The 70,806-nt window shown below is 31.2% G+C and overlaps 5 protein-coding genes across 6 annotated transcripts in view; 3 read left to right on the plus strand and 2 right to left on the minus strand.

Annotated features, from left to right (window-relative positions):
• Nucleotides 1-2,098: 2,098 nt before the first annotated feature.
• LOC118055979 (protein ABA DEFICIENT 4, chloroplastic) lies at nt 2,099-5,688 on the minus strand. Of its 2 annotated transcripts, XM_035068032.2 has the most exons (7): nt 5,439-5,688; nt 4,264-4,492; nt 3,641-3,724; nt 3,352-3,452; nt 2,760-2,888; nt 2,567-2,655; nt 2,099-2,497 (listed from the first exon to the last, which is right to left on the minus strand). In XM_035068032.2, the coding sequence occupies exons 1-7, from the start codon at nt 5,481-5,483 to the stop codon at nt 2,350-2,352; spliced, it is 825 nt and encodes a 274-aa protein (XP_034923923.1). In that variant the 5' UTR covers nt 5,484-5,688; the 3' UTR covers nt 2,099-2,349. The 2 variants fall into 2 exon arrangements, with proteins under 2 accessions (XP_034923923.1, XP_034923924.1); XM_035068033.2 differs by lacking the exon at nt 3,641-3,724 and having other exon boundaries at nt 5,439-5,686.
• A 2,707-nt stretch (nt 5,689-8,395) lies between these two features.
• LOC118056040 (B3 domain-containing protein At2g33720) lies at nt 8,396-8,959 on the plus strand. The gene has a single exon (XM_035068135.1). It carries the CDS (start codon nt 8,396-8,398, stop codon nt 8,957-8,959), a length of 564 nt encoding a protein of 187 aa, XP_034924026.1.
• An 11,810-nt stretch (nt 8,960-20,769) lies between these two features.
• Nucleotides 20,770-22,841, plus strand: LOC118055980 (uncharacterized). Its single transcript, XM_035068035.2, has 4 exons — nt 20,770-20,902; nt 21,444-21,645; nt 21,745-21,808; nt 22,103-22,841. Exons 2-4 carry the CDS (start codon nt 21,482-21,484, stop codon nt 22,409-22,411), a joined length of 537 nt encoding a protein of 178 aa, XP_034923926.1. The 5' UTR covers nt 20,770-20,902; nt 21,444-21,481; the 3' UTR covers nt 22,412-22,841.
• A 31,476-nt stretch (nt 22,842-54,317) lies between these two features.
• LOC118055981 (ribulose bisphosphate carboxylase small subunit, chloroplastic) lies at nt 54,318-55,709 on the minus strand. The gene is made up of 3 exons (XM_035068036.2): nt 55,456-55,709; nt 55,152-55,286; nt 54,318-54,763 (listed from the first exon to the last, which is right to left on the minus strand). Exons 1-3 carry the CDS (start codon nt 55,636-55,638, stop codon nt 54,533-54,535), a joined length of 549 nt encoding a protein of 182 aa, XP_034923927.1. The 5' UTR covers nt 55,639-55,709; the 3' UTR covers nt 54,318-54,532.
• Nucleotides 55,710-70,052: 14,343 nt separating this feature from the next.
• LOC118055982 (LOB domain-containing protein 41) overlaps nt 70,053-70,806 on the plus strand; it is a 1,651-nt gene continuing 897 nt past the window's right edge. The window contains exon 1 of the mRNA XM_035068037.2: nt 70,053-70,484. Coding sequence (XP_034923928.1) covers nt 70,295-70,484 — 190 coding nt within the window. The 5' untranslated portion in view covers nt 70,053-70,294. The remainder of the gene's footprint in view (nt 70,485-70,806) is intronic.

Here is a 70,806-nt window from a genome sequence, read left to right on the forward strand (position 1 = left end):
TTAGTGGAATATGTAAAAGATTTTGATAGGTTATAGATATCTTGTATTAGAAGCTTATTCCTAAAAAAAAACAGAGAGTAGAAGAAAAGGGTAAGCATATCGCTTAAAATTTTATTATCATTCACCAAACAATTGAAACGTAAATACAATGCAAAAACAAACACTAGCACATTGGCATGGGCATTGGTAGAAATAAACACCATCAGTCTCCTTGTTTCTGTGACATGCTGTAGGGATTTATGAAGCAACTGCTTTGGAGCGTGGTAAAAAGGGTTCTTTTCAGCAATCTGGTCCATTGAATGGGGTGTTGGAAGATCAAATTCAGATTTCGCCATTTCCTACTTGAAGGATGCTGCATTTCTTTTGCGAGTTTTTCTGTGCACACAACAGCTAGAGCAGGTGTTTACGGCCATGAAATTGTTACCATTCTTGTATATATCGATCTCCTTTTTTCTGAGGCAAGTGAAGCATTTCACGGGACATGGGGAAGAATGAGTGGAATCATAGCGTCTCCGATTCTCACATACTTTCTTTGATTTCTAACCAGTGGCCGATTAATTTTTGTATTGAATTGAAGTGTATATAAATGTTCTCGCTCCCTGATTGTCTTCATGGTTGGTTTGACAAAGTAATAGCATGTTAGAGATGGACAAACAGAGTATCAAATTCTTCTATTTGTATTCATAAATGGAATCAAGATTGACAACCTTTCCGATATCAAATGTTGGATTCAAAAATTTCCTGCAAAAATTGGTAAAGCTCTTCTGCAATTATAGTGGGATAATCTTCCTGTGTCAAAAGAGCACCAGGAACCTCAACAAATTTACTGACTCCTTCGTCTCCTCTGGGTGCTCGCATTCCTGTTTTTGACCTCTCTGGAGAACTTTTGGATGACACAGCAAGAACTGGTGCTTTTCCATCCAAATCTACAAAAAGCTTAAGGAATTCCTCCTGGGACAAGGAGACCTGTCAAGAGAGATGCAGGTGCTTATCGACCTCCCTTTCGTTTTGTCAGAGTAATCATCTCTCACTTCAAAATTAATCATGATTCTTTGATATGTGAAAAAAAAAAAAATTGATGTTAATAACTACTTTCATATGTAATAATAATAAAAATAATTAACTATAAAAAAAATGATGAGATTTTTTAATCAATAGTTATAGATTCATTGATTAAGATCAACCACCTTTCTGACATAGATTGCTCAAATTGTTATTATTATTTTTGTATTGTCGATTCTTGTCTTCTTCTAAATTATTGAATTTCATTAACTAAATTAATTAAAAACACAAGTGATATTAAATAACTTTAATTTTGAATTTAAATAATTTTAATTTAACCACTCTCCTTCAAATCAATCTCGCATTGCATTAATAATTCAAAATAACCAAAGATTTATGAAGAAAACTATAAATTGATAGTTTTTAACATGCAGAAAATCTTCTTTGGCATTGATTTTATCACCCCAGGCGTTTATAATTTCATCCAAAGATGAAAAATTAGAAAAATATAGTACAAGCAAGAGCAATTCAGGCTTCACTGTTTTTTGTATTAAAAAGACGAGTGGATTTTAATTTCACTGAGGGGTTTTACAGGAAAAAATATAAGTTGTTTCATGTAAAACTTAATCTTTAATACTAACTTAATCTTAATTTCGTGCTTTAAAATGGGTGACCAAGTAACATAATCTCATATTTCTCCAAAATGATCAAGGCAATGTGATAGGAGTAATGGAGATGTGTTGACAACGATGCCGATCAAACAAATAAGATCAATTACCCCGTCCCCAGCTGCTTCCCTCTCCAAGAAACCCCATTACTCTCCAAGAAACCCCATTACTCTCCAAGTATGAAGTATGGTTCCATTTCCAGGAGAAAGAGAACTCAACCACTAGGAGAGCGTAGTGCTGGCTCCGTGTTTAGAAATCCATCTGAATTGGGAGTTGCAGCAGCTGAGTTGATTGAGAAAGCTGGATTGAAAGGTTTCAGAGAAGATGGAGCTATGATTTCTAACATCCACACGTCAACTTCTTCATAAATGCTGGTGGTTCAACTTCACAGGACATGCTTGACCTCATTGCTTTGGCTAAGGAGAAGGTAGATCAAAAGTTTGGAGTTCAACTAAGGGAAGAAATAATACATGTTCAACCATATTCTGATGGCTTGATTCCCAACAGAAACAAATACCAACCATGTAATCTTTGACGATAAAAGACAACGAAAGTTTTGCAAAACGAGAATTTATAAAAGGCTGACATGTTTTATAGTATTTTTTTCATGTTGGAAAATCCAATTTTTGTCAACCTCTTATAAATTGATTCGATTGTTTCAGCACAAGTCAATAATGAGTTACATGTCATGCCTGGTAGTTCCAGAACCTTTGGTTAGTGCTTTAGTGATGAAATGAGTGGCGATTCCAATCGGACAAAAGAGCAGGCAAAGAGAAACCGAATGTCGAGTCTCAACTTCATTTTCTAGCCCATCATTAAATACCTGCCTGGATAATCGGAAGAAGTGTTAGAACTGCAAGATATAAAAAGTGGATAGAGAGGGGAAATGAGCAGACCTTGCAGCAAAGAGGTCTACAGCTAACAAATGAATCCATGCTGAAGCTAATGTCATCTCACTGGAGAACATCTTCGCTATACCAGGCAGCTGTATACGGAAACCAGATAGAAGTTTTTGTTAACTTTTCCCAATAAACAGACATCTGCTTCAAAAATTTAAGGGAAAAAAGAAAAGGGATATTACATCCTTACCTCTGGTAACCAGTATTGACTCGCAAACATTAGACGCATTGTGTCAGGTGTCCAAGAGAGGTATAATAGAAATGCATACAGAAGTCCAAGCACAATAAATGGAATGCTGCTTTCCATAGACTTTCTAGTCTGCATTTTGCTCAAATTTAAGCAGTTACGTTAATTGTTAGAAAATAAGGCGTGATCAATGAGTTTCCAAGGAAAATCACATGCAAACAGAACTATAGAAGTTAAAGGCCAACATGGGATTTTGTAACACTGGAGAAAGAAATAAAAATCTAGACTTGATTATTATCTTAAAGTGCTAGTTGTAAACACACACACACAGAGCGAAAGAGGGAGATATAGTGGACACTATTCATAAGTGTACATAATTAAAAAATGAGGACACCTGACAACTTAAAACCGAAGTCCCAAAGAGTATAAATGTAGCTACAAGCCTACAACTAAGTAAATCATTAAGATTTCTGTTCAAAATCAGCAAAATTCAGGAAGTTGAATATTCATACACGAAGAATGGACACTATGTCACTTGAAAGATGAAAAAAGGAGAGAATACATATGAAGTCCTTAAAAGGTACAGAAAGCATACCACTTCAGCTTTAGGAGCTACAACCATGAGCGTGTAAAATGGGAGAACAGCTGCAGTTCCCAAAGTAAAAACACTGCTTGCAATCTGAGAACTTGTCAACCCTGTCATATAAAGCAATAAAACAATAAGGAATAGCATCCTCAAGATACAGACTTAAAGTTAGTAGATGTTTCTAGCAGCACTGAATTTGAAAGGAAGAAGTCCTGGACTCTTATCAGTAACAAATAATAGCATAGAACGAAACCAGCTTGTTCCATACTAGTCTTTACTTGTTTATAATACAGAAAACCTGTTCTGTCCATGTGTCGCGCAGAAAAGATCCAAGAGGGGACAACAAAAGTGTTCCTGCCTGACCATAAGTCCCTGTTGGTATCTGTGAAAGAGCATGAACCAATAAAGTCCCTGGTTTCTGAGGCTCTGATAGAAAGTAATTCTAGAGGAGATAAAGTACAGGCATAATAAGTCAGTCATCCAGAATTGGGATGCTCTATAAGTTGACTCTGATGAACCAGATCACCCATTGACAGCAGCTAATAAATGGATACTAAATAATTCAAACCAAGTAATCGACCTCAAGCAGCACCTGCTTCAAGCATCTGACCCCCATAGCCAGAGAAATATTTTCATAGAAAACAGCAGGGAGTCTAGCTAAAATTGGGTTACATTCTACAAATGAGCACGACCTGCCTATCAGTACATGAAGAAGAAAAGAAAACCAGAAAGTTTGCAAAGTTCAAATGTACATAAATAGACAAAATTTTTAAACATTTAAATATTGGGGACCTTCAGCAATGTATCAAGCAGAATCCAAATAAAAATAAAAAAATGAAAGAAAAGAAATGCACGAAACTTCTCATGAAATATAAACATCATAAATGATGAATAAAGTGGGCAATTGGAAAAAAGAATTACATGATGCGTTTACTCCTGAGCTTTTTCGATAGACAAGGAAATTTGTTAGTTTTGGATGAACGATAATTCTTGAACCTCCAAGAAAATTCCAGTCTCTGTGTAAGTCAGCTCCCACTCTTGCAACCCGTTGGCCAAGAAGTTCGATGCTATTACTTCTGAGTGAAGAAAACAACTTTTGATCTTTCCCAACAATGTGATGAGATCTTATAGTCAGCCCTGAGCAATCATTCTGATAAGAGATCAAAATAAACCTTGAGAAAAGCCCTCAAGCTCATGAATATAAACTGAGTGGTTCACTTCTGTGGTGCACTCTAGAGACAATTCAAACTCAAATTCAGCGCACAAAACACTTCAACTGGAAAGACAACAATTTCATAGAACTGGAACCCATTTAATCTAGTCAAGACATATAGAATACATAATAGATCATACTGTGATATAACATCATAACAGAACAATAAGCTCAGTGCATGTGAACAATGGAGAGAGGTAACACAATACATTGCTGTGAACTTAGCAACAGCAATTCAAGTGAAAGAAATGCTAAGAAAATCAACTGTGTAACGAGGGAGGAAATTAGAAAAGAAAATAACCACATATAGGTGAAGTGTGAACATAGAAACTGCAGCAATGCAACAGCTTATCTCTGAGACAAATCCTCACTGCATTACTGAATCATCATAAGCATCAACTAGTGGAATGACCCCGATTGCCCAAACATAACTCAATTTATGTTCAAGCATATTTCGAGTAGACAATAACAGTTAGACAAATATAGGGTGTCATTGATTTACTTAATATGTTTACAACACAAAGGTAAACTCTCATAAAGGCAACCCCAAAATATAATCCCTCTAATATCAAATGGGTGGAAAAGGCATCTTTGATTTGCAGAAATTCAACAGATATATAAAAAGTCTATATTAACTTAATTGAAGGTAACCCAACTTCCCATTTCCAATCAAAGAGAAATTAATCCAAAACCACTTAAATCGGCCAGTTTTTCTTGAAAAGCAGTAACATCAAGAATTCCCAAAACTGCATAAGCACATCTAAAAGATCCCCAAGCAAACACTTGCAATTCAGTTCAATTATCGTTATACTACACAAAACCAAGACAATCAGAAGAGAAAAACAAATAGTCCATAACATTGAAAAAAGCAAAAAGATCATACCTTGAGTGAGAAATGAGGATAGCAAAAGCAGGAAGAGAAGGCCATGACTGAAGCAAAACAAAAACATGCACCAACAATAATGGTCTCTTCATTCGATTATCACTATCTACTATAATAATGCAAGTTACCAAAAGAAAGGGGTCGGTGAACTCCCACTAGAGAGAAAATGGGGGTAACAGACAAGTGGGCAGCTCAAGAAAGCAAAGAAAGTTAAGGTGCCCTGTGCGCGCACTCAAAAGAACACTCAGCATGTTGGACTGCTAATGTTTCGAGATTGTGATAGTGATAAAAGTTTTTTTTTTTTTTTTTTAATGTATTAAAATTAAAAAGAAATTATTTTTAAAAAAATTATTTTTGATTATATCAAAATAATTTGAAAATATATAAAAAAAATTCATTTAAAAATAAAATTTAAATTTAAAAAAATATAATTTATATCGCATTTCAAAATACATCCTGATAGCTACATAAATTTATTTTTGATTTACCATAATGTATATAAACTCTTCTCATTAATATCTTTTTAGTGGTATTGAGAATTTTGTTATCAGTACTCTAGTTTATTTTCAACATTTATTTTATTTTTTATTTTTTTTTTTTTATGTTATCTTCTTTTTTTCTAGCCATTAGATTTTTTTTCTCATGCAATTCGATCTTCATAAAAATACATATTAATTTTTGCAAAGGAAAGGAATGGAACAATGAAAAATTATTTTTCTAAATATACTAGTTTGGAAAATAAATCACTCCACCACTATGATAACTAACGTGGAAAAACAATATTGTTAGATGTATGTAACAGTAAAAGGGACAGGAATTTATCTTCGGACAAGGTTGAGACGGTCCCACTTTGAGTCACATTGTTTGTTGCTTTGTGGGCTGTTTCTGAACTGGATGGATAGAGTTTTGTTTTGGGTTCTTCTCTCTATGTTCTTGAGTTAGATAGATGTATGTGATCGCGGATGCATGCTATGGGGTAGAATTAGGGTGTTTGTCGTAACTTTTGTTTTTATATGTTTTTTAAAAAGTATTTTAAATGTTTGAAAAATATTAAATTATTTTTTATTTTTTAATGGTTTTATTGTGCTAACATTAAAAATAAAAATAATTCATAAAAAAATAATTTTAATACATTTTCTAGTTAAAAGTTATTTTAAAAAATATTTTGCACCGTAATCTCAAACACTCAAAATATTAATATGTGTTTGACATTATGGTAGTTTTTATAATTGCAGTTTTAAAAAAGTTAGTTTAAAAAACACATTTATAGTTGCGGTTCTTAAAAAAATAAAGTTTTGAAAAATATGTGTTTAATTAAAACTGTTATTTATATTTAAAATAAATGAAAAGCAAGTCTACATGAATAAAAACAAATTACTTTTACTTTTAAAAAATTAATGTTTGAAACTCAATTATTTATAGAGCTTAATGAAAAAGCAAAAGCTATTTGATTTATTGTTTGGTATTGTATTTTGAAAAAAACATCAAGTTAATGTTATTTTTAATGTTTTTAGATATTTTTGACGTATTGATGTTAAAAATTAAAAAAAAATCTAAAAAAATTATTTTAATATATTTTTAAATAAAATATATTTTTAAAAAACATCACTGAACACGCATGCACTTAGTAGACAGTTTTTTTTATGGTTAGATAAGAAACCAAAGTACCAAATGTTTTCTTAATAGTACTATGTCTTGGATTGGTTTTCGAAATTTACATGAAAATTCTTCGATGGTATGAATTGAGTATGGAAAAAAACTATATATTTTATATAGTTTATAAAACAGAGCATAACCTATTTATTTAATAATCTTGTCCAGCAAGTGATGTAGTATCATTCTAATAATAAAAACATCATCATTATTATTATTATTATTATTATCTGGTTAATCGGTAAATCTAAAAACATTATTAGTTTAACCACTTTCAATTAATAGACTGCGCTAAGCTTAAAATAGAGGTGATAATGTAGCTTATAGCACAAACCAGAATCTAGCTCACAGGTAGAATGATTCAGGCCAGGCCTACACACACAGTCGAACCACTGTCAATTTATAGTCCGAAATAAAAGAATAAAGCTGAGCCAGGAAGATAGAATCCGTACATATATTGAAATTTATTGGTCATAAATTTAGAGACTAGAGGTTGGTTCACTTATTAAAATGTAATATTTTCTTTCTTGATTTTTAAAATCAAGTTTATGTTTTAAAACTATAGCAAAAATAATTATTAAAATATTTTAAATATATTAGATTAACTATAATGATTTCTCGTGAAAATTATGTAGTAAAGTAGAGAATTGTAAAATGGTTCTTAATTTATACTTCCACTACATGGATTGGGAATGATTTTATCAAAGTTATTAAACCTAATTTAATTTAATATTTAATTATAAACTAAGCAAATTATATATTTTTTTTTAAAATAAAAATATTTAAATTAACTTTTGATAGAGTAGGGAGTTGATCCATCGTATCAAATTAACCTCATTTATTTTAAAATATGGATCAGGTAATGATATTGAGTAAATGGGTCACAGGGTAGCGTGTAGGGTCTAATATCTAGGGTTTTTATAAAATCAAGAATAGAAAAGCCGATGGATTATTTATGAGCCAAGCCCAAGATGAGAAGAGCACCTCTGTGCAATGCATGGGAACCGATGGATAATTGTATTGGACGAGGTGGTTGCAAAGGATAAAGCACGAAAATGTTCGTTACTGTTGAATTACCTGATAACAGAATTCAATTCTTTTCGTGTTTGACTTCCGAATTGTATACTGACTGACTTCCACATTCCGAACTCCATACTGATTAACTTCATCCTCTCTTTTTATATATAAAACAATATGAGAGGAGAAAATATTGTTAAAACAATCGAGAAGGATCGAAATATTACTTCTTGTTCCTATTTGTGTCACTATCTTCTTGTTTTTTTTATCTGTTATTGCAAACAACAATGGAGAAACACGGGGGATTTGATCGAGGAGAAGTCCCGTGGGATCAGCCAAGAAACAAAGAATCTAAGGAAGAGCTGGAGAGAGCAAGGGTGGCTTTTAATCTTAGGAGGATGAGAACGTCCTATACCCCGGGGGATCTGTTAGAGGAGAGTTCTCGTGGGGTATCAACTCATTTGAGTTTATATCATCACTATGATCCATTCACGATCAAGAAGAAGATGAAACCAAGTGATTTGGGTAATTTATGCAGGCTGCTCGTGCCTTCAGATCTGGTGGAGAAACACATCTTGCCTTTCTTAAATACGGATCAAATCAAACAGGTGAATCAAGAAACCAGTTTGGGTTTGAAGGTCAGGGTTTGGGATATGAACACACAGAGCATGCATCAGTTGGTCTTCAAGAGATGGAGCACGTCGAGGAGTAATATTTTCAATGATGGTTGGACAAAAGACTTCGTTAGAAGGAGGAATCTTGTTGAAGGTGATGAAATTGGACTCTACTGGAACAATTATCACTCTAGGTTTAATCTCAGTGTTCTAAGTAGGGCTGCTGCAAGCTGTTAGTTCTAAGTAGGGCTGGATAAATTAGCGATGGTTTTAGCTTATGCTAGATTGTTTAGGTTGTCAATTTGCTTGTTCTATATATTGACACTATCTTCAGCTATTATTATTCTACTCGTTTTTTTTTTTTTCTTCATGTTTGGTTACATATCATAATTAATCAATAATCTCCTTGCCTAAAAGCTTATAAGAATTGCACAAATCATAGCAGCCACGGAAGGCTCCTTGATAAATTTATTGGGCATTAAATTTTATCCTATGTTCATCAAGCCAGGAGATAATGCCGTCGAGAACTCGGAAAATCATCTCATCTGTCTCACCTTTCTGAGCTACCTGCCTTCTCATGCAATGCCTTTGCTTACTGATGGATCAGCGTCTCCAAGCAGGATTAGCAGTGACAGAGAAACCCGTAAAATGTTGCCATTTCGGATCAAACCATAACCATCAGAAAAGACTAGAAAAAACTTTGCATAATCTATCAGAACCACAACTCCTGAAAATTTCATGTGATTCTTGGCTTTTAAGAGTTGTCGAGAAAAACGTCACACCAAGTTGGAAGTTCTCCAATAATCTTCATGGAGCATTATTAGCATGAGAAAATGGATAATTTCACCGCGTAACTTGTGTTACTAGCTGTTGCAGAAAGGTCTCAAGGTCAGAAGACACAGAACAAGTAGCATTTATGTGCCCCGGAGAGAAGAAGATGACATTAAATGCATAACAATAATGCATTGCATCTGTGTTTTATGCTAGATCATAAGACTAATACGCAAACCAGCTCTTGCCTTTTCAAGTCTCTCTAAATTCTGGTGTGGAACTATTTTCAACTCTGGAAACACTTGAGCTGCACCTATCAAGTCTCTATTCTGGTGTGGAACTAGTTTCAAACCTCGGAAACTGTTCAAAACCGAAACGAACTTGTTTAGTTTGCCTTTTCAAGTCTTTTTTCCTGCAACTTCCCGCCCTTGTCTTCTCTCATATGTCTTCTCTCTTCTCTCTAGTCTCTAGTCTGTGGTCTCTTGACAACAGTGCGGCCTCTCTATTCTCTGTAAGTTTCTTCCTCGCCTTAATTTATTGTTATGAGGTTCAATGTTCAAAATTACCTTTTGAGATGGTATGTTTGGATTTTGATAGATGGGCTCCTAAATCTTTTGCTCTCTTCTTTCCCGCAACCTCCTCCCCCATCTCTGTCTCTTGTCTCTCTCTCTAGTCTCTAGTCTGTTGTCTCTTAACAACAGTGCCCCCCTCTCTATTGTCTGTAAGTTTCTTCCTTCGCCTATATATAATTTTCAATGGTGGAAGGTTTTATGCTCTGAGAAAGCATGATCTGTGTTTGCAAAATGATAAAATGGTAGAATAGTTCTAGATCAATGTAACAGTTCTTGAAGCATGGATATTGAGTATGGCAATGGCACCAGATGACACTCTGTAAAATATTGAGTGTCTGGTTCCCGGTGATGGTGATGTTTATTCGGAGGTTTCTGATCTTATAAGGGCCTCAACATTGTTCAAAATCTTCTGCTAAATTACATGGCCGTTATAAATCCAAGAAGCCTGTTTCGAATGATTAAAATTTTTTGAAAGCCCAATAAAAATTCCAAAAAATGACCAAAAAATTGGGCAATTGGAATTGATTTTTCTTACACCAATTAAAAAAGAAGCCCAATTTAGAAAAAAAAAGATTTTTTCAGTTCAATAAAAAAATAAATTAAAAAAAAAACATAACATTTCGGTTTAAATAGGTTTTTGATTTGGTTTGATTTTAAATCTTAGAAAAATAATTTATTATTTAGTTGTTTTTAAAAGTAAAATCCAAACGAAAGGATCATTTCTAATTATCTATCCTTTTTATCTCTTTTGAGATAGGATACAAATTTCATTAATTGATATAATGAAAGATTTTTTTTTTTTGAAAATGATGAGGAAAAAAAAAGCAATGGCAATTAAATATTCTTCTAGATTAAAATTAAAAGTGTGTTCGAAAATATGATAATAATTGTGGATTAAAATAGTTTTTACTTAAAAATATATTAAAATAATATTATTTTTTATTTTAAAAATTTTGTTTTTGACATGTAATATAAAAACATAAAAAAAATTAAATTTTAAATAAACGCTGTTTGAACCGTCTTACAAGCATATCCTAGTCAAATTTGTGTTGATAAAGAAATTAATGTTTATAATCTCTCCGTTACCGGTTAGGTTTCCTTCATTATCTTGATGAGCAACAAGAAGACAGGACATTAACTTCATTGCCGTCTCCGTGCCTAACCAACCCAATGTCCACATAATTGCCAAATGGGCCCTTCTGAACATTCTCAGATTCTCGCAATCTCTTTTACCGAAGGTCTCTTTTTTGTTTGGGGTTTATGGACACAGATAACATTTCTATGTTATTTCTTTAGTTTGAAAGTTGTAAATGGTATTTTATTTTTTTAACAGCATTTTGTTACATACAAGTCAATATTTATTTTATTTATGCTTCACTTGAGAAAAATCAAGGAATTTCTTTCTCTCAACATTTTAATAAAATATTTTTATAGAAAAGTTTCTTCAACAAATATATATTTTTCAATTTTTTTACTACAAAATACATCTATTTATATCTTTTCTTAAATGCTCATATTTTATATTATTTTAAATGAATATAAGGATCCTCGTAACAAAATATAAATTATAATTTTTTTAATATCAATGATTTCTATATTAAAAGTAAAATAAAAATCTCATCCCCAAACCATATCCAATTTTTTTCTATATTCCCTTCCTCGCACTAAGTTTGGTTGAATTGACCAATGTCATTTTTCACGGAATATATATATATATATATATTTTTTTTAATAGAATCAATTAAATTTATCATAGAAAAATCCATCTACTCCAGTTTAACACAATCTTATACTAATTTTTTTTTTTTTTTTTTATCAATAACTACTTGGCCGAATCCTCCCTCCACTAAAAAACATGAGTTTTTTTTTAGATTTTCAAGCAAAACAATCACTTATTCACACTTAAACACTTTTATTAATATAAATTAGCAAAATATTCTAGTCAATTAAATTCAAGAATTCCAATTCCCCTAGTATTAGTAATGGTCGAACCTCATGCATAAGGGGAGGGTGTGAAATTTATTATAAACTTCATGATTAATACCTCACCCATTAATTTCTCATGTAAGTAAACACCATTAAACACCAAGAACATGGAAGCCTCCTACAACCATCCATGATAAAAGCATTGTTATTAATCATGGGCTGAGAATTTTATTGTGTCCAGGGGAGTGATTAATGAAATTTTATTAGATGTATTTATAGGTTCATTCTAAAATAAAATAAATACGAGATTAGAAATTTTATGTTGGACAAGGTTTTGTTTGTTATCTTTTCTTTATAGTTTTTTTTTTTTTTTCAATATGGACTTATTAAGTAAGAAATAGAATACAACTAATTACTATGATCACCATAAGAATTTTTATCACATGCCAACTTAATTAGTCAACTGGTAACCCGCTAATCTAAAGTCCAAGTTTAGCCAAGTTTTATATCAAATTAGATTGATAGTTAATATAATTAAACTTAATTGATTATATAAAAAACTGAAGTGATATCAAATTTAATGTTTTTTAAAAAAATCAAAATGATATTGTTTTTTTTTTTAATAACATCGTTTTAAATTAACCTACATCAACTTTTTAATATGTAATCTTAGTTTTGAACCATTTTTTATAACTTTGCTAGATAGATCTACAAGTGTCAAACACATCTATTGGTAATTATATATTAAAATGTTACAATAAAAGTTTTGATTTGTTTTTGGTTGCAATTATTTATTTGTTTAAACTTTGAATTATGGAGTCTTTGATTTTTTTCATATGTATTTAGAGGAGAAAGATAGGGTAATTTAGAGATTAAAAACATTATATATGGTGTTTTAGACTGGTTCCATACTGGAAAGTTGAAAAAACTCCTTTAAACTTATTTATTTTTATGTTTTTAAAAATATTTTTGAAAAAATTATTTTTTTATATTTTTTTTACTTGAAATTAATAATTTTTAGTGTTTCTAAATTATTTTGATTCATTGATTTTAAAAATATTTTTTTAAAATAATAAAAATATTATTTTAATACATTTTAAAATTAAAAAATATTTTAAAAAATAATCACAATTATATTCCTCAAACAAGTTAATAAATTGCCATGAAGAGGCGGTAAAATTGGTTGAAGAAAGTCACTAGCTAGAGGGATAATGGGGTTATTTGCTATAATGAAAACGTTACAAGATTTGAACTTTTAGCTAACCCTCATGAGAAAATGGTAATTGACTGTTAGAATCATCGAGGATGGTCCAATTCAAAATACAGTCATGAGATTAATATGATATAAGACTCCGGTTATTATATTATCATTTCAACTCATAATTTTTTTTTAAAAAAATAAATAGAATTACACCACGGATTACTATATAGAATTATAAATTCTAGCTAGTTTAAATAACTACAAAACCTAAATCACGAAACATAAGCTTACCCCATCGCTTCTTATGGATTTATATATATATATATTATACCAAGATATTGAATGGGAACGATGAGCGTATAATTTATCAAACTTAAATGTGTTGAAACGAAGTCTTTTTCAGTTAAATACTAAACAGGTCATTTGTGAACAGAATTTGTAAATAAAATTATTAGATTTAAGGCTACAAACTTGAATTATAAAAGCAACTGTAATTTAACTTTAGCGTTTGGATGGTCTCAACTTATATATATATATATATATTTAATGAGAATGTTAGGGCGAATTTATACACAATTAAATTAAATTAATTTTATAAATTTTAAAATTAATAATTATTTAAATTTTAAATGGCTCTTAAATTTATAGGATTTGAATCGATAATATTAATATATAATATATATTTACTTTTATATCAAAATCTTATAATTATTTATGCCAAAATAATTTTGAAAGCTTTAAATAGTTTTTTAAAAAAAGAAAAAGTAAGCTAGATAATCACTTATGTTTTTTCTCTCTTTCAGAAATTTAAAATCTTGATTTTCACTTCATTCAACAACACCAGTATAGTACAATCACGAATTTAACTTGTTTAGAAAAGTGAAAGAGTGTAAGAATTAAAAAGAGATCAAAGAATCTTTTTACTGACCGTTCAAGGAATCTTTGAAATCTAAAAAGTCAAGAAAAAAATCAATTTTTTTAAATTACATTTCTCTCCATGAGGATGTAATTAATTCCGAAATGATCAATTGGCGGTGGCTCGAGATCTTAATCGATTAAGATATTATTTTAATAAAAATAAAATTACTACAAAACCTGGATATTTCTGTCATTGCCTACAAATTTGCATAGAGATTCACCAATCACGCTCGAAAAGCTGTTCACACGAAAATAAAATAAAATCGCCTACCTAGCAAACAGCCCCACGAACGTGGTGCACGTGCTTACTTTAATACCCTCGAAGCAGAGCCTTCAGTCACGAGCAGCACACGTGTCTCAATCAGAGCAGGGAAGTCAAAGAACTAAACGAGCTGACAAGGGGACCCCATCTGGCAAGCTGGCATTTTTACACGGTTCCTCATTTTCCGGTGCGTAAATGACGCCCGCGCAAACAAGCACACGACACGCCGTGTCTCTACTCTCTGCTCTCTGCCCTCTCTCTAGTCTCTGTCTCTCTGTCTGTCTTTTCCCAGAAAATATAATAATTTTATGGACCCCACCTAAGTTTCCTTGAAAAGTCAAAGTGAGAGAATGAGTCTTTTGATTGAGTTTATGGGAGCCAGCTTGACTCGGACTCAGATCCAGTTGGGCTACTCATTATTCCTTCATGTGATTTTGTCCAAGCTCCAATCATGCATGGTTCTGCTCTCCCTTTTCCTTTTTTTTTTTTTTTTTTTTTCTTAAGAACGCACGCTTCAATTATACAAGGAATGTGCACCCATAATGGTAATATAATCTTTTATATTATACTTCTAAAACCCATATCAATGATAAATATTATTGTGTTATTGAATCATTTCAATTCAAACTCTAAATCAACAATTTAATAAATTGATTTATTAACTCGAAGTAAGTTTAAAAACTATCATTTATACAATCTCGAACAAATATGAAGATCCCTTTAGTTATAAGAAAAATAATAACTTTTGAATGGATTTTATTGAATATAAATATCAGTAATGACAATGGAGTTCAAACTAAGCTTAAATCATTTCGCAAACGATAATGATTTCATGATGTATTTTTACCTTCGATAGCAAGGATGAAGAGCTCATTAATTTCCCTTGGTTTGTCAACAGAGACAATGCTGGTGAGAAGTTAGGAATATTTGGAATATATTTCCTTCCAGATGTTGGAGTAAAAGCAGATACAGGAATTTGGTTGTATTCTCTTGAAAATGAACATTGAATTAGCTTCTAATCTAATTTGTGATGGATAATTTCTTCAACCATTTTCTAGGTATATAAAACAAAGTTTGGAAGCGCAGTTAAAATTATTTTATTTTTTAAAATAATTTTTTAAAAAATAAAAAATATTATTTTTCATATAAAATATATTTTAAATTATAATCTCTATTATTATAATTTATTTTTGAATAGCTACGACACCACCACCTGCCACAGCTATCATATTAATTTTCAACCACTATTTTTTAAGCAAAATTTCCAAATCAAATAAAAGGGTTGCCTTCATTGATAGTAATTTATTAGTGACCGGTTCATGGGTTGGTGTCTTACTTGCAAGACATTAAAACTCTTTGAAAGTTCAAAGCAAACGTCGTACTTGTTTTCTCACCGCCTTGGAGAAAAACAAAAGGCACCGTTTGATTTCTAGCCAACCTTTCAAACCATAATGAAAAGAATGGCTCTTAATATTCTTAATTGATCATAATATTTTGTTTTTTTTTAATTTAGATTTATCATAAATATTTAAAAATGTTATCGTTTAAATAATATTTTTTTAACATATCTAGTAAATATTATTTATTTTTGTTTGAATATTTATTTTCTTATAACATAAATTAACAATAAATAAAATTTAATAAATATATTCTTATGATATTTAATGTTATATTAAAAGGTATGCTTTAGCTTTTTTTCTCTAAAATAAATTTATATTTTATATTAGCACATCAAAATAATTCAAAAATAATTAAAAAAAATCAAATTTTAATTATAAACTCACTCCCAAATGCTGTTGGATGTTTAAAACTAGCTTCTTCTTTTTGCTTTTTTCTTTATCCTCTTTTTTCTTCTTTTATTTTTGAATTCAAATTAGAACTTGGAACGCTGGAAAAAAAAGGGAAGAAACAAATGTGTAAAGATTTGGATGTAAACACTACCATATATATATATCAAGAAATAAAATAAAATGACTTATATTTTCAGGAAAACCTCCCCCAACCAGTTGTTAAGCACATCTGTTTTGAGTATGATTTTTCCAATTAGTGGCATTAATTAAATGTATTGATAATAATATAGATAACATTGTGATAAAGTCAGGAAAAAATTATGATTGTGTTGGAGTCTTTTCTTGGCTGGTGCACTAGATTTTGGAGAAATCTTTTTGAGTCAAGCTTGGGGCTCATGAATTTATGTAAAATAGGTTCCCTCTTAAAACATAAATTATCCAACAATACTTCAGTTAGTAAACATAGAGACATAAAATAAAAATGCAATCTAACAAGGAAAGAGATTGGAATATAATGTGTTATTGTGTGTAAAAATAAGGTCGAGAAAAAGTCATCTTCTTTATACCTAGTGATCCTCAATAATTATAGACTTTTAGATCCTCCATGATAATATAAATTAGGGTTGCAAACCTATAACGAGAATAAATTGACAAGCTTTTTATGCCAATTATTATCCTGGTAGGGATAAAGTTGTGAAGCTATCATAAAGATCATGGTTGCGTATTCTCCTAAAGTTCTCATGTCAAGTTGTTTATTTTATCGTTAACCATTATGTGGTTATCTTGTAATATGAACAATGAAAGCAGGTGCCCATATTGTTAATCACACATGATGACACTCACATCGAGTAATAAAACAGTGCTTGTAATAAGGAGTAGGGTGATACTCATGAAATGGAGTGGGTTAGCTATGTCAACGTGAGAATTCAAGTAGACGTAAATGGATCAGGGGTGCTTTTGGTAAGATTTGGGTCTCATAAGTGTAGACCTTACGAGTTATTTTTCATCTTTATTTCTTCCCTTTACCCTTTTCTCTCTTCTTCTCCTATCATTCTCACCCCTTCTAGCTTGGTTAAGCCTTTCATCTCTCCCATTTTTATTATCTTTTTTTCTCCTCTCCCTGTCTCCTCACTCTTTTGAGCTTGGTTGGGTCTTGCCCTTAACCTTTCTTTCTTTCTTCTCCTCTTTTCTTTTAGTTTTGATTGGGCCACTACTTTTTCGCTCTTTCTTGGCTCAGGTTTGATTAAGCTAGCCCACTTCTTCTCTTCCCTTCATTTTCTCCTTTCATTCTTCATTCTTTCTCGAGTCAGGTGTTGGGTTTCTTGAAAAATATTGACGCAATGGAAACGATAATTTTTTAAAAAAATTGAGAGTCCAATAGATCCCGTTAGATAATCTAGAGTCATTTAAGGTTTGAGTAAAGATTATTTGAAGATCAAATCTTCTTTTTGAGGTTTGATCAACTTTTTCAAGGATGAGTTATTGTAAACCACAAATCATCTAAATGTTAAACCTCTAATTGTAGTTCATATAAATCACTAGTGACCTGGGTTAACACATTAAGCACTATTCCTAGGTCATGAGGCCATGATAACATAATAAAAAGCAAACCAAAAGAAATCATGAGGCCTAATTTCAAATAAAACAAAATTTTAAATGATAAAATTAGAGGGAAAAGTCAATTAAAAAAAGAAAAAAAAAAGAATCAACTTGGTTAATCAGTAAACCCGTGACCTAGGTTATAAGATGGAGACACCCAAATGAAAAGAAAATTCAATATTAAAGGACTCATGACCTGAGTTATGAGATTAACATAACCTCTTAAAACAAGACAATTAAATTTAACCTAAGTTAAAATGACAAAACCAATGATCCTGATAATGAAACTAAGATATTCCTATAGAAAACATATCAAAATAAATTACGAAGCTCAATTTCAAATCAATCCAATATTGAATAATAAAATTTAAAAAAAGTTTCAATTAAAAAAACATAAAAAATAACCCGAAATCAACTAAAGTTAATTCGTTAAGCAATATTTTTGGGTGATGAGGTTGGAATAACCAATTAGAAAGAAAACAAAACAAATCATGAAGCCTAATTCCCAATCAATCCCTATAACAAAGGATGACATTAGGAAAAAAATTCATTAAAAAAAAAGAACTAGAGCCAATCGAGTTAACCCGTTAAACCTGTGATCTATATCATGAGAGTGAGATAACCCGATAAAAAATAAATATAATATTAAAGGATAAAATTGAAGATAAAAACATAGATTGAAAACAAACCAAGAGAAGAAAAAAAACAAAGCAATGTGTAAATAAGTTCAAAGTGGGGTTTTCACTATAGATTGCTATGGTGAAAACCTAACATGTTTTAGTGTATTGTACTAGTCTATTGGCTTGCTCTTCACCACAGGTCATACTAATTTTTTTTTTTTAAAATATATAAAAAAAAATGTTTAGAGCACATAGAATCTTTTGACAATATTATTAAATTTTAGCCAAGCCGATGAATCTTAAAACCTCCCAACTTAGCTCCTAGCCTAACTCGAGTTTCCAATTAAACCGCATGATAGCTAGCCTGACTTAAATCGATTGATTTCATCGGTCCAAATATGACCTTGATGATCGGTAAAAATATGACTTAACTTTTAAAAAAACTTTAAGATGATGACTTATTTTTATTTTTTTTTAAATATGGAGACAATAATAGGTTAAATTGACCTTATTCCTCCCATCACCTATGTCATGGATTATATTAGGTTTAGTAATTTTTTTTATAAACTTTTTTATTTAATTACATGGTAAAAATAGATGCTTATAAAATTGAGCACCAACATAAAAATAGACACTTATTTGAGACTGATAACCCTATAAAAAGTAAAAAATAAATAAATCATGTAGTTTATTTTTCCAAACAATTCAATATTAAAAGATAAAATAAAAAGATAAATTAAAAATAAGTATATCTGGTCGATGGGTAAATTCGTTAAACCTATGATTGGGTAACCCGGGGTAGCATATAAAACCTATGAACTGAGTTTTGGATTCCATTAGGATTTTAATTTTTTTTCAAAACTATTTTTTATTTAACAATATGATAACAAAAATGGATAATCGCAAAATCAAACACCAACCCAATACCGAAGATTGTTTTGAGACCATAATAACTTTATAAAAATTGAAAAAAAAACTAAGTTTAAAACTAAATTCAACAGCCTCCCTTACCCTTATAACAAGTATTGGGCGCATCACGCTATCTCCAATTGATGTCTTTATAGCTTCCCAATTAACCTAATATATAAGGATGAAATACAAAAATTAATTAAAAAAAAAAAAAAAAGTGAAACCCGTGAAACCTGCGAATCAGGTTTACCAACCAAACTCGTAAATAGGTCTATAAACTTTATAAAGTTTAATAACATGATTTTTATCTGGAACTATTTTTTTAACTATATGAGAAAAAAATAGATGATAAAAAAAGAGTCAAGTTCAATTAAGAAAAAAAAAAGATACCCCACCAAACTCATAATCTAAATTAGAGCAACTAAGTTACTTTAACAAACTCGCAATCCACACTAATCTTATAGAAAGATAAAATAAAAGGAAACAAATTACAAAGTTTAACTCTCAACCACTCCAATATTAAAAAATAAAATTCATAAAAAAAAAACTAAAAAAATTAAAGCAAAAATAAGAAGCAAAAGAAAAAAGATGAAGAAGCAAAACAATGTAATTTACGAAGCAATGAGTGTGGGTGAATAGTGGTTCCTACACCCTTTTAGTTTTTTATATTTTATAAAATTTAATAACATGAATTTTATGAGAAACTATTTTTTTTAATTATATGAAAAAAAAATAAACTCTAAAAAAGTTAATTCAAATAAAAAAAAGATAGAAAAAAGGCACCCGACCAAACCTATAAATCGAGGCAACATGAGTTATCATAGCAAACCTACAAACCATGCTAACTCTATAAAAAAATAAGATAAAAAAATTAAAATTACGAAACCAAATTCTCAACCACCCTTGCATTTAAAAATTAAATCGACAAAAATAATTTTTTTTTTTAAAAATCTAGTTTAGGAATTACTAAGTATACTTTACTTTGGCTCGGCTAATCTATGGAGGCTGTTGCTTCATATTGTCATTCAACAACAAAACAAGATTATTATTGTAACCTATAATGCAATAAAAAAAAAACTATAAGAAAATCAAGTTCAATTAAAGAAAACATTTCACTAAACCCATAAATTAAGACAATCAAGATTATTATGATACACCCATAAATTGTACTAGCGGTGTAAAAAGATAAAATAAAAAAAATTAAATTATAAAATTAATTTCTCGATTATTTTAATATTTAAAAATAAAACCAACCAAAATAAATTAAAAAAATCATAACAAAAATTTAATACTAAAAAATAATCATAAAAAAAAAAAACAATATGTAATCCGTGGAATGGGTGTGAATGAATACTAATTTCTCTCTTTTTAATTAATAATAATAATAATAATAATAATAATAATAAATCACAAATATAACTATTTCTCTTTTGACCCTACGCATAGATTTTTATAATAATTTTCTTACCAAGTCAGTCACTCAGTCAGTAGACAACTACCCTTTTTTTTCCATTCTTCTATAAATATGCCATCCCCGCTAACTTCCTTTCTCCTCCTCTCCTTCGTGGCAGGCACCCCCTCTCTCTCTCTCTCTTCAAGTCTCCTGCTTAAGGTATTTCTCTCTCTACGAATATCCATACGTATATACATACTTGCCTTTATACGAGTGCTAATTAAGCAGATCTATCCTTGCTTGCTAATTGAAGTGTAGATCAGATCTGGTTTAGGTGGCTTACTTCGCTGTTTTTTTTATTTTTGAGCTGTTATTGATTTTATTTTTAAAAATAATTCAGGTATTCAGTGTTTTTCTTTGGAAATTGAACCTTGTTAGTTTTTCAGTGTTTTTATGGGAGATAGGATGAGTTTTTTTTTATTGTTTAAGACCTTATTCTGATGGATTTTGTTTTTAAAAGGCTTGCGTCTAGATCTGTAATTCCTTCTGTTTGGTTGCTGAGAAAGTTGAGGAATTAAAGAATTCGAAACAGATTTGAAAATTTCCACCTTTTCTTTTTAGCTTTTTTTTGTGAAGGCAATTTGATTTAAATTTTTTTTTTCGTGATTTAATGGGGCATTTTTTTGTTTTAATTAGATCAGAGTGATTTATTTTATAGAAACTACTTGATTTCTAAGATTTATTTCTTGAAAATGGACAGGCGTTCTACTGCTGTGGATATATTGTACAAATTTGAAGATGATGAATCAAATCAGTCTTCAGCAGAACGCCATTACTTGTTGTGATGAGAGAAGAGGTTTGGTTTCAATTTCTGATTCCAAGGGTCTTGTTGTTTGTCCAAAGCCTCGGCGAGTAGGAATTCTGGCTAATAATCCCATTAGGCCTTTGAGATGGCCTGTGAGGTATGTAGTTTTCGGTGATTTCTGCTTTTTTTAATAGGTTATTCAGTTGTTTTGCGACTCAGGATGATTTTAATGTGTGGGGATTGTTTTTAATGACAGCCATCAAGCCGAAGTGGGTGATTGGAAGGCTGGGGCGGAGCTTCTGGACATTATTCTCATGAAGGTAAACTGGTGTTGTCTTTTTTGTGTAGAAGTTAGGAAGACATTTGTGTAGTAGAAGTTGATAATTTAGACGTATGCTTATGATGTTGTTGATGCATGAATCTTTATTTGGGAGGCATCTGAACTCAATTTCTTTTCCTTTTGGTGAGGGTGCTTAGCTGTTGTGGTTGTTTAATTTGATTATGTTGAACTTGTTTGCTGGTCATTCAACATTTTTATACATGGAGAGGAATCTGCAGGCTGTATTTCATGTTACGGGTTTGTTTTGACTTGGATATGATCTTGGTGTTAACAGGAGGGTCATGAACCAGATCATTCTGCTACCCAGGTGGTCTCATCGCCGCCTCCATTTTTTTGTGGGTCTCCTCCATCCAGAGTAGGCAACCCATTAATTCAAGATGCTAGATTTGGGGATGATAAACTCACTCCAATGTCACCATTGCCCATTCCATCTCCTTCAGGTTTATCTTCTCCATCGTCATCTGCACGCAAAGGAGGGTGTGCAAGAATGAAGTTTGGGCTTAAGCCAGCCATGGTTAGAGTAGAAGGATTTGATTGCCTCAACAGGGATCGCCAAAATTCCAGCATCCCTGCTGTGGCTTAGAACTCGCAAAATCAAGTGTATATAGAAGGGAGCTAAATCGCTACCAGAGTCACAAACACAGCAGATTTAACAAGAGGAGTTTTGAATCGTTTTGCCAAGAGTCTTGAGAAATGCCCCTAGTAGTGTATATATGATATATGTTTTCTCCGGTGATCATTGCTAATATCTTTGCTAATATCTTGTAAGTAGTTTGATTGATTGAACAAAGAAGAGAGGTCAAAACCTTGTGTTCTTGAGCAAGGTTTCGAGAGCATAGCTCATTGTAATATAAGGTAAGGTGGGCTAGGATTGGGAGGATCGTTTGATTTCTTTTGATGATCACCTTGAAAAAAATCCTGTATAGAGCCAATCGGTGATTGAATTTTTGATCATTTACCCTGTTATTGTATATTGGTAATTGTCAATGAATTGGTCTGCTCCTGGACGCTAATCTCCTCCTCCTAACAACTCAAAAGCTGCTGCTTCTTATTTTTGTATGTCAAGTATATTTCGGGGTACAAGCGAAGCTAGATGTTTTGCTTCCTTCGTTGGAACTCCCATGGTCTCGGTCTTTCGAAGATAAATCAAGCTGGGCATATAATCTTGTTCTAGTTTTTAACCGTCTTCAAGCTCTTGACCTCTTCTGCATCAAGCTGGGTCTTTTGCGTATACTTGAAATGAATTAAATGCTTGTGGAGCCAGGTAGGCAGAACTCCTTTCTAATGCAAGTATATGGTAGGTTTGCTGGTCGATGTGGATAGATTGCTGTTGTTTGGGGGCTGTACATTTAACTTTCATTTCAACCACATGCCTAAAAGCCAACATTTTGGGCTGCCCAGTTGCTGATTATTATCCCCATCAAAAGGTGAACTCGTTAAACCTTCTAATACTCACCTTGGATTTGATTCGTGTTTTTAAAAAATTTTAAATTATTTTTTTTTTATATTTTAGAATTATTTTGATGTGTTAATATATATATATATATATATATATATATATATATATATATATATATATATAATATATATATATTACACTATAACCGTTATCACACTTTTAATTACCCACCCATCAAATTCACAATGGATTTTAACCTTTATTTTTTCTTCTATATTTCTTCCATGCATTTATTTAAGTTAGTTGTTAGATGCAGTTGGAGGACTTATCTGAAATGGGTCTTACTTAGGTAATTAAATTATTGGGTTAATATACATGTTTCCAAGTTAATCCGAGTAAAATTTTTTTTATCAAAATAATATTGTTTTTTTTTTTCCCCAATAATTTCCTTAGTGTTATCCCAATTAAGTTTGTATCAAGTTTATCTAAGTCAATCAAATCACTGAAAACCTGACCAAGTTAACCATGTTTTACCAAATTAATGTCTTTTTCGATTCAATTTAAAACCTAATCCAAGTCAAGTTATTAGTTTATGAAATTCTTAAGTCTAACTACAACTATGCTTGAAAAAAGAAAACATGAAAGTTGGAATGAAAAAATATTGTGAATAATTTTTATTTTTTTTCTTTTAATTGACAAATGAATAATCTAGATAGAATTTTAAAATAAAACATCATTTTTAGATATTGGAGGATGTAGTAAAATAAATTAATCTTTTCAGGCTCTTCTATAGGCTGATATGAAGCCCATATCCAGGTTCTTTCAGTCTCTCTTTATGATTATCTGTCTTCAAAGCTGATTGAAATTTGATTGAAATCATTTTATAGGGTCTCTCGGTTTATAGAAATAGTCGAGTCTGCCTTTAAAACTTAAATTACACAATTTGGTTTCTCTAAAGATTTGTAGGTAAACATTATTTTTTTTCTTAATAAGTTAAATTCACTTTAATCTCATTTTGTTTGTGCTTTGATAGTTGTTCTTTTCCATAATTTATTGTTTATGCATGATATGTTGGAAATTAAGTTTTTGCAATGCCCTAATCTTTTTCTTTTCGAAAACCCTTTTTCTTGCTCAATGTTGTGTTTATCTTATGCTTTGTTAGTTTCAAACACTAAAGATGAAAATAATATTATTGTGGTGGATTCACTAGGTAAATAATCTTTTATTGTGGTCTTGATTATGTATCTTGAATTAATTTTGGATCTGTAAGCCTTATAACATGATATTAATTGTTGATGCTTATGCATTTGGCAACTTATTTGTGAAGAAGCTTATTATGATTTGTGAGCTTCTTCATTCTACGTTATGAAATGAAATATTATTGACTTTTAATACAATTTTTTTGGAATATATAGCCATTGTAGCGAGAATGGTTGATATCTCGTTCTCGTTGAAGTGTTCATATGGTATCATTTATGGAGGCTCGTTCTACTGAAGTAAAAAGAAGCATACTTGAAAAGTGTTACTTTGTATTAGATTGGTGTTGTCCTTACATTTTAGTTTAACTGTCACTTCTGATCTGATTTCTTGTAGTATATGAATTAAACAATGGCTAGATTAGTAACTAAGTTATAAAAGATTGTTAAAGTGTAACAATTGTAGGGCCTAATTTTATTGTTTTAATACCTTTTTCCAGCTCTATGTTGTTTTTACGCCATGCTTAGTTTGTTTCAAGCACTAAAAAAAAATCATATTATTATAATCTCTTGGGGTGGTCTTGATTATATATCTTGAATTAATTAGGTATTTGGGAGTAGGAGCGTTATAACATCCCATTAATTGTTTACTTGTGTGTTTGGCAACTTATTTATTAAAATAGAATTGTGTCTATAGTGTAACTTTTAAGGAATTCCAAAATAGAATGAGTAGGTAAAGTTTTTCTTCTTTTCGTGATATGATATGAAATGTTTCTGACTTCTCATACAAGTATAAAAAATATACAACCATTATAGCGAGAATGACTCATATCTCCTTGTCATCAAAGTATCTATATTGTATCATTGATGGTGTTGTGTTCCATTGAAATATGGAGAAGTGTAAATGAAAAATGGTAGTTTGTGTTTGATTGGTTTTATGCCTTTAAATTTTGGTTTAATTTTTACTTTTAATCTGATTTCTTGTCCTATATGAATCAAGCTATGGACTTTTAGTGATTAATTTATCAATGATTGTAAAAGGACTAATATTGAGGATAAAAAAAAATACCATTTAAAGATCGAATTTTACTTACATCTCCATTTATCGCCATATTTTGCTGAACAAATTGTTTTAGCATTTGTTTTTTCTTTTGATTATAGTTTTTAGGAAAAATAACAATTTCTCATCAATGTGTTGTTGATCACCTACAATGATTGCCAATGTTCTTACAAATGACATCAATGTTTTTCTATGCATTAATAAATGGTTAATCATCATGTTAAATGTCCATTATAGTAGTTAGATTGGATCATATCACATGTTTTCCATGATAATTGACTCTAGCAATTATTGGTCATTAGTATATGTTTTAGTTTTTCTATTTATATGGTCTGGGTAGTCTTTTTTTATACTATTCAAAACGCCATTGTGTTTGAACTCCTTTGAGATTTAGTTGTCTTAAACATTTTTACTTGGTCTAAACTAGCAAATTCTGCTTTTAAAGATTTACTAGTTATTCATTTCTTAAAATTATGTAATTTCTAGTTAATATTGTTTCTAAATCACTATTCTTTATCTTCTCCCTTTATACATGGCATGTACTTATCAGCTTTTGCAATGACAATTTGTTTCAAGTAGCAATGATTCCTGTTTTATATGATGTTTATGTGTTCCTTTATTAGTGAAGGAAAAACAATGTAATTATGCTAGATCCATTCAATTACACTCTCATTTTGGTGACTTTTTGAAGTTAATTGATTTGGTTTGAGTGTTGAGCTCCATTATCAATATTTTGGATCTATTAAGCTTTATAGAGAAAGAAATCTCAATAGTAGGATTCTGGTATTGTAATTTAGATTTTGGAAAATGTTAATTAATACATTTGCACCTCTTCTCAATTCAATACATAATTGTATGCATGATGCATATGGTGTGTAATGTGTTAATTGCGTACAATAATTTGTTGAGTGTAGAAGAAGCACTGATGAATTCCATATTGTAATGTCTAATTAATTATTTATGGCATTGTGTGATTAATCTAAGAGATATTATTGATTAGCATATGCTTTAGAAAATTTCAAAGCAAAATGGATAGACAAAGATTTACTTCTATCCATTACATGATACGAAATATTATCGAATTCTTGTGCAATTTATCAGAAATTTACAACCATAACAATAAGAATAGTTGATATCTCTTTGTCATTGAATGTCTATTGTATTGTTAATAGAGGCACATTCTACTTCCATTTAAAACTCAATATGGAGTTACTTGATAGTTGGTTGCTATACTGATGGTTTTTCATTTTATGAATATTTTAAATCATGGTTAGCTCAACATTTTATGTGATAATATGATTTTCAAAACTAGATGTATTTGTATCATGTTTTCATTGTTAGATTGTTTTACTATATGCTCAAGGTCTTGATCATAGATATTAGGCTAGTATAAAAAAATAAAATTCTTGTAGGCTGAAAGCCTTTACTTCTTACTAGTTCAATGTCACGAGATGCGCAGAAAAAGAGTTTGTAAGGTGGGAGAGGATTTTTTTTAGTTTGGAAGGCTTGTCTTACTACCAATGAGTATGAAGTTCTTTTAATCTAAACTTAAAATATTAGTATTTTAATTGTTGACATGCTTAAACTTCTGTTGTAGTTTGCCTTAGTAGTTCATAAAAACAAAGTACAAAAGAGCAACTGAATACATTGCTCATGAAAAAAAAAGATATGACCAACCTAATAAGGTAAGGAGTTCACTGATCAGTTTTCCCCATGACGATTTCATGCCATGCTTTGTTCTCTATAGAGTGGGCATAATAACTTACTGGTATGCTTGTAAAGACTGTAATAGTTAAGTAATCTAAAATGATTTTGTCAAGTTTGTTATACTTAAATCTCAAGTTAACATCTGAAAATATACATACATAAATATTTTTTGATTTATGAACATAGATAACGTTAAATTTCTTGGTTGATTGTCTATTCATGTTGACTTGTCATACTAGGATTTGTTTTACTTGGATAAAAAATCATGATGCATATTCACAAAACATACAATATAGTTTATTTTCTATATAAATGGATGGTCCATAGAGAAATGGAGTGGGCATATTACTTTAGATTGAGGCTTTATGTATTTTTCTACCGAAGCAATATTTTGGTAAATAGTTAGTTTATAAGAAAAGGTTTCAATGTTATTTCCTAGTGTTATGCATACAAGCAAAATCTATAGAAAATGGTTGATGGTTATTGCCAGATATTGTTGGTGACAAAAGGGTTGGGATAGTTGTCATCCATGGTGTTTTTAGTGGTGCTAGCTTATGGCTTGTTCCATTGTCAATACTAGTGATTGCCAACAATGTTTATACGTGGGAATCAATCTCAGGAGCTCAATGAATGTCCAATATTACTCTATTGTTTTACTACTAGGTGTTTCACATGGTTAACCATTTTAAATAGTACATTGTAATAGTTTTGGGAATCAATCCCGAGAGCTTGAGGAAGGTCCAATACTACTCCATTGTCTTACTACTTGGTGTTTCACATGGTGAACCATGCTAGCCAGTCCATTGTAATAGTTACGAGAATCAATTCCTAGAGCTTGAGAAAGGTTCGGTATTACTCTAGTGTTTTACTACTAGGTGTTTCACTTGGTTAACCATGTTAACTAGTATAATATAATAGTTTGATGGTATTGCAATTCTTTTTTATTTGGTGGTATGGATTGTGTTTTTCTTTATTTACTTTATTGTGATTATTAGAAGCAATTAGAGTGATATAAAACTATTATTGAAACCTCATCAAATAACATAAGTATTTTGGTTGAAATGCTTCTTAGCATGATATTAAAACCTTGATAACTAAGCAGTTAGGAGTTTGAATCTCACCATTGTCATTCAAGTTTCAAATCCAAAAAATTTTTATTCGAGAGGGAGTATTAAAGAGTAATATAAAACTATTCTTGGAGCATCAACTAACAACATCATGTAAAATGATACATACATATAATAGTTTGAGACTTAGGTGCTTGGTTGTATTAGCGGTCATCAGCTTGTTGTCATGGCATAACATAGGGAGGTTTGCTTAGGAGGCAATGAGTTTGACAGGTAACCCAAGGAAAAATTGGTGGATATACGTTTTTATGACACCAATTTTAGTTGACTTGTTTTCTTGTATTGCATCATATACATAAAATATTTCCTGCACATTATTTTCCATGTGAAAGAAAGGGCTTGAGATTCATGGTGATTGATCACGTAGGAGTTGATCAAAATCTGAAGTCGATGTTTGGTTATTGTTTTAACGAGCACCTTGCCACTGGTTTTTCATAGGAAGGATGAGGCTGGATTTTTTTACAGTCTTTGTAGAATCTTGGTCTTATAATGCTTTTTTTCAAAATAGTTTCTTCATTTTTTTTTTCTTTTTCAAAAATGTTTTTTTTTCTTTCTCAAATAATATTTCAAAATACATAGCTTAATGATTGGAAGATTTTTAAAATGAGATGGAATTTGAAGAATCAAAAGAACGAAGAGCTACCTAGGTGAAAACTTAATGGATTTTTGCAAGGAAAACAACCATTGCTCTTAAAATGGCTTGCAGACAAAGCAATAAAGCCAACAGCCCTTGTCATTGCATTATTAACTAGTGACAAAATTTGTTAATTGCCTTTACCTCGTCAAATTTGACCAAGATGCTTTCTTGTAAAGTCTATATCGGGAAGGATAATCCTTGTGTAATTTAATTTCTACCCAGCCTCCTGTCCACAAGGTACCGAGGCTATGTAATCTTGCTTCTGAGCGATACTAAAGATGCAACCATCCATGTTGGATTAGTTTTGATAATTCAGAAGTTAATTCTAAGATTTGAATTCAAAAGGTTAAAAAGGGAACAAAATTCCCTAAATATTACAAATTATTATCATTAATTCAAAGAATCAAAATGCCGACAAAAATATTGTTCATGCTCTTTATAACCAGCTAGTTTATCTCTCAATTATTCTCCATGGCTTTTGTACTTTGCTTTCCTTTGATCTTTAATAAAATTATGATCACTTTCATTAAAAAAAATCTTAATTATTCTTAACACTCATACGTTACAAAAAAATTAGGAAATAGAAATTGAAACGCCGATAGAAAACATTTTGTGTTGTGATGAAGAATTTCTGTTGGAAATTTTTGATGTAAATAATGATGGGTTGTGTTTTATTGGTAATTAGGATTGTCCAACTATGTAAAAAAAAAAAAATGATAAATAATCCTTCAACAATCTCGTTAGTAATTTTATACGTCATGATTTATTGATGGAATTGCCGATAGAATATTTTTGTTGGCAAATATAAATAAGTTATAACCAACAGTTCCCCCTCATTCTTTTTCCTTTTCTTTTTCCTCCTCGTCCTTCTTCTCCTCTAAAAAAAAATACTAGCACCCCCCCCCCCCATTTTCTCACAAAGGTAGCCACTCTAATACACTAACATCGATCTACATCTATCAGTAGTGTCAATATTAATTATTAGATTTTTCATGAAGCTTCGATTCATAAAGTAAGCAAACCCACCCATATTTTGTAAACCATTTATGTTTTAGGTTAATTTATTGATTTTTTTTTATGGTTACTATAGTTTGCTTTTATAAGTGTTTTATAGCTTTTTCCTGGAGAAATTTAATGTATTAATGTATGATTTAGATGTTAGGGTTTGTTTGGAATTTGGGGGAAATTGAATTTTATTGTCATTTGATGAAATTGAGTTTGATTTTGTAACTTAAGTATGTTATAATTGAATAAATGATGAGTTATTTATATAGGTACCAATAATATTTTATCAATTTTATTGTTAAGTTGAAAATTTATGAATTTTTTTTATGGAATTGACAAGATCAATATTATTCTATATAGGCTTCATAATTAAGCAATGAATGATTATTCTTAGATGTATCGAAAGTCACATGAAGGGCTGTATAGAGAAGATTATCTTCAAGAGGTTAAATGTTTTATTGATTTTGTACTTTATAAAATAAAGAATATTAGTGCGAGAGAAATTTTATATCTATATGTGAATTGTAAGATTAAAAAGTTCAACAATGAGGATGTTATGGTGATGCATCTACTTAAAAAGGATTCGTTAAGAAATATTTATGTTGGTATGCACATAGAGAACCCTATGTTCCTCACAAAACCATGTTAGAAATTATAGTTGGCTCAACTTATAGTTCTAACAACATACATGAGTTTGTGGATGATAATATTAATCCTTATAAGAGTATGATGGTTGTTGCAATAAGAATAAATCATAATTATTCGGATGAAGGCTCACATAACATGGTTTTAAGTAAAAAAATCAAATACAAATACTGCTAGGTTTTTTTACTTTTGAAAGATTCCAATAAGTCATTATAGGATGGGTAAATTATTGGTCATTGCATGAGTGTTTACCATCAAGTCAAATTATAGTTTGTGTGAAGTCGATTATGATAGGATCATTGAATGGTTAAAAGTATGATACCTTAGAGGAATGGGTTGAAAGAGAACTTTTATATTGCATAGTCTATTATGAAACATTTTGGCCTAGGATACCACAAACCTAATATGTGTCCAAACTTTTACATGTTATACTATAGTGGATACACAAATTTTCCCGAATGCAAATCTTATTAGCATGCTCGATACAAGCCCAATAATGGTAAAGGAAGGAAACTTATTGTATATAAAAAAACTGAGATGCTTTTCAGTCACTTCTAGGTTGTAAATATTATTTATGTTTTCAAAGATTGTTGAGCACATGACATGATATCATTTACATGATGGTGCACCATTCTGAAGGTGAAACTAAAAGAGCAATTTAATAATGTGTATCTTTGGTTTTCAATGGAACCACAAAACATATATCTTGGTTTTAAAATGCTTTGTGTCATTGTTGTTGTGTATTTAGGTTGACTATGAGATTAAAATAAGTACAACAAATTATAAAAAAGTAGCAATGGAATGATCAACAGACATACAACTTTGTCATAAAATTACAATAGGTTTGAGAAATGATGATGAAATTGTTGATATAACTACAAAATATTAAAAAATAATAAAATTTTCATCGGTGATTTCATTAAAATGTTAATATGCCGATGGAATCACCAATAAAAACTCTATCAACTATTATAGGTAAGAACTCAATCTTCCCCATTTAATCTTTGCTGCTAATTTTTATATAAAAAAAAGTTGTCATCCCTCTCTCTCTTTATGTCATCATACCCCCCCTTTTTCTCATCACCAACTAACTCTCACTCACTACTCAACCCCCTGTTTCTCTATCTCTTTAAAGATAAACCTCTCAATCTCTTGTTTAATTCCACCCTCAATTATACTGATAGTTAGTGTCCTATTATGTCATTGTAAGATTTTTTTTTTTTTTTTTCATAGGTTTTTTCCTTTCTATTTTGTTAGTTAATCACTTAAATTCTAAATTTATTTATTATTAATTGAATACTTGTTGTTGAAATGCTTTAGTGTTGAATTAGTCTAAGCATGGATAACCCATTTTTAATTAGATCGGATATATGACTTCTATGTTTAAATTTGTCTGAAAATATCTTTAATTGTAAAGTTGAGTTTTGTATTGGATGAAAATTTTAAAGTAAAATGTATCAAAAGGGTAAATATTTATAATTGATATATATGTTATTATGCCAATAACCAATTAAGTTCCGTACATTGGATTACTTTTACAATTAAAATATTTTTTGTTGTGTGTGTAATTTTTTTTGACAATTAATATAATTTGTTTTTAGAATTCACTGACTTAGTGTTGTACTGATATTCAACAACATTTAAAGTAGATAGATGATTATAAAAACATCTAAAATCTTTACAATCTCATGTATATTTAACAAATGTTTTTGAACCAGTTTGTGTGATTTGTGGTCTAATACCTATAAATATGAGAAAAGAAACTCATACAAGAAAGGTAGGTAAAGGGAAAGGGGTGAAGAAGTTTGTAAATAACATTGTTGAGGTTTTCGATGTAAGGGTTTTTTCTTTTTTAATCCGTGTAATTTTTCTAATTATGATTGACTTTTTTTGTGTTATAGAAAATATATAATACCGCAATATTTGAAAAATATGGAAAAAACGCGCTTCCATTTTCAGATGGTGATAGAAGATTTGAAGAGAGAAACAAATTGACTTTGCAATCAAATCAACTTAATTATAACTCCAAGCTTTTCCTTTCATTTTCTTTTCTCCCTTATTAAACCATCGTGTTAAAGAACATTATCATACATTGAAACCAAACCAAACCAAACACACCATAACGAGAGTGAGTTGTAACAAACTTAAGCATCTGTGTCAACGTGGTCATCACATGCAAAACCAAGTTTAATAACAACAAACAAGAATCATCAACCTTTTCCTTTTCCATTTTCCATATCTACGCACCGCAAAAAAACAAAAAAAAACAAAAGACAAAACCATTAACTAAACCAAGGAAAACACCCAAAAAGGAGTGGAAATGTCATAGCTAGCCAACCTCCTTGTCGGCCGGTGGTGAGTCCCTCATTTTGCATGGCAGAAGTCCACGTGCCCTGTGTGCATGGCCACGTATAGATGAACTAAAAGAAACGCTCGTTGTCCTTTCAATTTCTTCTCTTGATTCTTTTCTATTTTTTTCTGCAAGGTCATTAATTTTTGTCTCTTGTTTCCTTTGATATTTAGAATACAAATCTTCTCCTCTCCTGATATCTCGTAGCTTAACTTAACTATGGAAGTATTATATATCAATAGATATCTTCTCCAGAAAAAAATGAAGCCCTAGAAAATGAAACGGAAGATTTCCATTTGTGTGGACACCTGCATGTTACCAAACCCTAATGGCCTATTTATATTCACACTCTCTTCAATAGCTATTCACCATCAAAAGATCTTGCTCTCTCCTTTTGTTTCTCACCCTGTTTCTTCTCCTTAGTTCACAAAAATCTCTCTCCCTCTCTCAAAATGAAGAAAGCAAGAGTGAGCGCCGTGTATGAAGGAAGGATTGGAAAGAGAAGCAAGGAAGAGAATGAGAACGACTCAAGGATAGCAAGAATGTATGCAAGAGCTAGAAAGAACGGGCTGAGAGCAAAGAAGAATCGTTGCTTTGTGGTCACTGAAAGGCGGGGAAAGGCTAGGTCCAACACCAAGAGAAAGGTGGAGGCTTTACCAAACAAAGAAGCGTGCATGGTGAAAGATCAAGGCAAGACACTTGACAATGTTGAAGCCGTTGAAATCATTGATGATGAGCCTATTCTTGACGTTGCAGTCATCCTTGATCCTGAAACCGTAGACCAAGTGGTGGCTAAAACTATGAGAGGAGAGGTGATCGTGGAGGAAAATGAAGAAGTGCCTTCATGGTGGGAGGAGTACTGGCCACTGAGCTACATAACCAATGAGAATCAAGCGATGGAGGTGCTGGTGAAAGGTTTTGTTCGTGGAATGACTGAAGCGGAACTCTGGTGGGATGACATATGGAACTTTAGAGACATGGATGATCATTTCCCAAAGGCCCAGAGAGCATGGGAACCGATCTAGGAAGCGAAGGAGCTAGGGTGAGGTTATAGATACCTCACTTAGTAAGTAAGAAAAATGATGTATGCATTAAATAAATAAACCTACGCAGCTGCATGTATTGCTGTGTATAATATCCTATGTATTTTCTGTTTATGTACTTAGTTTAATGTTTTACCTAGAGTCAACTGGTGTCTTTTACGTGTAATTTCTGCTGTATAACAACGTTGAGTAACACTACAAGATTTCACAGTTTTATCGACGGATCTATTTCATCGGTCTGTGATTCATAGTTTGTCAGTAATTTTTTTACTAACAACATCACCGATGAAAACCGTCCATCGGCTTTCCTTTTATCGATACTACCTCATTTCGTCGCTACATCGGTCGGTAAAAAAAAAATTGCCGATGGTTTTACAGACAAACATTACGCGCCAAAAAAAATTCCAGCTTGAAATATACCGATGAATTTATTCCGTCGGTGAGTGTGTGAGATACCGACAAACTATTTCTGTTGGTAAAGTCATTGGTGATTGTGAAATTTGCACCAAGCTACTATGAAATGCCGACGGATTTATTCCGTCTGTAAATTCATCACTAAGATCGACATTTCTCGCTTTTTGTCAAATACTAACGAATATAGTCCATCAGTAAAACCCTCGGTGAGTATTTTAAAATATTTTTAAAAAAACTTATTTAGAATACATTATATAAAATTATATAAATTAATAGTAAAAAAAACCAATTATGCAAATAAATTTTTTATTAAATGTAAAAACAAAGTTAAATAATATTCATTACAAACTGAATGTGTTTTAAAAAAATATTCAATTAACTATTAAAATTAAATAATATTCATTACAAATTAACATAACGACCAAAAAGAAGAAGGCGCACATGGATTACCACTCTGTGATGCCATGTTCATGAATATTTAGCGAAGCTGTTCATGATTCACTTTGAGTTCTGTATACTCCGCTGATAGGTGGTCATATTTTTCGGTGAGCTGAGCTGTGTGTTACTACAAGGCCATGAACTCCTTAGATTGGGTGCTTGATACTAATTGGAAGCTCCCAATAGTTGAAACACTACAGGTCACCCACAAGTTCTCGGCAGTAGTGTTGGAGAGCCCGTACACCCGATTTTTATCGTGTCCATCGGATGATCCAACCTCTATCCACAAATCCAGATCAAAATCCGAATGGGTCGAATGATCGTCCCCATATCTCTCCCTCAACCGGCTATTATAGATCTCATGAAAATAAAAAAAGTAATCATCGTATTCAATTCAATAAAAATAATAACTTACAAAATAAAATGGTTGAACAAACATACCATAAAGTGTTGAGCACGGTTGTCAACGAATTGTTGCGCCCCCTTTTGATTGTCTTAGCTCCGCACGTACGTCACAAAAAAAAGCTCCATCGGGCTCGGCTCACGTCCAAGAGACATAGCCTATAATGAAAAAAAATAATGAACAACAAATTAATTTAATGATGTATTTCATTTAAAATATTAATCTTACAATCCGTTTCGCATGTGCAGCAAATAAAATAGAGCCATCGGTGTGCGTTATCACCGAGCCATGAATGGGCGATCTCGGTTGCCAGCACGGGACTGCGAGCGTTGTGTGAATCGCGCAGACCTCACGTGCTCAAGATAGAGCAACCATATATCTACCGGGATGTATATCGGTTTGAAATCTCTTCAAACCGCTACATCGTTCCAGTATTGGAGACCATTATCTCTCGCGGTTTTTTTTTTTTTTTTTTGTGCTTCATATCAAAAATCACGCAACCTACTTCCATAACAATAAAATATATTCAAAAAAAAAAAAAAACTCTAGACTAACAATTAAAAATAATGAAAATAATTAAACAAAAATCATGCAATAATAGAGTAAAATTACTAATTATTCCAACATATTTAATTACTAATTCTAAGGTAAATTCAACATTAACAATTACAATTCAACAAATTATTCAATTATTATGGAAATACAATAATAAAATATATTCAATAAATTAAAAAAAAAACTATAGACTTTAGGAATGAAATATGCTTACCTTAATAATGTGTTTATTTCAAGACTTTATCTATATTATAAAAAATACACCAAAACAAAAAACATCAAAAAAAATAAAAATAGCTAAAACATCAAAAAAAAATTCCTTAAAGTAAAATGAAATTGAGGAAACACATACCTTTTAATTTGATGAAGATTCAAGTAGAGATTACAAGAAAAACAAACAAAAGTATTGAAGGAAATGAGAGGAAAAAAAATAAAAAATGAAAGGGGAATAACGGAGCAAATGAAAAAATCAAATAAAGGTGCGGTCACTGGGATTTATAGCGCAGTTTTACCCATAGATTTACAGATGAAAATTTAAAAAATATTATTTTAAATTATTCCGTAGGTGAAGTTTTGAAAATCCATCGGTAAATTTTGAATTTCATACAAACATTTTTAATTACCCTCCATATTTTTCGCTGTCCATCGGTAATTCCGTCGGCAACATGACACGGTCAGAGATGCATTTAGTGCACCGTTTTTTGGAATTTGCACCATCTGTCGTGATTTTGTCGGTAATATTGACCCTCCGACAACATACCGGCGGACTGGAATCCATCTGCAAATTCGTCGGTGATTATGGCATTTGCAGTGATTATTTTTCAACTCTTTGTAAAATACCGATGGACGGTAGTCTTTCTGCAAAGTCGTCGGTAATTGTGGCATTTTAATTTATTATTTTTCAACTCTCTGTGAAATGCCAACAAACTTTATTCCTTTATTATTTTTCAACTCTCTGAGAAATGGCAATGGACTTTATTCCATCTGTATAGATGTTGGTGATAGTGCATTGTACAAGAAAGATTATATTTGTATTGCCTATTTACCTTCCCGCAAACACTTAAATGATAAATTGTCCATCGCACAAAACAATAACAATAGTGCTTAAACAATATATAAACATATAAAATAAATATTTCGTGTTACAAAATATATCATCTATAATATATATTATATGAAAAAAAATATTTTACACAGGTCTTCATTTTAATAATTAGTCAGAATTTGCTTCTTCTTCTTCGTCAATTGAATAGTCATCACCTTTATCGCAATCTTCAATATGGATTTCATATAGGGGTGAGCAAAAAAACCAAGAAAATCGAGAAAACTAGAAAACTATAACCGAAAAAACCAAACCGTGAAAAAAAAATGAATTAAACATATTAAAATTTTGAAAAAACCGGTCGGTTCGGTTTGGTTTGGTTTTATATGCCTAAAACCGAAAAAACCAAACTGAACTGAACCCAAACAGGAAAAAAACAGAAAGAAAGCTTAGCTAAATCGGCAAAAAACCAAGTCAAACCGAGCCAAAACCACGCCAAACCGAAGAAACCAAGCCAAACCAGTTTGAACCAATTTTGGTCCTAAAAAAACCAAACCGAAACCGACCGGTTTGACGTGGTTTTACTTTTTTTGATAAAAACTAAACCGAAAATGATCACCCCTAATATCATCATCTTCATCAACATTTGTTTGTCTACTAGAGATCAAAACAACACAAAAATTTGAATTTTCTTTTCAATGTGCATGACGTCAAGGCTATGGCAGAGCAGATTGTTCTTCCAATAAGGAAGCTCCCAAAAGATACTTCATTTTACCCAATTATGGGTCAAACCAAAATCAGGAAATGTTTGGTTACCTAATTGAAGACCAAACACAATGTCATCGTACTCTGATACAACATCATGCAATTTTTCACCAGAAAGATGCGAGGATGCAACATCCCTTTCAACTCTGCCAACAAGGAAATCTTTTCTGTTTTTTTTGTACTTGTGATTATGTGGCAAGAAATGATGGTGACAGTGAAAAAAAGAAGCTTTACCTCCATTTGTTAGCATGAATGCCTTGTTGTTTTCCATGCAGTATGGACATGCTAGTTTGTCATGCGTGCTCCAACCAGAAAGCATTCCATAAGCTGAAAAACCATTAATAGTCCACATCAAAGCCGCCCTCATAAGGAAATTTTGTTTCCTCGATATATCATAAGTCAAAGCTCCAGAGGACCACAACTGCGTCAACTCATCAATCAACGGTTGAAGATAAACATCTATATTCTAGCCTGGGCTGCTTGGACCGGGTATGACAGTAGATAAAAACATGAACTTCGGCCTTATACACATTCCAGTGGCAAGTTACAAATCAAGAGTATGACCGGCCAATAAGAATAAGGAGCAACAAATAACCCAAATGGGTTGAATCCGTTTGTACACAACCCAAGACGCACGTTCCTTGATTCAACTGAAAAGTGAGGATGCACATTGTTAAAGTGTTTCCACGCTTCGCCGTCAAAAGGATGAACCCTCACTCCATTAACTATATCATGTGATTGGTGCCATGTCATGTGCTCAGCAGTCCCTGGTGACATGAATAAGCTCTGCAGTCTGGGTGTGATTGAGAAGTATCTAAGTTTTTTATATGCCATTAGAGTCTTTCCCCTACCAGTTCCTGGTTTGTAACGAGAATGCTCGCATATCATACACTCGGTCATCTCAGCATTTTCAAGGTAGTATAACATGCAGAAGTTAGGGCACATGTCAATTTTATGGTATCCTAAACTGAGGGGTTTCATCATAGACTTCGCAGCATAGAAGTTCTCTTTCAGCCTATTCCATTCAAGTAAAATGCTTCTCGCCTATTCAATAATTTTATCATACTCGGCCTCACTCAACACGTGATCTAACTTGATGGTAAACATTTGTGTTACGATTGATAATTTACTGTGGTTCATGCAGCCATCCCATAATGGTTCGTCAGAATCTTTCAACAAATTAAAAAACCTAGTTGCATCTGTATTAGGTTCTTCTTCTACAATTAGACATTGACTTGCATTACTTTGATTCATTCTCATTGCATCCATAACCATATTCCTCTAAGAATTAGTATTGTCATTTATCGCTTCATACACGTTGCTAGCACTCAAAGTTGACCTAACCACCCTTTCTCTCATTCTCTTCTTACTAACAAATACTTCTTCGTGTGCATACCAACACTAGTAATTCTCCATAAACTCTTTATGTAGAAGATGCATCATTACAGCATATGGATGCAAAAACTTTTTATTTTGACACTTCCTGCATGGACACCTAATACCACCTTTAGTAAAATTCCTGGGAATATATGTTGCGAAATTAATAAAACCTTAAACCCCGTTACAATAATCCATCCTCTGCAATTCTTAGGGTGAACTCAATACATCTATGAACGATCATCCATGACTTCTAGCGAACCTTTATAAAATTTTAATGACAACATGTATTAATTAACTATGTTAGGTAAATAAATTTGAAAAAATATTGATTTACCTCGAGATTATCCAACAAACCAATTACAACTTCTCATAAATATTAAATATTCATTATCAATTATCTATGTTCATACAAATTAATATATATAAATTTACAGAAATTACAACTCTGCAATACCATTAATAAAAATTAAAACGGAACTCGTTAAACAAGCTATTAATTATTTCAAAACAAAAAATATAATTCTGTAATTCAATAAAGTTTCAACAATTTACAAACAAATACAATTTTATAAAATCTAAAACAAACCATAACAAGTATAAAATTATACATTCATATACTACAAAGATTGTTTGAGAAATAATAATAAAACATGTACTTATACTAACAAAATACATATACTAAAAAAACAATAAAATTGACATTTAAATGTTAAAATTTAAAAACATAGAATTACTTACAAAAACTGATAAAATCCATCGGTAAATCAGAACACGGATGCTGTGACCACAAAACTTCAAAATATGACTTGTTGTGCTGAGAAGACGAAGATTTTTTTTTTAGGCTAGTTGTTTGCAGTTAGGGAGAGTTGGGATGGGAAAGAAGAAGGAGAAATAGGGGAGGAGATTATCGGCAGAGTGAGCATATATTAACTTTTGCCAACGGATTCACCAACAAAATTATTTTTTGCCTGTGATTTTGTCAGCTATTCTAATAGTAAATAGGGCTCATCATCATAAGAAGCTGCCGTTTTGAATCCCTCAGTGATTCCATCAGCATTTCAAATGGTGAATTGGTCACATCACTGTACGAAGTTGCCATTTTGAATCCCTCAGTGATTCCGTTGGTAAAATTACCCGCAAAAACCTCCACGTCAATGAACCACCTTCTTTTAATTCTAAATATTACGTCTATCATTCCATCAGTAAATACCGACCGAATGTGTCCATTGGTATATACCGATGGAATGACGGATGAAAAAATTTCGTCGGTAATTGTGACCTCAAATTACCGACAAAAGTATTCCATCAGTAAAGCTGTTGGTATTAAACGAATTTTTGGTAGTGTAATATAAATAATATTGCGTGTCGCTAATCTCTCCTTATTATAGAATATATACTATATAGGAAATATTATAAGCACTACTCTAGTATTGTAATCTCTAGCTTTACTATTGTATATTGCCCTACACATATATATAGAAAAGGATTGGCTAAACCAAAGGTTAAGCCTCCTAATTATTCTCAACTTGTTATTAGAGTCTTCAGTCATCAGAACTCTTCTCTCTCTCCCCCTTACAGTTGGTTTTTTTCTCTTCCTCTCCTAAATGGATTCTACTACTGCTACTGCCAACTTTTCCACCAACACCATTGGTGCAGCTCAGCCGGCCAACAATCTACAAGTTACTGTCAGTGGTGTTCTTCTATAGCAATAACAACCTTTGCTTACAGAACACGCCAATGACTCCTCGCATGTTTTTATAATTCCTCTGCATATTATGGTTACACGGCAATTTATAGGTACATACCATTCTCCTCCTTAACCAGTTGCTCGTCAACATCACATGGTCATCTATCTTAGGCAGCCGAAGACAGCACTGTCAACATCAATTACCACCATCACTGCTGCTCCCATCAATCGAGTACCATCTCCTCCTGCTAACAAACAATTTTTTTTACTGATGTTACTAGGTATGAGGCTTGGCATAGTGCTATACGCGAGGAAATTCAAGTCTTACGCACTAACAAAACTTGGACCTTGGTGTTTTTTCATCCTTCGATGAATGTTATTGGTAGTCGATGAGTGAACAAAATTAAACGTAGAGTTGATGGCAGCATTAAGAGGTATAAGGCGTGCCTAGTTGCCAAAAGTTTCACTCAGCAAGAAGGTATTGATTACTCTAAAACCTTTAGTCTTGTTATCAAGCAGGTGATCGTTAGATTAGTCTTCTCCATTACGGTTTTGTGTGATTGAAAAATTTATCAGCTTGACATCCATAATGCATTTCTCAATGAAGTTCTTGATGAAGAGGTCTACATGAAATAACCTCTAGATTTTATTGATTCTGCTCTCTCCTCTCATGTGTGTAGATTGTATAAGTCTTTATGTGGTTTAAAACAGGCTTTGCGGGCTTGGTACCCTCGTTTGAATTACTTTATGTTATTAATTGGTTTTCGCACCTTCAAGGTTGATACCTCATTATTTATCTTCTCCGTTGGTACTAATATTTGTTATCTCCTGGTGTATTTTAACGATATTCAGCTTACGAGTAGCAACTCTCATATGCTTAAACACCTCATACAGTTGTTGAGCTTAGAATTTAAGCTTCATGACTTGGATATTGTTCATTATTTTTTAGGTATTAAGGTTCAGTCTACTGGTATGAGTCTTATGCTACGACAACATAAATTTACACTTGACATCCTCACTCTAGCTAGTATGATATCTTGCAAACATATTGATACTCCTATCTCTACCTCCAAAGCTATCATACTGTCAAATCATTTGTTTTCAAATGCTACATGTTTTCCTCAAATTATAGGTGCCCTTTAATATCTCACTTTTACAAGACCAAATATTTGCTTTATTGTTATCAGAGTCTATCAGTTAATGCAACCTCTTACATATTCTCATTAGCTACCATTAAACGCATTTTACGTTATCTTAAGGGTACGGCAACACATGGCCTACATATTACTCATAGTTCTTCCTTTGCATTGCATGGCTTTGCAAATGAAGATCAGGTAGATAGTATTGATAATCCAAAATCTATAGGTGGTTATCTTATTTTTTTCTGTTGGACGCCGATTTCATGGAAATCAAATAAGCAACATGTAGTTGCTCGCTCCTCTACTGAAGCTAAGTCAAAGCCTTAGTAGATGGCACTGTTGAGGTTATTTGGCTTTAATATTTATTAACAGATCTTCAGATTTTGTCTATTTTTGCTCCTATTATTTGGTGTGATAATCTTGGTACCATTTATTTATCTGTGAATCCTATTTTTCATGCTCGCACAAAACATATTGAGGTTGATTATCATTTTTTCCAAGATAAAGTTACGAAAAAGGAGATTCAAATTCGTTTTATTTCCTCTCAAGATCAACATACAAGCATCTTTACTAAGTCACTTCCTACTGCTTTGTTTAATGCTTTTCGTTTCAAGCTTCGGGCCGATCTTCCATGCTCGACTTGAGGGGGTATATTATAGAATATATACTATATAGGAAATATTATAAGCACTACTCTAGTGTTGTAATCTCTACCTTAACTACTATATATTGCCCCACATATATAGGTAGAAAAGGATTGGTTAATCCAAAGGTTAAGCCTCCTAATTATTCTCAATTATCCTTGTGCTTGATAAGATATTTATGAACTAAATTCTCTATTACAGATATAGAAGGATCCACTAGATCCTTCTCAAATCATGTTGTAGCTTTTATCAAAACTCAATCCTATGATTCTAGGCAATCCCTTATTATAGACAATAGTTATAGATAGATATGTTGACTTCGTATATTAATTACCTACTGTAATATTGCTCAACATGCTCTACAAATAAGATATGCACTACCATACAATAAATCATGGTGGTTTACAAACCTTCTTATGGTATTAAAGCAGTTCTAATATTCACCTCCCTCAATCCAAATGGCCTTTGAAACTACATCCCCTCCATGTTTTTAAACACCATGGTCCATCTCTTGACCATCAAGTTATCTTCTTCCAACCTTTTCTTGTGGCGTAGTCAAGTATTGTCATTGCTACAATGCCAACATCTTCTTAGATATGTTGATGGGTCCATTAAATCTCCTTCTGCAACTATTAGTTCTAATGACTCTACCACTATCAATCCAGCATTTGTTAAATGGCAGCAGACCAATCAACTTGTATTAAGCCTCCTCATTGCTTTGTTGACTGAAAAAGCCATGTATGTTGTTATTAGCCTCACCTTTTCGCATGTCGTCTGGTCCACTTTGAAGACCACCTTCAACCATCATTCCAAATCCAGGAAGCTGCATTTTAAAGATGAATTGCAGCACATGAAGAAACATTCTCGGTCTGTTAGTGAATATTCTCACGAGTTTTCATGGGTCGCTTCGTAGATGATCTCGATAAAATACGTTGGTTTCTCCACCTTTTCCACTATACGGTTATCTCTTTCACATCTCCCTTCTGTTACTAAGATTGTTCCCATAGCGGAGAGTTATGAAAATTTTATTAAATCATTGGAGCTGCCTTCTATAGAACCCATTTCTGTCGCCTTCACTACCTATCAATGTAATAGATGTCTCTTTTTGTAGGGTTCGTCGTGATTCTTATTGGGGTTAGAGTCGTCGTGGTGGTCTTCATCAACAAAACCACCCTATTCGTTGTCAAATTTATTATGAGGAAGGGCATTGTGCCACTTCTTGTCGTGACTGCTACTCTCATTCCTCAAATGATGCCAACCTTGTAAAGGCTTTTACCTCATGCACCCTTAATGATAATCAGGTCTTTGATTGGTATACGGACACCAGAGCCACTGCACACATGACTAATGATGTTGCTCAGTTGGACAAGTCTGATACATACACTGGTAAAGATTGTGTTGTTATCGGTAATGATGTCTCTCTTTCTATTTCTCACACCGGTACCCTCTCTCCCACCCCCTCCCGTACTTTGAAAAATGTCTTAGTTGTGCCTAGCTTAACCAAAAATTTGATTTCAATCAGTAAACTTACCTATGTTTTTCCTTTTTCTATCACTTTTACTAATGACCGTTTTATTATTTAGAATCAAGTCATAAAAAAGGTGGTGGCAACCGGGCGGCGTGACAATGACCTTTATGTGCTTGAGCGTGTATATCAATCCTTAATTTATATTTTTCTAATAATTGTCCTCGAGCTTCATTATTTGGCATGCCTGTTTGGGCTATGTGTCTCACTTTATTATTTCTTTTTTAAATAAAAAGCATCAATTATATATGACTTCTTTACTTCCTACTCCCATTACTTACTCTAGTTGTCAACTCGCAAAAAGTCATAAACTGCCATTTCAACATAATGACAAACGGGCATGACATGTTTTGGATCTTATTCATTGTGATTTACGGGGTCTATCTCCCATTCCATCCAATTTGGGTTATAAATGTTATGTCATTTTTGTTGATGATCATTCTCGATTTACGTGGCTCTATCCTTTAAAGTTTAAATCAGATTTTTTTTTCGCATTTTTCATCAATTTCAAAATTTTATGAAAAATCAGTTTTCATTTAAAATCAAAGAATTACAAAGTGATAGAGGCACTAAATTTACAAATCATAACTTTTGGGATCATTTACTAAACTATGACATTCATCATCAAATGTCTTGTCCTTATACACTGGCCCAAAATGGTCATGTTAAGCACAAACATCAACATATAACTAACATGAATCCAACTAGAACAATTATGTAATCATGTATATTTTTTCCTCCTAGTGCCTCTCATTTTAATTTTAAGTCAGGCATTATTCAACTTTTAAATTATTTTCATAGCTTAGATCTAGAAAATCCATACTTGTATTTAAAAGAATTTGAAGAAGTTTGTAACACTTATAATGACTTAAATTGTAATATAAACACCATCAGATTAAAGCTTTTTTCTTTTTCATTAAAAGATAAAGCTAAAATATGGCTAATAAATTTGAGACCAGGATCCATTCGTACTTGGGATGAAAAGCAACAATAATTTTCAAAGAAGTTTTTTTCGTCTCACATAACAAACTCTTTCAAAAGACAAATCACCACTTTCACTCAAAAACCAGGAGAAACATTTTATTAATGTTACGATAGATATCGAGACTTACTTAATACTTACCCTCATCATGGTTTTGAAACATGGAGATTGGTTTCACATTTTTATGAAGGGTTAACACCTAAAGATAGACAAATGATGAAATTGATGTGCAATGGAAATTTTAAAAATAAAGACCTTGATGAAGCAATGGAGTACCTAGCCTTACTAGCTGAAAATGCTCAAAATTAGGACACTACGGGCACTTATAAAGCACCGGGTAAAACTCAACCTCATACATCTAGTGGAGGTATGTACAACTTTAGGGAAGATCATGACCTCCAAGCCAAATTTACATCTTTAGCTAGAAAAATCGAGGCACTTGAATTTTAAAAGAATGATCAATTAAAATATGTTCAAGACATTGTGTGTCAAATCTATGAAATGAATGAACATGCAACCAATGATTGTCCAACTTTGCCTTCTTTCAAGGAATGCCTTCATGAACAAGCCTATGCTTTAAACAGTTTTTAAAGGCCTAATCATAACTTATACTCGCAAATATACAACCCTGGTTGGAGAAATCACCTAAATTTCAGTTAGAAAAGTGGTAACAATAATGCACAAACTTCACAGCCACCGTTTCAAGCACACCATAATTTCCAAAATTCTCATGGATATGCACCTCCCTATGCTCCACCTCTTAGAAGAAATCTTGAGGAAACATTACATGCATTTATTGAAAAAGCAAGAGACAATCAATACTCAACTTGCTCTAAGCTTGATAGATTTTAAAGATGCTCTTGCAAAATTCACATCTGCTCTTAATTTTCAAGATAAAGGTAAGTTTTCATCTTAACCACAGCAAAATCCAAATGGAAAATACAATGTAAATACAAGTAGTTCCAAAAGTCAACACATGGATCAAGTCAAATCAGTAATCACTCTTCGCAGTGATAAGGTTATTGAAAAACCCATTCTTGAACCTTGTGAGAAAGATGATGAGTCAATCTATGAGGGTAAGGAAGGGGTTGAATCTAAACATTGCAAAGAAAAGACTGATTCCCCACCAGCACTTTCATTTCCTCATGCCATGACCAAACATGAAGCAATTGAGGATGAAAAAGGCACCGAAAATGTTATCGCTGATCATTTATCAAAATTAACAATAGATTCGACATCCAACATCACACCAATCGATGATTACTTTCCTAATGAATCTTTACTTTCTCTTAGTTCAATGCCTTGGTTTGCTAAAAATAGCAATTTTCTTGCTTCAGGATTTTTACCAGCTCATTTGGATAACCCAGACAAATGAAAGTTTTTGAGCAACGTGCAAAACCTTTATTGGGATGACCTTTGCTTATTCAAATATTATCTTGATCAAATATTTCAAAGATGCATTCCCGATAATGAGGTAAGTAATGTCCTTAAATTTTGTCACTATGAGGTATGTGGGGATCATTTCTCATAAAAACAATGACTGCAAAAATCTTACAAAGTGCAATTTACTAGCCTACCATGTTCAAGGACTCAGATGCATTCTGCAAAACCTGTGAAAATTGTCAAAAGGTGAGATTTATTTCAAAACATAGAGCGTCTTTAGATAATCTTCTATTGACTCTTAAGTCTCATCATAGTGGAGATGTGCATTGTGTAATTCATGATTTATAGCCCTATTTTTATAAAGAACATGTTCATCATAGTCTTGGGAATCTGACTAAAAAAAGACCATGTTTGCTTGTTTTTAAGAAAATTGGATGGGAAGTTTATCCCCGAACCATAGAGGGCGTTTAAGTTGTTCTTGGATGTAAAACCAAGGGAAGATGTGAGCCACAATCACAACTATATGTACATACAAATGCTTTTAAAAAAAAGAAAAAAAAAGAACAAAAAAAAAGGGTAAAAAGAGAGAGAGAGAGAGAGAGAGAGAGAGAGAGAGACTCCAACTAGCTTCCATATAGGTGATATGATTGCATTTTTCTTTTCTCATCTATAAAACCTTCTTCTTCTTCCCTTCATTTCTACTCAACGCATACATTCTACAAGCATAGACAAGTCTTGAAATGGCAGGATCCTCAGCTCTTAAAATAAAAAATATTTATGTTTTTTGTGGATCCAGTCCTGTAAAAGAAAAAAAGTTTATAGAATCCGCAAATCATCTTGGTTAGATACTAGTTGAGAGAAAGATTCATTTAGTATATGGGGGGCAGCCTTGGGTTAATGGGGAATGTGTCAACAACTACATTCTTAGGAGGCAGTCAAGTTTTGGGTATCATTCCAAAAGCTTTAGCAAAAGAGGGACGTCATTAGAAAAACAATTGGAGAGGAACTACATGTCTCCACAATATTTGATCGAATAAATACAATGTTAACCATGCTGACGCCTTCATTGCCTTACCTGGTGGTCTGGCACATTGCAAGAGATCTTTCATATTTCCTCTTGGGCCCAACTGCACATTCACCATAAACCTATAGGTTTGTTAAATGTTAAAGGTTTTTATGATAATTTGTTATCTTTTCTTGATCAAGCTATGGAACAGGAATTTCTAACATCTTCGGCACGACAAATCATAATCTCTGCTGCTACTGCTGAATAATTGATTGACCAACTACAATCTTTCATCCATGTAATTGATCCCTCCATGAGTCGCATAAATTGGTCAACTAAGAAAAGTCACAAAAAGCTTAAATTGGATTTGAGCCTTCATTTATGAAATCTTGTGTCTTTTGATTTTGTTAATAGCATATTATTTTGTTTTGTTATTTCTTATATTTGTTTAAGTGTGCTTCAGGTTTGCCAGTGTTTATTGTTTCAGGTGATGTCTTCTATACTCCATCTTTCTACCTTAAGACATTGAGAACAATGTCTCGTTTTGGTTGGGGAGAGAGGGTAGTAGTTGACATTAAAAAAAAACTTACTAATTATTTTTGCTATTATTAAAACTATTTGACAAAATTGTTATTACTAGAATGACAGAGTAAGGGAGAATTTTATTGACTCTTGAGACACATCTTAGTAAACATTTTCCAATGGTTATTTGCAATATTCATAACAAGGTATATCACATACTTCTCTTGAAATATTCAGGTTTAAAAACTCTTGCATTGTTATCACTTAATTCTGCCAATATACTTATTTAACAAGTATTCTTAAACCTTCATTTTCACATACACACTTTAACATATGATTAGGGGTTGTACATTGGATTATTATATTATTTATATTCTTTTGTTAAAGGTAATAACTAAAGGAAAGGGATAGTATATAATTTGTAAAAAAAAAAAAAAAATAATGATAATAAAAACGTAGATAAATTTGGTTTCATAACCTCCCTAACCTAAACAATTAAGCCCAAAGAGGTATTTTAACACTTAATATCCTAAAATCAACTGACCTGGGAGCTATTGGTCGAATGTTTATTACATGGGTTGAGGAGAAAAGCTTAAGGAAATCATACATTGCACTATCTACGTATCAATATCTGCAACCCAAGTTACTAAGCTCGTAGGGGTGTCTCAACACCTAATGCCCTAAGACCAACTGGTCTGGGAGTCATTAGCCAAAAGCTCGTTACATGGGTTAAAGATGCATTGTGTTTAAGTTATATGTATCTATATTAAAAAAAAAAAAAAAAGAAGAAGAAGAAGAAGAGATAATAATCTCAACCTAAGAAAGTTAACCTTAAACATTAGAACAAAATTTTGTTTTCATCCAAGTAAAGCCCCATAACTATATGTTGATATATTGAGCATAAAATAAAGGTTTATTAATATCTTGTTTAAGAGGTATTAAGCAGATAAATAAATTTAATAAGAATTTGTTTATCTGGATAGATTAATGGAAATTGAATGATGAATGCCTTGCTTTATGGAATTTGCAAATTGTTTTTCTATTTTAACGCTTTGATCACTAGGGACTAGTAATAAGCTGGTTGGGGGGTGTGATTAGTACTTAAAAGTGTATTTTTATCAAGTTTTTATATCATCATTTTGCACTTGAAGTATCAATAATTCCTTAACTAAAACATGTTTTATAATAACAAGTATGATACTGTAAGATAACTTAATTTATGGTAAATGTTCATCTTAAATGCAGGCCTATCACATAAATAAAAGGATTGATTGATGAGTTTAAGTATTGAAATTGAAATGACAAAGAGAGGGCCAAACTTAGAAAAAAGATGTTGGTTTAGTCCAAACTAGAATATTATTTGGTAATTGGGTCATATTTGAAGCTATAGATCTCAAATTCATGTCTGCTTTATATAGATGGAAAGTTAAGACATAGGCCTAAAACTTTCATGTAAAGTCCAAGATTTAAAAAGGTTTTTTTCAAGTCCAAATTATAGTAACAACGAAGAAGTCTGAATGTGTCCTACAACCCAGACACTGTTCAGTGTTCAGCCCATATCTCGAGTTCTAGAAGTCCAAATGACCTCAATATTTTTTTTCTGAAAAGCTGAGACAATTTCCTAGAACTTTCATGGTAAAGTTGGTTCAAATTCAGACGTTATCAATAATATTTTATTCAGACAAGAATATAAGGATTATCACCAAGTCAAGATATGGCCACCCACTCAACAATTAGTCATCAAATTAATGATTCCAAATTTTGGCCTATAAAAGGAAGCATTTTCCATGTATTTAGGCATCTTGGTTACTCAGATCAAGATCATGCGCTTTATTTCTTTCTTTATATTTTTATAATGTTTAAGTTTTATTTCATGTTATATTTTCTTTAATCTCTTGTTTATGCTTTTCATTTCCTTTACTATACTTACGTTTTTATGTTGTTTATATATGTTTCTCTTCTTCATTAAATTTAGCTAAGTTTATTATGTCAATGTGAAAAGATTACACTAATGGTGTTAGAATATGTATAATATAAACTCAACATGGACTTCAATATTTATATCCAAGAAAGTTTGTTATTAACATATCTTATCTTTTTATCTTACTAATTCTTAATACCTTACTTGTTAAATGGTTAATCTAGATTTGTGTTGTATAACACTTAGTACAACAAATGCTTGGCATTTTCATAGCTAACCGTTTGGTATAAACTATACATGTGCTATGAAAGGAACTTAATTTGTTGTTAACATAAGTTAGCATCATGAATTCCTGATAATATTTAAAAGTTTGGTGTTACTTAAATAAGATAATTAATATGATCATGTTAAAAATTTATAATAAACTATTAAGGATAAATCATCCGATTATAACCTTTTTTGTGTGAGGTTTCTAGTTGATTAATAAAAAGAGTTTATACTATATTTATTTCTCATACTATTAGTAGATCCTCTAACCTTGACATTTGTTTTTATCATTGTTGAATCATTAAACTAATCTTACATCTCAAAGTCCTCTTGAACTTATTATTATTATTATTATAGTTAACCTTTATGTGGTTCGATTCTGGTCTTGCCGGGTTATTTATTACTTCGACACTTCTACACTTGGAAGAATACATCAATCTTTTAGTCATGTCAGACAGCAGAGCACTGAGAAGTTGATCTTGCTATTTCCATGTTAGAAACGTTTGGGAAGGACCATAACTGAAGTTAGCAAAGGCAATAGAAGCATTATTGGACAGGTCGTGCGGAGAGGGGCATGTAGTTGATCAGTAAATAAATGAGAAGACTCATTGGCCAATCAAATATAGCTTTATCTGCATACGCCAAAATAAATAATTGGTGTTGGTGAGTTTAAGATTAATGACATGTTGTGTGTTGGAGAGGGGAATAATGGTTGCTATCGCAGCAGAGGGATTTATGGCTAAATTGATTATAGTAGTCAACCCAGGAATCGAAGAGAATGAGCTTGGATAAAAAGGGCTAACATTAATGTCGGCTGCAGTAATAATTAAAGGATCCATAGCAGAGAAGAAGGAGTTGCGCTTTTTGAAGAAAAACCTGAGAAGAAAAGGAGGAATCAGAACACTGAGCAGAAGTTGATCACGGAGAACACAAATTGATATCTACAGAAAACCTGAGAAGTGGGAGTTGTGTTCTTTGCAAAACCTGGAGTGCAGAAAATATAAGAAGTATGTCTACTGCAGAGAGGAGAAGAAGGAGCTGAGCTATCCAGGTGAATGAGAAGAGGATGTAAATCTATTTAGATAAAATGTGCTTTGATAGCAAGTTGAAACAAGGTTTGTGATAATTCGGTGAGAAAGCTAATCAGGTAGCCTCCTCTGATATTTATAAGATTAAAAGCAGCATACATTTGTTATGGTGTAACCTTTACTGCACAAGATAAATTTATATAAGAAAAAATATAATATTTTTTATTTTACAACACATTTAATAATACTGAGAAATATAAGTAATTTTTATTAAAAAATAATATAAAATCATATCTATATATCTGGTCAATCAATACCTTAATTTTTTTTAATTAAAATGGTTATTTAACATAATATTAAAATTATAATAATTAAGAGTTTAATTCTTATCACTGTCTTAATTAAATCTTTTAAGAAAAATTATTATTTTGACCGTAATTCATGCTAATGGACAAAAATTGGTTGCAAGAGGTAACAAATTATTAGATGTTGATGTGAATCAATTCAATTATATTACATGGTGCATGTGTACCAAATCAATCACATATCATGAAGTTTTTCTTTTTTCCAAAAAATATAATTTTAATATAGTTCATGAAAATTATTACTAGTTTTCAAAAAACAAATTTTCTAATAACAAGGGGCTATGCCTTCTTTTTGGTCTCTTCTTCGGCAAACCCAACACAAGAAAAAGAAAGAATCCAATTGGCAGCCACAACAAATAGGTCTAACCCATGAGAAAAGTAAGAAAGAGTCCAATTGGTAGCTACAACAAATAGATCTAACCCATGAGAGAAGTAAGAAGGAGCCCAATTGGCATCAATTATAATGGTAAAAAAACTATATATTAAATAATGATTATAATGGTAAGAGATTGCGTGTAAAATAATGATTGGAGCCTCATGAGGAACATCTTGAAGTAGTGGTTTAGATTATTCTATAATAATTAATCAGCCAAAATTGTAAAAGACAAGCATCAAAATTGGAAGTTATTGTAACATTCAACCGTTGGAATGACAATGACCTGATTTAGCATTGTGACCATAAGCATAAATTGAAATCTTGCATTTCTTTTTCTAGTTCCATGCGAAAGAGATTCTTGACAATTGGCATATTTCAGTTTTTGAGTGCTTCTGATTTACAATTTAGAAGGAAAAAAACAAACATAGTTATGGTAATTTCTACTAATCAAAGATGAGAAAGCAAATAGATCAACATCTTACAATATAATTTTTTAGCTTGAAGAACATCTATGGTTTTTAAAAGAAAAAAATACATATATTAAATAATCATCTTAACTAAAAAAATTTAAACTTTTAAATGATATTTCAAGATATAATTTTTATATATTATTTTTTGAAAACACATTATATAAAAAAAAATAATCTCAATTCAAAATTTTAAGCTATTGTTAGATAAAATTTTAAAATATAATTTATATTATTTTCTAATAAAGAGTAAAAAGACAATAATATATCTATAATGAAATTATTAAAAGAAAAATAGAGAAATGAATTGAGCAATACAAGATGGCAAAGTGTAAGAAAAAGAAATATTTAGTTATAGAACCATACTTTGGTTTATATGTTTTACTTTCTAATACACGAGACATAAAATTGTTGTAAATTGTTGTTCTCATATATGTCTTTTGGATACTATCTCAATTTACTAAAAAAAATCATGTTTTAAAAGATTATAAATTTATTTTAAAACTATCAAAGAGATAAATTTATTTTTATATTTTTGTTTTCATTCATTTAACTTAGACACATTTCTTTCTCTTTTATATTTATTTCTTCTAGCACCAAAAAAAAATAAAACATAAATCTATGTGTCATCTTAATTCTATATGGTATGGTGAAAAACACCTTGACATTGAGATTTTAAAAACAAAATGGAAACAACTAAAATGAAAGATAGGAACACTTCTTATCTCTACCTTCATCTTATCTTATTTATGGCACGTCCACAAGTGTAGCTATCAATGACTGAAACCATGCAAGTATTTTTTAAAAAAGAAAAAGAAAAAGAAAAAAAGAAAAATGACTGAACCATATGGATACTCTAATGAAAGATCGATTTTGGGAAAACACTGTCCACTCAACTTAGGGCTGAGAAAATGGGATTTGTTTTTACCTTTTTACGTTTATCACGCACATTGTCTCTAGCTTAGCTGAATATTGTTTAATTCAATGGAATATTTTATCCATTTCTAAACAAGAAAAATATTTTCTGAAGTTCGAGATCCAAAAAACAAAAACAAAAGGGAGTCTGCTAGTCCGTAGACTTTGTAATTTCAGGCTGTTATTTTCCTCTGGGTCAGTGTTGCACTTGGGGACCCTAGCTGATATGGAATGCCTACATATACATACAATACATACAAGATGCTTAAATTCCATGATGGTCCGATGGATATGACATTTTCATATGAAAAAGGTACGTAGTATATACTGAGAGTGGTGTTTAAGGTTAGTGATCAAGTATGGACAATGAGCTAGCTAGCAGCTCAAATGCTCAATCAAATTTGTAAATTTCAGGTCCACTAATGCGCTTAGATTAGAGTTCTGGTAATTAAAACCAATCAATGAAGCTGAGTCTGAATATTTCTCCATTTGCTGCTATGGTTTTATACCTAAAAGAGTTGGGGGTTGTGTGTTCTATGCCCTTTCAATCGCTGTTCTCTGGATTTAAAATAGAAAGATAATTACAGGCTGATGATGAACATTAAGGAGCGTGTGTGTGTGTGTGTGTGTGTGTGTAAATTTTAAATCGAACTCTTGATTGCAGCTAGGTTACCATATTTGAACTCCATTTGTAGTCATGAGAGTCATTCTTCTGCTTCAAAGCGATTGTAAGCTAAAAATGGTCTTTTCTTGGCAAGTTGGCTATTAGGCACTGGGCAGGGAGTCTAACCAAGGATTGCGAATAAATCACGTTGGAATTCTTCATTAAGAACATTAATCTTGTGTCCAAAGCCTAATTAATGACATTATCCATGTATCTTGGAGGATTAAGGGATATATAACCTGCTCCAAGGTTAAAAACCAAGATAATTATGGTAAACAATTTCATTCAATACCCTTTTGAAGACTAATTATAGCTAGCCACAAGCAAGAGCCATTCTTCCAAGGGTACTTAAAATCAAATTAACACTAGATGCATGAAAAACAAAGCTGCCAATAAAAATAAAGCATTTTTCACGAGTATGGATCATCCGGATTTAAAAATAATCTACTTTTTATTCAACAATTCTCGCCCGATTCAGCATCCGAATCCAGAAGCTAAAAACAAAAACAAAGTAGAATAATAATATTCATCTCCAAAAACCCAATAAAAAAGGAAGAGGTAAAGCATTTTGCCAAGGTCTAAGTACAATTTAAACAAACCACCCCTAACAGATATAGCTAGGGATCGGAGACATCAAGTTTTGGGACTTAGAGAGTTTTTGGCTTGGAGGCGATAAAGCTGATGCACTGCACTTGACGTACGTTGTCGAATCCGATTATACGGATAAAGGAGTTAGGGTAAGCTTTCTTTGCCTCCGCAAGCTCAACCAACACTTGAGATGCCTCAGTGCATCCAAACATGGGTAGCTTCCACATAGTCCAGTAGCGTCCATCGTAGTACCCTGGTGACCTGTGGTGCTCACGGTAGACCCAACCTTTCTGCATAATCCAACATATACAATTAATTTCACAAAAGAAAAAATAAGTCTGTTCTTACAAGCAGGTTCAGCTAAAGATTCCCATCTAGTTATTACTGAATCGACCATGCATGGACTAATTCCTTTTTTCATACATTCATAATTCTGATTGAGCTTCTTTCAATAACCATGTCAGACTCAAGCATCTGGTTAAATGAGACGACAATTTAGTGTTTATAATTGTAATGTGTTCAATGTGATAGTATAGGTGCAATTAATTTAGTACTCCAGTGATAAAAAGCACAAAGCAGGGCTCCAATTCCACTCTCTGTCCTTAATTAAGCATCTCCTCGTAATAATAACAACAACAATTAGTGAGAATTGTGTGATTATGGGACTGGATTTATCACCTCCAACTCGAATTCCAAGCAAGGAACCCACTTCGAGCGAAGAAGGTAATCAATTTCCTTGGCCAATTCCTGCTCTGTGAGATCTGGAAGGTAAGAAAGAGTCTCGAACTTCTTCAACCCAGTTGGTGGCCACACCTATATTTAAAATGTATGAACATTTTGTTGTGGTCGAAACAACAACAGCAACAAAAAACAGTGAGCACAGAAGACTTAAATGCCAAGCTGGTAAAACAAAATCAAGCGTGCTAGTTGTACTGAATCTACTGATATCGAAGTATAATGAAGTCTGTCTATATTAGGTTACCTGCATGCATTGAACTCGTCCACCATTGCTTGCAATGGAAGTAATGTCATTAGCCTTTCTGGTACTGACTGGGAAAGCTGAGGTAGACTTGAGACCATTGAATGGTGCCACCATGGTGGCTTGTGCCGGGGTGCGGTTGACGGTGGCAACGGCTGCCGATGAGATCATGGAGGAGGAAGCCATCTCTTGCAAGCTTATAAGCTATGCAGTGCTCCCTATAAATGTGATATTCTGCTAGGATTTCAATACTGAACTCGCTTTACTGTCACTTCCTATATATAGTGCTTCAACTTGTCTACCACGTATCCTACGGTCACAAATCAGTGGAGCTGATAATGAGCGGGATTTGACCGTTCGATACGATAAGTGATGACATTACACTATTCTGTCCACATAGAAGGTGGGAATTCTCTTAATGCTAGCCTCATCGTCAGCACCACAAAGAAGTTTCCACGTGGAAGAAGCTCCATGACCTTATCTCATCCCACGGAGGACGTCATGGATGTGTGATGCTAGTTAATTTATGGCTTTATGGCTCTTGCTGAGGCAGCCTTTCAGCTCCGCTCCCTTAATTTAAGATATTTATTACCACTTCTGTGGTTCATATATATATATATATATATATATATATATATATATATGAGGTTAAAGTCAATTTGGGTCAATAAGATTTTTTAAAAATAATGTTGTTTCATATTTAAAATAAAAAATTTTAGAGTTAAACAATTAGGTTTGGCTGGATTAACTAGATTTTACTTCTTCGTTTTTTTAGTTGGAGTAATTTCATTATGGGAAGTAAAACCAAAACATTCTGCATATGCTTGGAATTGCGATACAAATAAAAGTGAGTTAAAATTTAAAATTATTTTTTTATATTTTTTTATCGTTTTACTATGTTAATATTCAAAATAAAATGTAATAAATATATAAATATTTTTTTAATACAACTCTAAACAAATAAAAAAAACAACCATTCAAAAAACAACACACTCGGATTTGAATTACGTGGTCACAAGTAAGCAATGATTGAGATCCTCTAACGATCAAATCCAGCTCAGTATGCATTGAAAATGGCCAAGTAAACAAGGAGTGGACAGGGTTCTTAATGGTCCAGTCCAGTACTTTCTTAGGAAAAACAAAAGAAAATGGTCTAGCAGTTTAAATTAGCCCAAAGAAGAGTGTCATGGGCCCATGGCTAGTTCAAAGACAAGTCAGGCTAAGACCATTACCAGCCCATTATAATCTCCACTCCGTTACACATTACTAACAGCCCAATTGGAATAACGGAAAATGTCAATAAACATAGTTGGAATACTCAATTGAGAAATGTCCAATCCTTTAGGAATTCAATTGGGAAAATTTGTAGTTCTGGGATCCTATTAAAATTGATGGATAGGATGGATGCTGATATGATTTCCTCCTAAAATTTCTTATATATTTGAATGAGTGAGATAGTGTTTTTTAAAACTGTTTTTTATTTGAAGATTTATTAAAATATTTATTTATTTATTTATTTTTAATATCAATACATCAAAATCATAAAAAAAACACTAAAAAAAATTTAATATTTTTTCAAAATAAATATATTTTTAAACAATATTTAAAAATAAAAGGTATCAAAACTCAGAAAGAGGACCTTCTTAGTTTTACACACACAAAAAACAATACATTCTGCCGACAATCTAGGGATCGAGTGCTAATCTCTACCAAGTTGCATAAATAATTTAATCCATGTTGGGTGTCCTAAGATTACGGTGATGTAATTGAGATCAACTAAATTAGTTAATGTTGTACCTTGATTATAATTATAAGTGTTCTATTAATCATGATTAAGATATTAATCGCTCATGTTCATACACAGAAAACCAGAAACCAGTCACCTGTTTTCAGCTCAGAAAAGGGGATGGAACCATCGAAAAAGACTTCCTGAAAACCGGGAGCTTGAAATGGCGTTTTCGAGGGGATGTATGTGGCGAGTGGTCTCATATTCTTTTCCTTTTACATGTCTGAACGCACTGCCGCCACTTCATGCTTTCTTGGACCTTTTCTTGCATGGATGCCACCTCTCTAATTTCACCTTTTTCTCTATGCTTCTAGAATATGGGTTGCCCCTTTTCCCGTATGGACTTTAATTTAATTAAATTACACTAATAGTTAGCATTGATTTTCTCTTATAATTTATTTGAAAAGAAAAGAAAATCACTAAGCGAAATTGTTTGGTTCTTGTAATTTATTTGAAACCCACAAATTGAATATATATATATATATATATATATTAACTAATCATGTGGATCATAAAGTTAATGATTATTTAAGTTTTCAGTAATCTTAAGATTTGTGAGACTCGAGCTAATGACCTTCTCGAAAATAAAACTAAAATCTAGGTTAAACTACACCACTCAAGATTAATTGGAGTCCTTGTTGTTATTGTTATTATTATTATTATTAACGTGGATATATGGATCAGCTTTAATGCACTTTGATTAATTTCACGAACCTTAAAGTTAATGATTGTTATAAACCTCCAGTGAACTCTAAGATTTGTGGGACTCAAATTAATAACTTCTAGATAATAAATTTATGATCTAACCAGTTAAGTTACACCTCTTAAAATTAATTAAAATTATTATTATTATTATTATTATTATTATTATTATTATTTGTGGTGGGGGTGTTGAGCGTTCAATGGCAATAATTGGTTGAAAATCTTAATCTAAGCATAGCATAAATGGGTTCCATGCTAAATAGTTTTAGGTACTCCAAGTCACGATGAGCCACCAAGGTGTCATCAAATACGAAAATAATATATGTGGGCTTCTTAATTTGGTCTTATTAGCACCTTGATTGGCTCAACAATTTTCAGGGGGGATGAACCTAACAAAAAGCAACACCAAGAAAATCACAGGACAGGAGGGAATGTTTTCTCATAAAAGATCGGTCATGCAACAGAGCATACGCATTACGACAACAGTGACTACACCGTGAAATTAAAATTAACAATCATTCATTAACCATAATCAAGATGTTCATATCATTGGAAAAATTAAAAATTGCTGCTTAGGAATCGAGTGCATGTTTCTTTTTTAAAAATAGTTAAAAATATTTTATTTTTTTATTAACTTTAAATTAATATATTTTTAGTGTTTTTAAATTATTTTGATGTGATGATATTAAAAATAATTTTTAAAAAATAAAAAAAAATCATTGACATGTATTTTAACATGAAAAATTATTTAAAAAATAATTACAACCACTTTAAAACAAAATTTAAATGGACAATAAAAGAGAGTAGTCTAGATAAGAATAACAGTTTTTTTATAAAATAATAATAATAATAATATTGAGAAGGTGAGGTGGTCTTCCAAATATCCAGCTAGTAGCCGTCCATGTGCTAAATCACAACAAATATATATAGCTGCATGCATGACAGATATTCCATATTTAATGAAATCATCGAGCAACTAAAACGTCTAAAATCAATGGAATAATTTAGCAAAGGCACTTCCATAAATACTTGGAGCTAGCTAAGGACAAACACACATATAGTATAGTAAATAGCTATCAAATATTAGAAGACGCTAGCTCCCATATGCTACCTTCACATTTTGCACGGATTTCATCACCTTAATTGCTGTTTAAACGTGCAATTATTCCTTTGGATTATGAGGTCAAGTCCAATATTTGTTAAGGTATATGCTCGTTAAAGTTACGTGATTACAGCAAATAAATTCCTTTTCTTGATAGACGAATCGAAGCACGGCTGAAATTGGATATTCGTGGCTAAGTCTTGTGAAAGAAATATTCTTTAGCATGATCTTTTTGGAAGGCCAGGACTAATTAGTGAAATTGCATAATTCTTTCTAATAATCTTTCATTTTATTAATATAAATTATATAATTGATTTTTTTAACAAGTTTAATTAAACATTCCTGCATGATTAATCATCGTTGGATTTAGCTCCAACATTATCTTCATGGCTCCTTTCGATCCCTCGAGATCGTTGGATATTGCTCATCTTCTACATAACGAATCATTCATCTAGCAAAAACATGCCCAAATGAGTACATTTTTTTTCCATGTATGGAAGCTTTGGTCCTCATAATACATGTCTTTGGTCCCATAACTAATTAACACATGCCCCATGTTCCAAAGCCAATGGTTTTCAGAAAGATGGTTTTTGCTTTCCTAAAAACCTGGAGCTGATTTCCAGACACCATCATAGTACCATCGCGGAAGCGGTGGTTTCCAAATAAACTGAAAATAAATTCGCACTCGCAAGATGACATGATCTTATTCAAAAAGTGGAGATCGATGCCACGGGTGATGATCTTGGCATTTTGCATGCATGTTTTGGACAGACTTGCATGGAATTTTCACCCCTTTAATTTCCTCTCAAACTCATCCTCTTGTAACTTAAGGTTTTGAGAACATCCAGAAGGACCAGAACCCATTACTTTCCTGCATATTTTTGTCCTCGTATAATTATGAAAGACAGGGAAAAGAGAAGAACAAAAAATCCCATAATAAGTTTCTCGTCGTGTATTTATTATTTATACGAAAAGAAAAGTAAAGAAACCTTGCGTATTTTTGTCTTCTAGCAACCATCAACTATTCAGACTTCCACCGACTTTAAACGGGTCTTTTTTTCAATTATTGATGATTATATAATTGATGAAAACTTTAGACAGAATTGCGTTTTTATAGCTGCATCTTGTATCGATGGAATGACTAAGCTTGATCAGTGGTTGGTGAAGTGACATCTACGCTCCCCTGCAAAAATAAACAAGAATACTGTGAAGAGCAGGAGAAATGTATGTGAAGAGCGGAGGAGGAGCAGCGGAGGAGCGACGTGGTTTTGTCCAGTTCTATATCTTGTATTGTTTACTTTGGTTTATTTAAAGACCTTAGAGATCAGTTTGCCTCGGGAAAAATAATATAATAGTGGATAATAATTACATTTTCTCTCTCTCTCAGGTGCTTTCTCCGAAGAGGCAAGATGACTGTTTATTTTTGTGTTTTATTTTGATTTTTGTTTTTAGAATTAATATTTTTTTAATATTTTAAAATTATTTTAATATATTTTTGAGTAAAAAATACTTTGAAAAGCAACCACAACCATACTTTCAAACGGGCATATCAAGGAGAGCACGACGCAAATATTTTTTATTTTAAATTATTTTTTTATATTTCTAAATCATTTGATATATTAATATAGAAATAAATTTTAAAATATAAAAAACTATTATTTTAATATATTTTTAAATAAAAAATAATTTTATTTTTATTACCATAGCAAACAGATTTTTAATGGAGTCCATTTCACATGTGCTAATTTTTTTTTATTTAAAACAATATCATACACCATCAATAATGATGTATTAAGATATTTTAATATAATGCAAAATATGTTCCGTTGGTTTTCACTTTTTCTAATATATATATATATATATATATATATATATATATATATATAACTCCCATATGCTATATGCATTGGACCAACTTTAGCTTATAGTCTCTCCAATTAATCAAATTCTTGCACTGGGTGGCTGTAAACAAATATTTATAACTTGAGCAAATTGTCTTCCTATGTGAATATCCATGGACGAATTCGAATTGCTAGAGGAGTCTTGATAGTGCTCTTGAATGATGAAACCATGCTTTGTTCTCGCCGAAAGGATTGACAAAAGGTTAAAGCTTGAAGATTTGGCCACCAAACAAAAACAGTTTTGATATCTTTTGTTCTCGCAAATTAATTATTTAGTCAAAGATGATAAATTATATTAGTTATTTTTTGAATTTATTAAAAAAAATACAACTAGAAAGAAAAATTTTATGTGATGATATTTTTATTATTTTTTTAGATCACAAGTTTTATCTTCTATTTTCTATGTATTTTTTTAAATAAATCTAAAAAGTAATTAATAAAATATCACTGGTTACTAACATCAACAAATTTTCCCTAGTAGATCATTCTTGTAGCCATTATTGCAGATTTTGTATTAGTTATATTATCAAATTCGTCATTGAGCAAAGATTTTTCATTCATTTTCAAGTTGTTCGTTTTCCCTCGAGTGAAGTTTTCAAGTGGAGTTATTCAGTCAAAAAAAGGGGTCAATTTTTAATAATTATGTGCTTAAACACAAGTGGCCAATTCAATTTAAAGTTTTAAATAATTCAATTCTATGCATCTAGCAATATTTATGGGTTATTCAGTCAAGAAAAAAAGGTCAATTTTTAGTAATTATGTGCTTAAACACGAGTGGTCAATTCAATTTATGCCTTGTTTGTTTCCAGGAATTCATTTTCCTAAAAACCACTTTCCCCACTTTCCCATGTTTGGCAACCATAAGAAAAATCAGTCAACGGAAACTCAATTCCAGTCAACAAAAAATTAAAGCGTTGGAGCAGGAAAGTGTTTTCCTTTTCTTATTCTAAGAAAAACACTTTCCTTCTCTTTATTATATTCCTTCTATGTGAATTAACCACACTTGGCAGGGCACCTTTCCTTGCGTCTTTCTGGCCTTATTTCTTCTGTTGTTAAGGACTCGGAGCAAAAACTGAAGGTGAATGGCCGACTTGATCAATGCTTACAGCTTCTCTGTTTTTTATTTGCTTGCGTTTTGGGACGAAGACAGAGCTAGAAACACTGATCCTTGCCTTCCTCGATCTTCTTCTTTTCTGTTTTGGTTCGTCTGTCTGTTCAGGGGGCGGCGCAACTCGAGACAAGGCTGATGCTCGTGCATTGGCTAGCCAATGCTTCTCTGTTTTTGCCTCCCCTGTTGCTGGGCTCCTCCTCTGTTGCTAGGTTCCCCTCTGTTCTGGGTTTTTTGGTCAGTCGCCTTGTGTTGTTCGTTCGTCTTTTTTTTCTGGGTTTTTGTATCCGTTTTTACCTCCCTTGTTGCTGGCCCCATGGTGCTGGGTTTTCTTCTCCCTTTTATAGAGAAGCTTGCCCCTCAACCATGATCGGATTTGTTGCAAATTTTCAGGTCTCCAGTTGAATCGGGATGGATAAGATGCACGATCCCCAGCACGGTGCCGTTTCGACAGAAAGTGACATTTTCATTTTGATCCCTGCTTTCTTTGGAAATTTGACAGTTGGATCTCAATTAAAATACCTTTTAATTTTACCCTTGGATAATTTCAATTAAGTCCCTGAGTTTATTTAATTAATTAAATAAAAGTTTAATTAAGTCCGCAAACTTATTAATTCTTCTAATTTCATTAATTAAACTAATCCAAATTTTAATTAAATTTCCAAACTTATTAATTCTTCAATTTTTGACCAATTTACTCTCAAATCTGATAATTTCAACCCTGAACTTTGAATTTGTGTTGTTTTAACCCCATTCTCAAATATATTTTTATCCATTCATTTTGTATTATTTATTCAAAAATTGGGTTATGGCATAAGTGATTAAATATTTTATATATATTAGATAAATTTGAAAAAAAAATTAATTTATTAATAAATTATTTTCCAGTTCATTTTCCATAACACAACCAAACACTGGAAAGTGTTTTCCAGTTCATTTCCATAACACTACCAAACATCAGAAAATACTTTTCCGGAATTCACTTTCCCCCGAATTCACTTTCCAAAAGGAAACAACTTTCCTGCAAACAAACGGAGCCTTAAAGTTTTAAATAATTCAACTATGCATCTAGCAATATTTATGGGTTATTCAGTCAAGAAAAAAGGGTCAATTTTTAATAATTATGTGCTTAAACACAAGTGGTCAATTCAATTTAAAGTTTTAAATAATTCAATTCTATGCATTTAGCAATATTTATGAAATTCTCATGGTCAAAATAAACTAACTCTACCTATTATAGAAAAATCATCTCGATGATCAAGGATTCAAGAATGATTTCCTAGATGGATGAATATATAATTATCGTTTTTTATTAAGAGGTTGTTTGGCATTGCGGTCCAAACAGTTTTTTGCAAAATTTCAATTTTTTTTTTTTGCTAAAATTAAGTGCGGTTTGTACTTTCTGGATCGTTTTGATGTGCTGATATCAAAAATGATTTTTAAAAAATAAAAAAAATATTATTGGCATGTTTTTCGACACGAAAAGCTATTTGAAAAGCAACCGCTACCACACTTCCAAACACCCTCTAAATGATTTTTAAAATGGAGGTTCAACAGGTTTTGAATTATTTAATGAAAATACTCCTTTTTTATTACATAACTATAATTGAGAAACCGTAGTCACTAGACTTTAACTTTATTCGCTAAATTATTATTATTATTTTCTAATTTACAATTTGAGGTTAAGATTGCTTTGGTTTTACCTTTTTTTAGTTACAATACACAAATCCTAACTACATTTTATTTATATATAAATTACTCAACTGCAAAGAGTCTGTTTGTAATGACTTAGCTTATTGGCTACCAATTCTCGGTTGGTATACAAAATACTCAACTATTAACGATCATGTGTTATGTAGTTGAAAGTATATTTTATCTTTATTATAGTTTTGAAAGTGTTAAGGTGATTAATACATGTCATAGTTTTACATTAGCCTTATTGAAAACTCTCTCTTAGAATCCTGAGTACAAAAAAAATTATAATTTTTAACCTTTTTAAAATTTAATTTTTCAAATCACAACCACCGTAACTAATATAATATCAAAACATTAAATCTAGAGGTTATGCCCCTACTCGTTTTTTTTATGTGAATCTCACTCAAACATAAATAATACAAAAAAGACAACAAACACAAAAATATATAATTGTGCTGCAAAATGGATCATATAAAAACTCTTGTCACATTATGATGCCGGTCAAAACTCTTCAAAAATAAAAATAAAATATTTAGAAAAATTAGAGACATCACCTAGAATTAAAAATTTTAAAAATTAGTATTGGTTTTAAAGATTCAGAAAAAGAATTTATTATGTCTAAAAAAAACTACATCACCCTCACCAAATCTTTTCTTATTAAATGTTACCTTTGCTATTTTTTTTCCTAGATTTGTCTCTGTGATTGTCATTAAAGAATTTTAGCTTGCAATTTCTTATTAATGGTGAAAACTTGATGTCGGTTACTAACATCAGAGACTCGTTAGAAAAGGGGTTATTTGCAAAAAAATTAGCATCGGTCCCTAAAAAATGAGACTTGTCTTTTACAAAAACAAAAACTCAATATCAGTCCTAATAAAAGAGACTTATCAAGAAAGAGCTAAATTAAAGTTCTAGTTTCTAGATTAAGGCCTTGAACTCTTGAGTTTTGTTTAATCATCTTTAATTATAGCAGCTTGAATAAGTAATTTTATATCTACAAATGTTATTAGTAGTGAAACAATACTAAAAAAAAAAAAAAAAAAAACGAAAAGAACCTTTGAAAGCTATATTTTCTTTCTAGCATTTTTATTGGTGTAAACTAAACAACAAAAACATCGACTTTTCTCCTAGTAAGCATGTCAGGTTTTTGTTGGCATTCCTGCGGATGAAGAAATCATGTATCATGAATATTATAATTTATTTCTAGGTTACTTTTTAAAATTATTTTTTAAATAAAAAAATAAAATATCAATAGTAAAGAGACTGACAATGTAAAAAAACCTAGTTAATGAAGGATTTCAAATAGTAAAAAATGAAGTTATAATTTTAAATGAAATCAAGAGCTTAATTATACTCTATTATATACAAAATTAAAAAAAACAATGCAAATTTAAGGTCATAGTAAATCATTATTTAATGAATTTATATAAAAATTAAGGCTTTGATATCAAATAATACAGATGAAAACAATGCAAATAATAATAATAATAATAAAATACAAGAATACATAATTATGCTGGAAAGAGAATCACAAAAAAATCTCAAATTCAAATTTTTATTGAATTTGTTTTTGGTTCATGTAGTCTCTTAAAATATAATATAAATTAACCTATTTATACTAGAACAAATATATAAACAAAACTGGAAAAATAATAAAACAGTTTTGTATCAAATAGAAAGAAAAAAAATCACAAATTAACTAGAAAAGTATTGCAAATCTCTAATAATAACTTTTATGTTTTATTTGAAGGCCTTCTATACTTGGATGGATATAAAATTTTAACCTTATAAAAAATAAAATCTCTATAATTTTTTTTTAAAACTTCAATCCTGATAAATAATCAAATTGAAAAAAATTATATTTATTAATATAAAATTATATCTTAGAAAAAAGATATTATAGATCATAATCAAGGCTATAATCCATCTAATCCCTACCCTTGCAGGTAAAAAAAAAAAAACTAGAAACTAGTCGCCTGTTTTAATATATTTATTTATCTAGATCCCTATACTTTCCTAAATGTATAGAACTTCAATTTTAGGAATTTTTTTTTAAAATAGCATTATTAATTAAAAATATTGTGAGAATAACACAAATAAAAAAATTAATGAAATAACGCAATTTATATATAGAAAACATGATTTTTATAGCTTGTCACTATACAAAATAACAATATCTAATAAAAAAATATTAAATGAACATAAAAAAATAAATTTAGAGACACAATAAAACTCTGATTATAATATTATTAATATTATTAAAAAAATCTCAATGAAATAAATCCAATACCATCAAAATAAGTAAGTGATAATAACTTGAGTAAGCTATTGTCCAAATGTGCAAGTTGATCTACTTGTCTTGTATAATAATTATAATCTACTTGAATTATTATCGATAATTTTTTTTCAATATTATTAGATTTATCTCAATTTTTTCTCTCTAAAAGTAACGATAATATATTAATTAGAGCTTCAGTCTATTATGGTTTTTTTTTCTTTACCTTTTATTTTTTCAAGAATGTTACTTCACCCCTATTTTAAAAAATATGCTACAAAACAAAAATAGACCCATCTTGGAAGGTTGCATTTAATTAATTCCCAGAGCATGTGGCAATTGGATTCATCACTGACAATCTGAAAATGATTGCCACGCGCTGGCTTCAAAAATTGCATGGCATTCTTGGACACTATTGCATGCGACTTTCAGCACTTTTATCACCTGGACTTGTCCACGTGTCATGTGGATGGCTTCCAAATGTAACGGAAACCATCTCTTTGTTTTTCTTGTTAACATTTATTGGCAACCTCTCTCTCCATTGCCGTGTTAGATGATGGTTTGGTTTCCCGGCATTGTTCTAGGTTTTAGTTGCATCAGTTTCCAAAATATTTTAGCAAAATATTTTCTTATTTTACTTTATCAGCAGTGGCAGAGGCAGGGGCTGACCCATATAAAAAAAAAAAAATGTTTTTCTCAGTTTTTTTTAAATAATTTTAGTTATAAAATAATTGAAATTTTAGTTTTTTTAAAAATAATTCTTTTAATTTTTTTTTTCTTGCTCCGCACCTGTTTATCAGCTTAATTTGATTTGTCAAGTTAAAATGCTCGGGTATTTGTATAACATACAACACAAAAGAACTATTAATTATGTTAACAATAAAAGAAAAAATAATTAAGCAGAGGTGAAACTCTCATTCAAATATGGAAGCGTAGACCGCATGATTCTAATTGGTTAAAAATCGTGTAATGGGGCAGATCGGGGGAGAAACATCTAAGCATATAAAATTCTTAGCTAGAAGCTTGCAGTTTAACATTAGATTCGGCAACTTGTAATAAATTAAGATCATTATTTTATGCAAAGGAAGCAAGTTGAACCCTAAGACGGGGGCCAAACGCCCTTGGATAAGGAAAGAGAGAGAGCTCGGAAAAAAATGTCAAGTCCAATAATTTAATCTATAAAAATAAAATAAAATAAAAACATAATCACATGTCTTTGTCTTCCAAAATCTTAGCAGCCACCTATTCATTGAATATCTAATAATTACAGCTTGATTTTAATATTTTACAAGTTAATAACTTTGATTAAATAGTATTCATCTTCGATTTCGATTTCAATTTCAATTATATTAAAATGATTTTTTTTCTTGAAAATACATCAAATTTTAATAAAATAAAATTTTTTAAAAATATAAAAATAAACACATTCTAAATAGATGATTGAAAAAAAAAAATCATGGATGATGAACCAAAATTAGTAATTTTATACAAAGTTTTGGATTCAAAGCTTTTATTTAAAAAGTACATTTGAAAGTTAATATAAAATCATTATTGAAACTTTGATTGAAATAATTATTTTTACTATATACTAAGTTAGTATATGTTTGATAATGTGATGTATAATATTTTTTAATTAAAATTATATTAAAATAATATGTTGATTTTTTTAATTTTTGTTAGCAGGACATCAAAATCATTAAAATGATCAAAAAAAATTAATTTAATATTTTTAAATAAAAATATTTTAAAAAATAATATCAACCATAAAAATAAACATTCTCTTAAATCATATAAGTTCGGTTTTAAATACTTAATTTTCCAAGATTAGGTTCGATCAATGGACAAATCCCACAAATTAATTATAATAAAAAAAAGAGAGGGTTAACTTTGAGTTTTAACTGATCTAGAGTCTAATCAGATAATCCTATGTGTAATTCAAGTTGTTAGAGGATAAGCACAAGGAAACAAAGCGAAAAAACCCACTCCAAAACCGATGGCTAAATTGGTCATGTAGTGCGCCCACAGTCCCAAAACAACACACACACGAAACCAGAAACCAGAAACCAGCTACTTGTTTTCCCTATAAGTGGTTTCAGCACACGACCTCCCGAAAACCGGGAGCTTTAGTTTTTTCTTTTTCCTTTTTTTTTTAATACCGGGAGCTTCCCGCGGACCCAAGCGCTCTTTTCCGATTATGTGGCGATTCGACACTCTGACAAGTACGTGGATGACACGCGCTTTATTTTTTTCTTAAAATTTGGATCCACTTGCAATCCTGCTCCAGCATTTTCCTTTTCTCCGTGGATACTTGTAATTTTCAAGGGACTCTTTTGCCCTCAATTTGCTTTTAACCAAACTGAGGCTCCGTTTCTTTTACACACGCGCCCACCCTTATTAATATAAAACTTACATAATTCAATATGTACACGATTACTGTATAATATGATTTTTAATTATATATATATATATATATATATATATATACTTTTAAAACTTAATTCTTCAAAAATCATTAAGTTTTTTAAATCGTGTGTGATATTATAGTAACTTTTACAATTATAGTTTTAAAAAAATAGATATAAAAAAAATACATTTACTGGTAGTTTTTAAAAAAGTATGTCACTAATTAAAACTGCTATAAGATGAATTTTTACGTGTAAAATAAATAAAATTAGATTTTTATAAATTATAAATTTATTATTTTAGTTTTTATAAAATTAAGATTTGAAATGTAATTACAAATGGAATCTAATGCAAACTCTATTGTTAGATAAATAGTAAAAGTTGTCATGCTCTCTAAGTTAAGAATGTGATTCCAGATCTTAAAAGTAAGAAATATAATTTTTTTTTCACCTTATCTTGTGTTTTATATATATATTTTTTATGTAATTAATTAACTTTTTTAAATTCCACCAAACATTAAAATTGTACCAAAATAAAAGACCCTCACAAATTTAAAATAGAGGAATAAATTTGTATCTCAGAATTTGATATATAAAATAAACATTTCTTAAAGTTAAAGTATCCAATTAAAGAAGTAATAAAAGATATAAAAAAATATTTATGTGGTTCAATCATAATCTATAAGAAGATATATATATTATATATATTATATATGTTTTAATTGATGATCTATTGAAAATATGATGAATGATACATGAAGAAAAAAAATAAATCAAATATGTTGTTACGAAACAACTAAATAAATCCCTTTAATGAATGCTCCAGCAAATTTTATAAATTTCTCCACCAATTCTTGTAATTTTAAAAAAAACTAATATATTTTTCAACAAAAATAATATATTAAACACATATATATATTATTAACTGATTATTTAACCTCAACTTTGTATATAATATTGTTATTTAAACCTATCAATATATCATGTTGCGAATTTAATTATAATATATGTGATGTGAATATATCAATAATGTGTTTTGTAATATGAAAAAGGAAAAAAAGTAAAAACGATATGATTATTTAAAAAATAAAAATAAATATCTTTTTATAACAAAATAATTCAATATTTTAGCATGTTTTAGCTTATTTAAAGCGACATTGAATTAGTTTTCAATTAATATTATATATATTATGTATATTTATTTATTTGAATTAGTAAAAAATTATTTATTTATTTATTTTTTAATTTTAAATTATTTTTTGATATACTAATATACAAAATAAAATTTAAAAAAATAAAAAAGTATTATTTTAATATATTTTTAAATTAAAAATATTTTACCAACCACCTTACGTTAAGGTACATGCATCCAAACAGATTTAATATCGAGAACTGTAACGTGTTTCAGAAGAAAAGAGTGTAATTTAAGATCAATTGGAGGGCAGATTAGTAATTAAAGAGTCCAAATAAGAGCTACAAATGTAACAGCAACTCCCCTATGGCAGCACCAAACAAGCTATCCACCATTGGGAGTTGCCCTCACGCTCTGTAAGTGAAAGTAGCCATGAGATGAGAAGATTTTAACATTTTAAAATCAATATTAAAAGATGGAGTGGTGGTGGGGGTACAAAGTACAAGCTCCAACCTTCTTGAATGTGGAAACCAGTGTTTCGGATGTTGAGATCGTCCCTTGTATCTCTAATAAACGCAGCGGCTCTTCCTCTTCTCAACAGACACGCCCAACACATCCTCTTAAATACCTACCTCTCTCTCTCTCTCTCTCTCTCTCTCTCTCAACAACAAAGATCAAAGATTCTTCTTTCCTCTAGTTTCAGTAGTATTGTCGTCTTTCGTTGCAATTGGAAGCCAAAATGCGGATGAGTTGTAATGGATGTAGAGTTTTACGCAAAGGTTGTAGTGAAAATTGCAGTATTAGACCTTGTTTACAATGGATCAAGAGTCCGGAGTCTCAAGCTAACGCTACTGTTTTTCTTGCCAAGTTTTATGGCCGTGCTGGCCTTATGAACCTCATCAACGCTGGCCCTGAACATCTCCGTCCTGGTTAGTACATATATTAAGAATATTTGGGTTCTCAAAAAATCTAAACAACGATAAATGTTTCTGGAAACTTAGTAATTTCTTTGTAACCCTTTTAACTTTTTAGGTAAAAATTCCAAGTTTAGTTCTTGCTGGTGCAAGAAACGACTTATAGTTCTTGATTTTTTTTTTTTGTCTCAACAATTCAAAGTTTTTGAATGCTTGTGAAAATTCAAGAATTCTAGATGACCCTTTAAAGTTTCGATGTAAAAGAACTGGCCCTAGGCTTCCTAAGATAATTTTATGATGCCTCAAAATTGATGGGTTTCTTTTCTTTTCTTTCTTG

This window comes from Populus alba, chromosome 4 (assembly GCF_005239225.2).
Source record: "Populus alba chromosome 4, ASM523922v2, whole genome shotgun sequence".
Lineage (NCBI taxonomy): Eukaryota > Viridiplantae > Streptophyta > Magnoliopsida > Malpighiales > Salicaceae > Populus > Populus alba.

Excerpts from the sequence above, each read along its gene's own strand:
- LOC118055979 (XM_035068032.2), bottom strand. The coding sequence starts at position 5,483 with ATGGCCTTCTCTTCCTGCTTTTGCTATCCTCATTTCTCACTCAAG. Across the intron at positions 4,493-5,438 it reads ATCCTCATTTCTCACTCAAG|AATGATTGCTCAGGGCTGAC; the intron begins GTATGATCTTTT and ends ATCTCTTATCAG. Across the intron at positions 2,889-3,351 it reads TAGCTCCTAAAGCTGAAGTG|ACTAGAAAGTCTATGGAAAG; the intron begins GTATGCTTTCTG and ends AGCAAAATGCAG.
- LOC118056040 (XM_035068135.1), top strand. The coding sequence starts at position 8,396 with ATGGAGAAACACGGGGGATTTGATCGAGGAGAAGTCCCGTGGGATCAG.
- LOC118055980 (XM_035068035.2), top strand. The coding sequence starts at position 21,482 with ATGATGAATCAAATCAGTCTTCAGCAGAACGCCATTACTTGTTGTGAT. Across the intron at positions 21,646-21,744 it reads CCTTTGAGATGGCCTGTGAG|CCATCAAGCCGAAGTGGGTG; the intron begins GTATGTAGTTTT and ends TTTTAATGACAG. Across the intron at positions 21,809-22,102 it reads TGGACATTATTCTCATGAAG|GAGGGTCATGAACCAGATCA; the intron begins GTAAACTGGTGT and ends TGGTGTTAACAG.
- LOC118055981 (XM_035068036.2), bottom strand. The coding sequence starts at position 55,638 with ATGGCTTCCTCCTCCATGATCTCATCGGCAGCCGTTGCCACCGTCAAC. Across the intron at positions 55,287-55,455 it reads GACGAGTTCAATGCATGCAG|GTGTGGCCACCAACTGGGTT; the intron begins GTAACCTAATAT and ends TTTTAAATATAG. Across the intron at positions 54,764-55,151 it reads GCTTGGAATTCGAGTTGGAG|AAAGGTTGGGTCTACCGTGA; the intron begins GTGATAAATCCA and ends TGGATTATGCAG.